The 72089-nt window shown below is 38.7% G+C and overlaps 5 protein-coding genes across 7 annotated transcripts; 4 read left to right on the forward strand and 1 right to left on the reverse strand.

The window, feature by feature from the left end:
* Window positions 1–13652: 13652 nt before the first annotated feature.
* Window positions 13653–14387, forward strand: LOC147537815 (uncharacterized). The gene has a single exon (XM_086642851.1). The coding sequence runs from the start codon at window positions 13653–13655 to the stop codon at window positions 14385–14387; it is 735 nt and encodes a 244-aa protein (XP_086498977.1).
* Window positions 14388–16232: 1845 nt separating this feature from the next.
* LOC147537816 (uncharacterized) lies at window positions 16233–17497 on the forward strand. Its single transcript, XM_086642852.1, has 2 exons — window positions 16233–16816; window positions 16927–17497. Exons 1-2 carry the CDS (start codon window positions 16233–16235, stop codon window positions 17495–17497), a joined length of 1155 nt encoding a protein of 384 aa, XP_086498978.1.
* A 971-nt stretch (window positions 17498–18468) lies between these two features.
* LOC147537817 (uncharacterized) lies at window positions 18469–19839 on the forward strand. Its single transcript, XM_086642853.1, has 2 exons — window positions 18469–18844; window positions 19082–19839. Exons 1-2 carry the CDS (start codon window positions 18469–18471, stop codon window positions 19837–19839), a joined length of 1134 nt encoding a protein of 377 aa, XP_086498979.1.
* Window positions 19840–20078: 239 nt separating this feature from the next.
* On the forward strand, window positions 20079–24577 carry LOC147537818 (beta-xylosidase/alpha-L-arabinofuranosidase 2-like). Its single transcript, XM_086640032.1, has 7 exons — window positions 20079–21156; window positions 21405–21692; window positions 21783–21952; window positions 22423–22520; window positions 22636–22986; window positions 23192–23602; window positions 23851–24577. Exons 1-7 carry the CDS (start codon window positions 20725–20727, stop codon window positions 24426–24428), a joined length of 2328 nt encoding a protein of 775 aa, XP_086496158.1. The 5' UTR covers window positions 20079–20724; the 3' UTR covers window positions 24429–24577.
* A 1980-nt stretch (window positions 24578–26557) lies between these two features.
* LOC147537819 (uncharacterized) lies at window positions 26558–30803 on the reverse strand. 3 transcript variants are annotated; one of them, XM_086640328.1, is made up of 2 exons: window positions 30481–30803; window positions 26558–29152 (listed from the first exon to the last, which is right to left on the reverse strand). In XM_086640328.1, the coding sequence occupies exon 2, from the start codon at window positions 28796–28798 to the stop codon at window positions 26909–26911; it is 1890 nt and encodes a 629-aa protein (XP_086496454.1). In that variant the 5' UTR covers window positions 28799–29152; window positions 30481–30803; the 3' UTR covers window positions 26558–26908. The 3 variants fall into 3 exon arrangements, with proteins under 3 accessions (XP_086496454.1, XP_086496455.1, XP_086496456.1); XM_086640329.1 differs by having other exon boundaries at window positions 30280–30482; XM_086640330.1 differs by lacking the exon at window positions 30481–30803 and adding an exon at window positions 29825–30476.
* Between the last annotated feature and the right edge of the window lie 41286 nt (window positions 30804–72089).

Consider the following 72089-nt stretch of genomic DNA (forward strand, 5'->3'; position numbering starts at 1 on the left):
ACCTTCAACTCGAGGCATCTCAACAATCTACTTCTTATAGTCAGAGAAGACCTTTTAAGCATGGAAACTCCAAGATACAACCTACACTAACACAAAGAGGTATGTCAATCACCTGACTAAATAAGTCTATTACGCATTTGCAAATCTTTGAGCTACGAAAGTGACCTCCTTCCATCCGAATGAGGTGGCATTTATGAAGTCTAAAGCTTTAAAAGTATTTTCATCTCCCTTAAATGGATTGAGCCGACACTAAGTCCATCTAGACTTTGTAATTAACTCCATAAACATTCGAGGTTATATTTGTGGAGGATATGATCATTTCGAGTCTACAAGTGTGACAAATACAAGGTTCGTTAAGTCTAGTCGACATATGTGAAGCCTAAAGATTTAGAAATGTTTCCATTCAACTCGAATGTGGCGAGCCGACACTGAGTCTAACCAGACTATATTGTGTAATCTTATAACAAGTGAAGGTTAAAAGTGTGGAAAATTACGACTCTGCAAGGTGATTCAATATCTAGCCATACGAAAAATGATCTCATTACACTCAATGAGACGAGTCGATGATTAGTCAACCTAGACTACAATAAGCGTCTCCAAGACCAAATCCATCTAAGCAACAAAAATTGGTCTTCTGATACATGCGAATAACAGTAAAAGTTCATGTAAATTCTTGTTACATATATATATAATGATATAAAAAAAGAATAAAAAAAATAATTTGAAGAACCCAAACCGTCGTAGGCAGTCTGGGGGGGAAATCTCCAAACTGCCTAAGAGCGGTTTGGAGATATCCTCCAGACTGCCTAGAGGCAGTTTGGGGACTTTTGGCTCCAAACTGTCGTTAGGCAGTTTGGGAGACCTCCAACCCGCCTCTGCCCGGTTTGGAAGGGTTTTTCTCCAAACTGCCTTTAGGCAATTTGGAAGGATTTTCTCCAACGACCTTTGGGAAGTTTGGATATTTCCTTCTCCAGACTGCCCAATAGCGGTTTGGAGATTTTTTATTTTCTTCTAAGCCAACACATGTAGGGGTGGGAATCGGGCGGGTTCGGTCGGGCTCGGGCGTGATAGAGTCGGGCTCGGGCGGATCGGGCACTAAAATACCTAGCCCGCTACTAGTATCCAGGCGGATCGGGCCGGACAGATTCAACATATTCACTGCCCGTAGCCCGTCCGAACCCGCCTGCCCAAGCGGGCTCCATCGATGACGGGACGGACGAGCTCGGGTTATTTTAGTTTTTTTTTTTTTAATAATTAGAACTCTTTCTGTAACTTAGTATTTTTTTTAATAATTAGCCAACTCTTTCTGTAACCCTAGGTTAGTATTTTTTTTTATTGTGCTTCTTTTTTATTTTGCATTAAGTTCAACCTCTCTGCCCCTCTCTTATCTTTGGTGCTATTATGCATTCAGTAGACTTGTTTTAAAGAGTTACATAAACATAAATTAAAACCATCAAACTATTTTTCATGTAACTAGGTTACAACAAAATAAAACAAACTATCTCAAGTTCTCAACCCATTGTTAAAAAAATACATCAACAACTAAGATCTAAAAAAAATAGTAAACCCTAGTTACCAAAGAAAATAGTAAACCCTGGATACCAAAGAAAACAGTAAACCCTAAATCTAAAAAAATAGTAAATCATTACAAAATACAAACCATTTCGATCTATAAAAAATTACATCACATTTAAATGAATAAAAAAAAACTATTCTTCGAGTTAACAACATCAGCAGATCTATAAAAAAATATATTATTAACCAAGTTACAACAAATCCTTCGAGTTACATCACTTTTCTTGTCTCTTAACCCACATGTCACTACAAAAAAAACGGTCAATAGGGACACACAATTTTACATCTGTCCCTAATATATTTATGATAGGGACCATTTTTTACTATTTGTCCCTAATAAAATTGCAATAGGGACAATTGAAAAATGGCGCAAAATTTCGGCCAATGGTGCAAACAAAAACACAACTTCCCTCTTATTATTATCAAAAAGAAAAAAACTTCCCTCTTTTTTTTTTAGGGATCTAAACAACTTCCCTCTTTTAATTTTCCTTTTTTTTTCTCTCCTCTTTTCCCCTCTCCCCTCTAGCACGACAGAGAACCAGTAGCTTTTTCTTCTACTCGTTAGGGTTACATTTGCTGTCTTCCTCTTGTTCGATCTCTCTCCTGAGGTTCTTTGTTTAGCCTCTACTTCTAGGGTTTTTCTGGCGGCATCATAGTGCGGTTTGCACCACCAGGTATATTTTTCTTCTTCACCCTCTTCTTCTTCAAATTAATCAATCAAGAATTTTTGGAGTAACAAGAAACCCTAGTTAAGTTCTGGCAGAAAATCGTTTCAGATTCATTGTTTAACAAACTCAGATTCTTCCAAGATTCCAATTTTTATTGCAAAACTACAGTCATGTTGTTCTTCTTCTTCATATTCATCTTCTTCTTCTTCTTGAAGTTAAGCAACTAAGTGTTTATGACATAAACCTAATTCGATTTTGAATCAAGTTTATTGAATATGATTGTTCCAGGACCAGAATTTTGCAGCAGAACCACAAAAGGTTTGTTGGTCTTTTTCCTCTTATTCTTCATCAAATTAATAAATTAAGAGTTTATGACATTAACGTATTAGGGTTTGTTGTTGTTAAGAGTTTATGGCTTCCTTAGCTGCTACTTCAGTGCGAAGTTAAAACTATTTGTTTGTTTTCTTTAACAAATTCATTTTCTTGTTTTGATTATGTCGAAATCTTATATATATATATATATATATATATATATATATATATTAATGTTGTATTTCGATCTTCGGGACTTTCCAAGAAACGTGGTAATTGTTGGACATGGCTGGTTGTTGATAAAATTAGGGTTTATCTTTATATATATGGATACTTGTTGTTTTCTATCTTTAAATGCAAGGTGTGGATTTAGGACTTTTACTTGCTCAAAAGGTTATTATGACACAAGTTATAATAAACATTGATTCAAAGCATAACCTTGAGGCCGCACCTCCATGGAATTCTCTGTTTTTATGTAAGTTCACAAAGCAGCTTATGGTTTCTTTTGTTTCCATTATTTATGTATATAAAGAGATCAATAAGGTTGATGACTACTTCGTTAGAACAAGACCAACTAGTGGAGTTGAAGAATTGCTGCCACATGAATTCATTATGGAATTGTAGAAATTAATAGATGATGATAAAGTCGGGGTCTCTTGAATTAGAGTAATACATGATCTACGAGTTTTTCATGTTACTTTCTTATAGTTGTGTTGCGGGTACTAATGTTGTTTGCCTATGTAAACAGGGTTGGTTTTATAGCTTATACTTTAGTTTTTTTGGAAACTTTGTGTTTGTTTAGATAGGTTAGTCTGATTTTTTTTGTATAAGTCCTTGTACTCTTATTGGGTTTTGGCTCCCTTAGCCTGCTGATATATGCCAAAAAAAAAAAATCACTGTCGAATTAGCAACTAAGAGTTTATAACCTGAAACCTTAATTTGATTTTGCAGCAAACAGATTCAGTTTCTGAGATTATATAACTCGGTTGTTACCAGGTTTGTTTTTCTTCATACTCTCCATCTTCTTCTTCAAATTAAGAGTTTATATAACTTGATTTGGCTGCAAATATCAGTTTGAGAGTTTATATAACTCTGTTTGTTCAAGGATTAGGATAATTGCAGCAAAATCACAACCAGGTTTGTTGTTGTTGTTGTTGTTCTTCTTCTTCTTCTTCTTCTTCTTCTTCTTCTTCTTCTTTATATTAATCAATTAAGAGTATATGATATTAATACATTGAGATTTGTTGTTGGTAAGACTACTAAATCTCTGTTGTTCAGAATTACTGACAGCCGAGCCAATTCAAACAACATCTAGAGGTTGAATTTAAGCATGTTAGCTAGCTAGAAGCAGGTTGTAACTTTTATGTTAATCAGTACTTACAATTTCTGGCACTAGAGACGATATTTGGAGTAACATTTATACTTTACTTTATAGTGTTGTATTGATGCTTATTAGATATCTAACTTTATCTTTTCTCAATTTTTTTGTTTGCATCCTTAATCCTTTTCACTGTAGATGGTTGAGCAAGAAGAGCAAACTACTTATAAGAAAGGAAGAGGCGGAACAAAATTCGATTGGGTAGGGACCATAACTGATGGACCAAAGAACTTCGCAAAACACGCCATTGAAGTGAGAATTACTATTTGTTCTTCTCTAATATATAGTTCCGTACTAACATAATGAATTTAATTAGACGAGACGAGGGCTTATTTTAGACAGCTTCGTGATGGGGAGATACGTACTTAATAGGAATAGGATTCGGTATGTAGTACCATGTCAACTAATATTAATGACCTATGTAATCATTTTACAACTACATGTCTCTACATCTAGCTCTTAACTCAATGACCGTATTCTTCTTTAGCTTGCATTTTGTTCAAGTCTCGAATGAACTGAAGGACATCCAAATAAATCTCTCTCTAGAAAACAAAGACACTACACTCACATACCAACAGGTAGATTAGATGATGGTATCTTGATTATAACGAAAACCTAAACTGATCTTTGGTGAATGTTAGGAGAACCTTTTCTTGAGAAGGATGTTATTATAGCTTACATTAACTTTGAACGCAACCCTCGGAACACATAGCATTTATTGTTCATTTTCTAATTACATTGATTAGAGATGGGAGTGACATTTTATTGTGTCCATCATTATAGCAAGTAATGGACTAAGACACTTTGAGACTCCAAAAGTAGATGTTGCTGCGTTGCAGCAGGTCATGGGGCTGCAGTAGTTGCTGCTGCGTCGCAGCAGCCCAAGGGGTTGCAGCTACTTGCCATCCATGTTTCTAAATAAGTGATTTCCAGAATTGAACAAACACATGATCCATCAGCTAAATTACTTGTTATCCCTGTTTACGTAGTTGATATAATAAGAACTACTGCGTTGTCTAGAGGCTAGCTTCCTGTTCAATAAGATGCCATTGTTATGTGAAAGAACTCTCTTCTAAATGCAACACAAAAGAACTGTAATGATACGTTCGTTAGATTACTGGAGTAGGAAACACGAACTAATTATGAAGCTATAGCTTTTAAGAGAATTTTGTGTGTGAATATTTTGCTCTAACAAGTTTATAGAAGTTTGACATGTTTGTATATTTGTCGCGCCCTGAATTTCGGAAAAGGTAATAGACTAATAGCTTTCGTTGTCTTCTGTTTTTTGTCTATGACGCAGGAGATAGGATGGAGCTTTGCTAAGACTAAAAAAAGATGGGTTAATGAAATTAGAGTAGCTTATTTTTAATAGAATTTTATCTTCATGTGGAAGAGTTATTAGTCTATTCTCTTATTTTAGTTGAACTTTTTTCCGTGGGTTGTGAATTTCGTCGGGGGACTTGTCTAAAAATGTTCTTGTAAATTTATGTTTTTTAAATTGTTGGAAGGAAAATTCTCTTTTGTGCCACTAATTACGAACGACATGACTCCCACCAAATTTGTAGGGACGGGTATTTACTGTATTAGATACAAGAAACAGAAAATTACCACCGATCTTACAGGGATGCTTATCCCAAAAATAAACAACAGAAATTCCCGTCAAATTTTTAGGGACAGATATTAACTGTCCCAAATACGAATAGGAGGAAATTCCCGCTAAACTTTTAGGGACAGTTAATTACTGTCCCTAATAATTGCTAATATAGGGACAGAAAGAAACCGTCCCGAAAATAGTATTTGGGGCAGAAGCCATCTGTCGGCACAACCGTCCCAAATAGTATTTGGGACGCCGCTTTCTGGGACAGAAAAAAACCGTCCCCAGTACTCCATTGGGGACGGTTGTGCCCTTTTGGGGACGGTTTTTAGCCGTCCCGAATAGGCCTTTTTTTTGTAGTGTGTAGAAGTAAATTGGAGAAAAAAATTGAAGAATCATGGCGAAATAAGTTTACAACTTCCTACTATTAGTTGAATAGATGGTTTTGGGTTCTCTGAGATTTTATGGTTTTGGTTTCTCGTTAGTATTGGTTGAATAGATGAAAAGGTGTAATGGTTTTAACTTTTTAGGGTTTAATAGAGTTTTGATGAGAATGGGAGAGAAACTAGACAGAGGAGGTGGCAAGGTAAGTTGTAATGGGAGTGGGAAAAGCCCCCTTTTATAGGGTTCAATGGGAGCTTAGGGTTTCTCACGGGTTTTGAATCGGGCAGGCTTCGGGCTCGGGTATCGGACGGGCTTATTGGGCCAGGACTCGGATTTGAACCCCTGTCCGAGTCCCGGCCCTATAAGCCCGAGCCATCGGGCCGGGTAAGCCCGACTGAGGTAGCACGGGTCAGCGGGTCTAAACGGTCCGGGCGGATCGGGCCGGATCCCGGGTTCCCGGACCGTTTTCCCACCCTTAAACACATGGCATGTGAGATCTGTTATTTTAGACATTCAAACGACGGTTTCGAATTTCTTAGTGAATTATCAAGATTTCTTGGTCGACCTAATAAAGGTCGGGTTTTGACAAATTTGCGTCACCAGTACGACACTAAACACCGACGCAACAAAACCTACTCTCTAAGTGAGCAACTCACTAACTTAGAGAGTGGGGGACAAATTGTAATGGCCAAAAATCGTATTAGGCCCAGTTCGCCTAAATGCCGCTTAGGCCCAACCTAATTTCCATTAACATCATTTGGGTCCAACCCACTTGTCTTCTGGTTGGACACTCTCCAACGTGGAATTTGATCCATTAGAAGTCTAAACGGCTTTAAGCCCTTGTGAACGTTCTAGAGGAACAATAACCCATTAAAAGTAATAATACTCCAAGCACCCCTTGGTCGCCCTCAACCGAGCCTGCCGGTAGTCGATTCAACCTCTACTCAGAAGCTCTCTCCACGTGTCACTTGACTAGGTCATTCAAAGGCCCCACATCACCTCGAATATCTCGAAGTCATCTCTGACTATGAAAGGTCTACAGTCGAGGCAGCGTAATCGTACGATCGAGTTACTCTAGGCGACAGATCGACAGCCAAGAACGAGTCTCCCTTAGGGTTCGGGGTCACTCTCGATATCGAGCATTTCGGATCTGATAAACTCCACGAGTCTGTCATTCGCCTATAAATGGAAGGAGACTCAGACTCCGAAGGGTATCGAATATCAGCTAGAAACCTACTGAATATTAATCTTCTGTCCCACTTGTTATCTTCTAATCAGTACTCTAGACGATGATAACCTACCTTCGAATCCCAGTAGACTTGAAGCATTATCTTCTAGTGGATCACTCCAGACGACGATATTCTATCTTCAAGCTCCATCACTCTGGAAGTTCTTCTAGAGTCTCTGTTACATCACACTTCTCCATTACCCTGAATCTCCGATCGAGACGACCTCTCGACCTGCTCCAGGACACCAACCCGACCAACTTTCCCGTAGAGTCGAAGCTCCGGCCACTCTACGAGTCGAGCCGCCCTCTGACGATACAACACGGTGACACCCTCAGCTAACATAAGTAACTCCGGTTTCAGTTCAGTCTCAGGTAAGGCATGGCCAGTGCTACCCTTACCGTTAAATAAATTAAAAACCAAACCAAATTTGGAAGTTTTTCGCATGATTGACCTTTTAAAAATAAAATACACCCAAGGTTTGAAAAACAAGAAACTACATTTTTTTTTAGGCTAGTGTCTTATGTCTGGGCTCTAAATCTTATGGATCAAGGAGCCTAACAGAAAATGTTATTTTCATTGGACATTGGTCATCGATTCAACATTGGAAAAAGGGCCAAGTGATTTTTTCTAGTAATGGGTTGAAATTATGTTATTGGTGCGAGTGTTATATATCTTGTAAATTGCTAACTATTTATTTTGAAACCATTTCCATACTAATACGGTGGTTGAAACAATTTTACCACTAGTAACAAATAAAATGATTTTATAGTAACATTGTTTCAACTGTCATATTTAAACCTATAATTAAAGAAGCCTAAAATCCGACGAAAAAGAGTCTAACGCACGACAATATCTATTTTATTTAGTGTCTAAATTATATGGGATAAATCTTGGTGATGAATTATTTCCACCGAAGTTCTCCCAAGATTTTATGAATTTAAGAGGGATGTCCTACCACTACACCAAACGATGGTGGACAAAATATATTTTTTTCTTTAGAACGAAACTGATGGGACAAAGCATATTTTTTTTAGGCTACTTCTTTAGTTTTTTTTTTTTTTATGAGAACTACTTCTTTAGTTTAAAGTTGAAAAGAATTAAGAGATGATCACAGTTGCTCTGCTTGACTATTCGACAACAAAGAAAAAAGTTCAACTAAAAGAGTATTTCTAGTGTTAAAAAATCACTTGCTGGCCCATGCTCTACCTACTAGTACATCTAATTCAACCCTTAAAGCTCCTCATAAATGCCAAAGTCACTTCTGTCCTATTATAAGCTGTACCCAATAACCAACACGCAGCTTAACCGACGAATCTTTATGATCAAACTTTCTTGTTTTTTATTTTCCTATTTTAAGTCACGAATTATTAGGAGATTACGATCTCTAAAGTTGAGAGAATCTCATAATCCACAACTTCATCTTTATCCTATTATTTTGTAAGCCAGAGGGTTATCTTCAATAAGGATTTTAGAAAAAAATTGGCTTGCTAAATTTTTTTTTTAGAGTGGTAATCCTAGTATTATTTATAAAATAAGAACGGTTACATCACTTGAAGTAAAAATACAGACATGAAGAAAAAGACATAATATTCAAACTTAAACGGTTTTCTTCATTCCGTGTCTTCGAAAGGTGATATCCTTTTCCATAGTAGTAATAGGAAAAGAGATACTCCGAAGACTAATTCAAAGGACCACAAAAGCCAATATTGATCCATCTCCCAACAACAAAGCCAAATTGAAACTTCCTTGAACAAAACAACTAAGCATACGAAGCTTGCAAGCGAAAGACACATCCAACCAAAGAAGACCAAAGAAAACTTGTTACCCAACTCTTTACTACACTGATGGAAATAGAAACCCAAATCTGCGGTTGAGATCAAGAACGTCTGTGAAGAAGAACCAGAAAGGTTCAAGGTTGCCCACCAGAAATCTCCTCTGAAAAGAGAAACCATGTGTCCTGAAGGCTTATAAATAAGACCATGACGACACACCTGGATATTTAGGCCGCTAACTACAACTGCGTACAAGTACGGATTGAAGCTAGCATAAGAACGCAAAAGAATTGCGTAATAATGGGAAAGTGAAAGTGAGTCAGAGTCGAGATAAGAATCTAAACCACCACACCAAGTAATCTTGAAATAATCCAACTTAAAGCAGTGAGAATAAACCCAATTTTGTATTCTTGGTCGACTGTGGTGTATTGGGGAGTGTACCAATATTGAACAGCTTAGAATCCAGATCTTGAAGTAACCCGGTTAAACCACTTAGATCAAAAGGCACAGTAAAACAGAAGAAAGATTTGGACACGTGGGCTTCAGTTCGAAATAGTAGTTGTTGGAAAGGAGAGCCCACAAACAGGAGATTATTGGGTTCAGTAAAAGTAGTCTTGGAATGAGAGATTTTCCCGAACAAACACGTGTTAGCCAAAAGTTTCATGGAGGGCTACAGAAGGAACACGTGTCTCAACAAACAAGCCCAACCACTGGTAGTTTTCCGATAACCCAAAACCAACCGGAAGAGGGGAGGGAATGAACACAGAGATATGCATATCTTTGTCTCTAACCCCCAAGCCAGCACAAGATCAAGCCAAAACTACCCAAAAACACTAGTTGAACAAAGAAATCTGATGGAAACAAGTAACCAACCTAATTCAAATAAAAAAGTAACCAGATCTCCAACTAAGGTGCTAAAACAAACAAACAAAACAAACAAAACCCTAATACATGAAATTAAAGCTAAATCTAAAGAATATGCTAATACATAAGGTAGGAAACTACTCCCTGTATGTTGGGTACAAGGATACCCTTATCTCCGACTGTTTCCAGCCAAGATCCGATCCTGATGTTTAAAAGATTGGGATGAGAAAGAGTTGAAAATACAGAGAAGTGGAGAGAGAGACAAAGGAAACTTGGTCCTGCCGCAACAAGCAACAAAGCATCCTTCCTCCAAAGTCGATTCAAAGTGGTGATTGTTGAAGATGATGGTTGGATCTAGATGAGAATGAAGAGAGGTGAAATGCCCAAATTTTCTTGGGTATTGAAATTTCCAAATCAACACTTCAAAATGTTGGTAATAAAGAAAGAAGGAAAACTACTCAGAGAAAAAAAAAACTATCATTTTGGTGGTGTTCTATTTTATTCTCAATTCTTTCAATCAACTAATTAAGTGAAAGGAAACCCCTTTCTCTTCTCTTAGAGTATGATTGGTGCAACATCATTTCTATCATTTTGGTGGTATCCTATTTTAGTCTGCTTGCTAATTCACTAGAAGAAGACAAAAATTTTCAAAGTTTGACTATGATCTAGAGTGACTCATCAAGTGAAGAATGTTTTGTAAACTTAACATTCCCCTTACGTAAAATATAATTTTTGTTCGAACGGTTTAATTAAACCAACAAAAAAAATGTACCAAGAGCTTCGGGTCCTATAAAAGCTGATCACCTGAAGTTTAGAAATCGTGCAAGTAAGCAGACTAGAGTCTGGAAAAACCAAAATACTGTTAAAATGTAAGGATCGTACTGTGCGAATAGTCCCACAAGGAAGAAGAGGTAACTAGCAACCAAAAATATAATGTATAGGTCCTCTTCGCTCATTGCCAATTGGTTTTGAGTTGGATGACCACAAACTTAACATGGTATCAGAGCTAGGCCCACACGTGATAGGCTTAAAAGTCACACGTGCTCCACGTTACCCGAAAAAAAAAACGTGTTAGGCTAACCACACGTGAGGGGGCGTGTGAGAATAGTCTCACACGGAAGAAAGGGTAACTAGCAACCAAGAATATAATGTATAGGTCCTCTTCGCTCATTGCCAATTGGTTTTGAGTTGGATGACCACAAACTTAACACGTACCTTTTATCCCTCTCTGCGGCAGACGCAACTTCTTTGTGCTCTTTCTTAAGCTTCTCTAGCTTATTTTGCATTTCATCTTGGACAAGGCGTTTGCATCTCTTTAATCTCATCTTTCAAATGAGTAACCTCCTCCGCTAAATCATCATTTCCAAACATATTGAAGATGTTGTATGATTCGTGTGATTTAACTGAAAGTGGATCTTCGGCGTTATGTTTCCTTCCGTGTAATCATCATTTTCTCGGGCATAATAGAATTTAAGGTGTTGAACTTACTTTTACAAACCTCTCTGCTTTGTCTCTCTAGTCAGAGTCAGAGTCAGGAGCAGAGCTTACTCGGATCCACTCAACTGTTTTTCTTTATTCTAAGATAGAGTTTAAGGTAACTTGGAGACTCTTATCGACAACCCTACAAGCTGTCTTGTTAGAGTAAAACTTAGGTGGCAAAGCTCGTTTCAGTCGACCTCCATGTTAGCTCTAGCAAAGTCTCACTCTACATACGATGCGGTTGAATCTGCCACATGTTGCTCAAGTCAAGTTGTTGACATCTTGACTTGGTCACAACTAACCAATTATTGGATCAGCAAAAGCCTCCACGATACATCACCAAGTTACTTTTTCTACCAAGAATACCACCTACCTCCATGTAACTTGTACAAATTTAAAATCAACCAATAGACTTTTCTTTTAAACTGTAAACATCGTATTATTTATAGAACAAAGTTTCAAAATGAGAAGTAAAGTTACAACATATAAATAACTTAAAAATAAATAAAGCTTTAAGCACATCCTCCAACTTGTAATTTTCACTGCTACGACGAAAGCCTCCACGAAGACCTTCTCAAAGCTAGCGGTCTTCTAGTCAACTTGAGACCATACCCACGATCACTCAAAAAACAAAGGACCAGTATATAGTTGAGCAGCCGCCAAAGCACAACGCTAACCAAATCCACCACTTGAAAACTTAAAATAATTCAAACATAAATTCTCCCGAAAGAGAAATTATGTCCCACCACAATCGAAAGAGGCCGTGCTCAGACACCTGAAACACATGGGATACTGACGAAGGTCAAGCCTAAAAGCTCGAAAAAGCCAGAAAGATAATGGAAATAAAATGCGATAGACGAAAGGTGAGGTAGGGAACCAATGTCTATTAAAAGTATGAGCAAGGTTAAGGGCGAAATAGAAATGCTAACCAGAATTGAAGCCCATAACGTTTCCAAGATAGTTGATACAGATTTGTCAGGGTCAAAAGACCTACCCAGTAGAATAAGGGTGGGTCCCACTATACTGTTTTAGATCAAAAGGACTGCTTATAAGGTAAGACAACTGGGCCCAGCCGCATAAAGTATTTAGAACATCCTTCCGGATCAAAAGGCCAAACTAGTGGAAGATTTAGCTTAAAGGCTAAAAGTGAATAGGAAAGAAACAGTGTGCAGCTTATCCACGATAAGGAAGTTCTAAGAAGAACTAGAAAGCACAAACCAAAGGAGACTAAAAGCAAAGCTACTGAAATCTGATAAAGTTACTAGGAATAAATTTAGGGATCTGATTTGAGAACAAGAAATTGAAATTAGGGTAAGATGAAACTTTAGAAAACAGATCAAAGACTTCCAAGGGTTAAGTGATCATAAACCCCTGTTTTAAGGCTGGGATCGACCATCTCTCCTTCTGAGAATACGAAATTGTTGATCTTGTAAGGTCTTTTTGATCTACATGTTCCCCTAACCATCTTCCTCTCTTTTTCTTTAATCTCTGATCTTGGTAGATAAACTAGACCTAATTTCTCTCTCTAAGAGTCAGAGAGTCTGATCAATTCTCCTATAACCTCGTATTCTATCTATCTGATCTACCCTAACCAATAACCTTTAAATAGTAATGCTTGTAACTTTAAAGTCCATATACAATTTACAACCGAGATTGACTAGCAACGTTCGTATTACTATAAGAGAAAACAGTATATTGTAGAGTGTACTTTACAACTTTTAGCGACTTATTCGATCTTGAATAATTAACACCGATAACTTAGAGCATCTCCAATGCAACAATCTATCTTAGATTCTGTGAGTGCCATAGAGTCTAACTTGAAAAACTTTCTCCAATTACAAATTCAATTTTGATATCTAAGATGATGCATTAGTAGTTAAATTGCATTTTAAGAAGACACTATATTTCCAAATTGTCCTCTTGATAAATATGGAAATGATAATTGTACATAAGATATTGAATTAATTTGTGACTTGTTAACTCACTCAAAGTAAAAAAAAAAAAAAAAATCTAGATCTTAGTAAACTTTGAAAAACTCCGTCTTTCAGTAAAAGTATGTCAACACGTCATAAATTAAGTCAAAATTTTCTATGCAAATAGCATTGTCGTATTGTTAAACTCATCATTTTTAATATTTAGACCAATAGAAACTGAAATTTCTTATCTCTTCAAAATAACAATTTATATTCATTATACAGATATAAAAAAAATAGGAAGACTAGGCTAATCCTCTCTGCGCCTATGAAGGCGTCCCTCTCTGGAACGAAAGGTTCCCACCAACAACAACAATCTGAATCCCATTACTATGATCAAGAAACTCGAGAAGAAAACAACTTACGTAAAGATTCGATGAAAGGAAAAGAATATGACTCAATTGTGGAACTAATGTGAGCATTAATGGGGAAAAAAAGTGAAGAAGTCACTCTTACAGACTCTGATACAAAACCTAAAGACGGTTGGAGGAAAAGCATGGCAATAAAACTGATGCCGGGAAGAACATATAGTTTGATAACTTTGAAGGAGATCATGAAGAAACTATGGAAACCAATAGGAGACATAATCATTAAAGAGTTTTATAGAAACTCATATCTGATACAATTCGACAAGAAAACAGATCAAGAAGACATGGCAAGAAGATCCCCTTGGTACATAAATGATGACCTCATTTTGATGGAGAACTGCGACAAAAACAAAATACCAAGAGACTACAAATTTGATAAAGCGGAGTTTAATGTGCAAATCCACGGATTACCTATTGAATACTTGACTAAAGAGGCAGTTGAAAAAATTAGGAATAAACTAGGAATTGTCAAATTAGTCAAGGATGAAGATATAGTGCGGTGGGGGAAATATGCCAGGGTTAAAATTATTGTAAACATCAATGAAGCCTTGTTAACAAACCTCACAGCTACATTAACAGAGGAAAAGAAATGCGAAATCGAATTCAAAAACGAGAAATTGAATAAATTCTGCCATTATTGTGGGAAGCTAGGGCATCAACTGAAGAACTGCAAAACTAGGTCAGAAATTAGAGATGCTATCTCTGATGATTGGTCCATAGAAGTACAAAACAAAGCAAAAGAATTAGGGTTATTTTGCGAAAGGGTCGTACATAAGTACCAGGTTTTGTGAAAGGAGCATGACCATTTATTATTTTGCGAAAGGGTCGTGGACTATTATTGACCGTTAAATAAATGTTAGATTTAACTTTCGCATTGCATGAACAGTTAATTCATTAAGTAGATGTAACGACGTTAACCCAAGTGAATCTGAAAGTACCTATTCAGTTTTTGAACGAAGAAAATATATTAAATTCATCTTCTTCCCTTTTTCTTTCTTCAACCTTCGATTTTCATCAGAGATTTTTAGGCGGATCATTTTGTTTGATCTAATAGTTTAAAAGAAATTCAAAGTTACGTTAATAGAAGCAGCTAGCAAATTTTGAAAAATTAATATTTTCACGGTGAATGTTATAATTTTTCACTTTTGTGAATCTAGTGTAGTTATATTAATGGTGTTAAAACTTTTAAACAATATAGCTAGAATAAACGGTGTTAAAAACTTAACTGGTCAATACTAGTCCACGACCCCTTCGCAAAATAATAAACAGTCATGCCCCTTTCACAAAACCTGGTACTTATGTACGACCCTTTCGCAAAATAACCCAAAGAATTATTACTACCCAGACTAGATGATTCGATTAAGGCAAAGTACAGAAATACAATCAAATTTAAGAAAAAAACCACCATCAACCGGCGGTAATTCGAACCGGAGAAACCAAGAACCGACGAGGGAAGATCTTGAGGAGATACGGGCAGATCTGGAGGAGACCGGTGAAGATCAAGCAATATCTAATAGATTAAGGAAGGTTTCCAAACTACTACTAATTGATAAAAACGAATCAGGAAAGAATAGTGAGGAGGAATCTTACTTCCAAAAATCGAATGTAGATAGCCTTAAAGATGGAAACAAACCAGAGGAGGGAATTGGTGAAAATCAACTTACCAATACGCCTAATAAAACTCCAGAAGAAGAAGATTCGATGGATTATGAAATGGGAACCAATTTGGTTAGAAATAATCAAGGTTCAGAGGGATTGAAACATGTCAACTTATCCTATGTTGAAGAAGAAACTTATGTTGGGCTTGAAAGCCAAAAGGCCCAACTAACATCAGGAACAACTATTGAAGCACCATTGGGAGAAAATACAAAAACCACTGAAATAACAAACAGGAAAGAGCCAGAAAACAGGATGAGAGGAAAGAATTTGACAATTAGAACGAACTCAGAACTTGAAAAGATTAGCAAGAAGTGCAATTCCTAGTAAAAATGTGACACTAATGGAAAAGAAGGAAAATGGGAAAAGAGACAGAAATTCTTTTAGTGAAGAAGAGGAAGAACTGAATATTAACAAGAAAGCTAGGAAATTATCAAAGAAACTCAACAATAGGGCAATGGCGGCCAGCCTAGAAAGGTCGCTAACTCAATGATAGTCCTAAGTTGGAATAGTCGAGGTTTGGGGAATACATCGACTATTCAGACATTGAATTCATTCCTCCAGGCAATTAAGCCGTCCATTGTTTTTTTGTCCGAAACAAAATTGTCGCAAAATTCATCGAAGAAATGGGCTGAGAAGTTATTATACAAAACCCATTACTTTGTACCTGCAATTGGGTTGAGTGGAGGTTTGTGGCTCTTATGGGAAGATAATATCCAGGTAAACGTGGTTAGCTCATCTCCAAACCACATACACAGCAGAATCAATACAATCTAGAGTAATATGCTATGAGCTTGCTGGGGGTGTATGGACCACCGGTTACTCATGAACGAGAGAAATTCTGGGACTTTTTTAGAGTGTTTAGTACATAACCATCTGAACCATGGTGTGCCATCGGAGACTTTAATGCAATTCAATCAAGCAAAGAAAAATGGGGAAGTAACGACTTAAATAGAAGAGCAGTTACTCAATTCAGAGACATGATATCGGATTGTGATCTCATGGATTTAGGATATTCTGGCCCCGCTTACACATGGGTGAACGGTAGGAAAGATAATGAACATATTAGAGAACGACTAGACAGAGCTTTAGTTTCGTCAGAGTGGAGAGTAAGATTTTCGGATGCTCATGTGAAACATTTGCCAAGGTTTGAAAGTGATCATGCACCTATTATATTAAAGTTAAGCAAAGGCCGACCTAGAGGAAAGCCACCATTTAGATTTGAATCACATTGGCTACAACATAGAGAATTTGAGGGGATGATGAAACAAGAATGGACAACAATAAATGGAAGGGTTATTGACAAACTTGCCACACTTGCAGGAAGACTGAAAAAGTGGAGTAAAAAGAATGTGGGCAATATCTTTTATCAAATTGAAGAACATAAGAGACTACTATTGGAGATACAGTCGAAAACACCAACAATGCAAACTATAGAAGGGGAGCAAAGAGTGCAAATAAAACTGTCTGAGTTATATCATATGGAAGAGAAATTCTGGAGCCAAAGAGCAAAAAAGCAATGGATTCAAGATAATGACAAAAATACAAAATTCTTCACCTATCAGTATTGAATCGAAGGAGGAAAAATACCATTTATGCCATTAAAATGAAGGATCAAAACTGGACGGCTGATCCAGAGAAAATTGCTAACATATTTGTTGATCATTTTTTCAGGTTTACAAGGGAGGAAGCAGTAATACCCATACCAAATTCATTAGTATTGACCGAACATCCAGTGCAGAATGATGAAAATACTCTATTAAGCAAATCACCGAGCAAAGAAGAAATTTGGAAAATTATCAAGAATATGAAATCTTACAAGGCGCCAGGGCCTGATGGATTCCCAAGCTTATTCTATAAGAAGTGTTGGCAGATAGTGGGGGATGAAATATGCAATCAGATAAACACCATTTTCGAAACAGGAGAAATACCAGGTACTTTGAACCATACACACATCGTTTTAATACCAAAAATTCAGGCTCCCGAACATCCGACTGATTTTAGACCAATTGCTCTATGTAATGTATTATATAGAGTAATTACTAAGATCATAACAAATCGGGTTAGGCCATTATTGACTAGAATGGTGTCATTAGTACAGAATGCATTTGTTCCTGGCCGTCAAATTTGTGATAATCTGATTATTGCCCAAGAAATAATTCACTCTTTGAAGTATACAAAAGCAAAAAGTGGAGCTTTTGCACTCAAAGTAGACATGGCGAATGCATATGATAGAGTCAACTAGAATTTCTTAGGTGAGGTTCTCATCAGATTCGGAATTAACGGTAAGATACATAGATTGATTATGAATTGCGTATGCTCCACCTCGTGTTCAATACTTATAAACGGGAGACCAAAAGGAAATTTTCGAAGTGAAAGAGGACTGAGAAAAGGTTGTCCGTTAAGTCCGTACCTATTCATCCTATGCTCAGAAACACTAACCCAATTAGTAACTTACTATGAAACGACAGGGTTGTATGAAGGATTGTAGATAAACAGATATGCACCATTAGTCAATCATCTTATGTTTGCCGATGACTTACTATTTTTTGGTCAAGCTTCAGACAACAATATCAATCAACTAAAGGAAATTCTGAACCAATATGCAAGAATATCGGGTCAACAAATAAATTATCATAAGTCATCCATACATTTCAGTAAAATTGTGCATCTCATAGGAGAAGTGAGGTGATGAATTTGTTGGGAGTGAAAGAAATGGAGTACAACGACAAGTATCTGGGTAATTTCTTACTCAAACCCAAACATAAGAGTACTTCATATGATTTCATCTTACACAAATTGTCCTCTAAATTATCTGGTTGGAAAAGAAATTCTTTATCCTATGCAGGTAGAATTGTTTTGCTAAAGAACTAGCAACAATTCCAGTATATTTTCTGTCCACAAATCTAGTTCCAAAGAAGGTACTTGATGAAATTGAAAAACATCAAAGAAATTTTTGGTGGGTACATGAGGTAGGACGGAAAAAAAATGCATTTTATGAGTTGGCAGAGATTACAATCCGATAAAAAAAAGGGAGGTCTTGGTATTCGGAACATCGGCATAGTAAACAAATCGTTAGTCGGCAAATTAGTGTGGAGGTTTCAGAATGAAAAGGAGGCTTTATGGGTTCGTTTATTGCCAGCAAAATATCTCAAACATGAAAATTTCTGGTCTCATACATGTAAATCCAATGTTACCAATACTTGGAAAAGTATGATGGACATGAGGGAGGAATTAGAAACAGGTAGGTGCATGAGTATAGGCAATGGAGCAAGCACCCGAATATGGGAAGACCCTTGGGTTCCTTCGCTCAATGGGTTTAGAGCAGGGAAAAATGAAGAGAATGAGGAAATTCCGAATTTATATATGGTGAACGAGTTAATCGACCAACACACGAAGAGGTGGAATCAAACACTAATTGATCAAGTATTTGATAGTGTTTCGGCTCGGGAAATTATGAAGATTCAATTAGGAAATTCAGCAAGTGAAGACAAACTTATATGGGTATTCACTGGAAAAGGACAATTCACTGCAAAATCCTTATATAAATCCATTTTGTCAAATCAACCGTCATGTTCGAATAACACTACTGGTAGTACATCAGATTTTAAATGGCAAAAACTATGAAAGAAGTTCGAGGTCATTCCACAAGTACAAATGTTTATATGGCGAGTGTTGAACGATGCAATACCCACCAAACTCAAAGTCCTTCGATTCAATAATATAGAACCTAAACTATGTCCGATGTGTGAAGAATATGAAGAAGACATTAACCATCTCTTTAAAGAGTGTTAGTTTGCAAAGGAAATCTGGTTTCGATCTCCTTTAGGCTATCGATTTGAGGATAATAACACCATTCAAGAGAAAATTAAAGAATGGATTGAAATCAGAGTAGAAGATGAAGGTGTGAGAATAAGTGCTTACTTAATTTGGATAATCAGGAAGGCAAGAAACAGAAAGATATTTGATGGTAAAACTCCTGATGTGTTGAAAACCATTAAAGAGGCAATTGATTTGTTTATGGCCTATGAAACGAACTTAAAGGAAAATGGGGACAGCAACTATACAAATTTGGAAAATAATTCACAAAGAGCAACAAGGGGTGTGTTAATGGAAGATGAAGTAAGACTAAATGTGGATGGATCATACAAAAATGGAGAAGGGGCATCAGATGTGGTTATGAGAAGCTATAACAATTCATTCATAGCTGCTGAAACGGAGTACTATATTGCAGGAAGTGCGCTTGAGGCGGAAGCAAAAGCGGTTTTAATGGGACTGAGGTTAGCTAAGAACCATTCACACAGAAGAGTGGTGATAGAAGGAGATTCGAAATCGATTATAACAGCTTGTGAATCGAAGAATACTAGTATTCCTTGGCAAATTCGAAATATAATCAATGATATACATGATGAAGCACAACTGTTTGATGAGGTGAAATTTTATGCCATCCCTAGAGAACACAATGAGATTGCTCATTATCTAGTAAAAGAGGCTTTCATGCTTAAACTATGTAAACGGCGTGAGGAATTCAATCCCCTACAATGCATTGTAAGAGTGTTAGAATTGGAGCTACTCTCACGTAGCTGAATATTTGAATGAATAAATAAGGCCAACGCCAAATTTTATCAAAAAAAAGACATAAAAAATGAGAGAATCTCTCTTTCCCAAAATGAAAATATCATTTAAAATTTGAGAAATAAGACTAATGAATTTTTTTTTTAAGTTTTGCAATTAAGATGCTCATAGGTTGGATTTGAGCCAAATATTATCAGCCACTTGACAAATCACGGGAGTGTTTACTGTGCCAACCATTGAGCACTCCCAACATCTTGAGTTTCCTTAGCAAAAAAAAAAAACATCATGAGTTCCGAAGATCAACATCCTATGCTCAGTGCTCTGCTCACTGAATCATCTTTGCTGTCACCTCTCTCTCTCTCTCTCTCTCTCTCTCTCTCTCTCTCTCTCTCTCTCTCTCTCTATCTCTCTCTTTCTTTCTCTTTCTCTCTTTTAGAGCCTACCCCACAATACAGATAAAAAAGAAACTTCACGGATTTTAAAGGTCGTAAAAACCCACAAATTGTTTAGTTTCTTATCAGAGTAAAGTGAACCCCACAATTTCTTTGATATGTTTAATAATTCTCCCTTGATATCTTTAATAATTCTCACTTTCTTTATCTTTCTCTCACTAACTCTTATCTCATTCTCTTTTCCCTCATCTCTCTCTCTCTCTCTAACTCTTATCTTATTACTTTCTCTCTCTAATCAAGAACGACAAGTGATCTTGATTTACAGAGTTTGTTTTCCAATTACTCCATCACGGCTCACGGGTAGAAAGAAATACAACATGTGTACAAACTTACCCACTTGTTAAAGCTATAAATAAACAAACACTAAAAGAAAGTAACCGTATTCTTCTAAATCCACCATTAAAATCTTTCTGCATTTTTTTTTCTAAAGAAGCCAATACAAACCATGGCTTCTTTTACCAAAAACAGAGCAAAAAATTGCTCTGTTTTGTTATTCATTATTCAACTACTCATTATACAAATCAATGTGAAAATTGTTTTTAGCCAATCTCCTGTTTTTGCTTGTGATATTAGTAAAAATCCTAACTTGGGTAGCTTTGGTTTTTGTAATTCATCAATGGAGATTTCTGAAAGAGTAGAAGATCTTGTTATGAGATTAACATTACAAGAAAAAATAGGGTTTTTAGGGAATAAAGCTGGTGCAGTTAGTAGACTTGGAATTCCAAGTTATGAATGGTGGTCTGAAGCTTTACATGGAGTTTCTTATGTTGGTCCTGGTACTCATTTTTCTAATCTTGTCCCTGGTGCTACTAGTTTCCCTCAAGTCATTCTCACTGCTGCATCTTTCAATATATCTTTGTTTAAAGCCATTGGCAAGGTATTTATTTGTTTTTTTTTTTAATCTTTTTCTAATAGATTTTTATTGTTTTAGTCATTGTTTTTGAGTGAAATGGTTAATGGGTTTTACCTATAATTGAATTTTTTTTACATGGGTTTTTGATTTTGAGAAATGGTGTTTTGTTTTGATTAAGATAATGAATGAAAATTTGATACTTGATTTTGCTAGATTTGGGTTTGATTTACATGTAAATGAATGCTTTATATTATGAAACATGGTCTATATAGGTGGTATCTACAGAAGCTAGAGCAATGTACAATGTGGGATTGGCAGGGCTAACTTATTGGAGTCCGAATATCAATATATATCGAGACCCGAGATGGGGAAGAGCTGAAGAAACTCCGGGCGAAGATCCGTTGTTAGTTAGCAAATATGGAGCAAATTATGTTAAAGGTTTGCAAGAAACTGATGATGGTAACCCTAACCGGCTCAAGGTTGCTGCTTGTTGTAAACATTATACGGCTTATGATGTTGATGATTGGAAAGGCGTTGACCGTTACCATTTCAATGCTCAAGTAAGTAAAGAATCATTTGCAAAAACACTAGAGATATTGATGTTTTGTTTGGTGGGTGGTCTGAAATTTTAAGATTTTTGATGATGATAGGTTTCTCAACAAGATTTGGATGATACATTTCAACCTCCATTTAAAAGTTGTGTGGAAGATGGAAATGTTGCTAGTGTTATGTGTTCGTATAACCAAGTTAACGGCAAGCCAACCTGTGCGGATCCTGACCTCTTGGCTGGTGTTATTAGAGGTGACTGGAAGTTAAATGGGTAATTTCTCTCTTCCTCACTGTGATTTTTCTTCAAGGCACTAAGCCTTTCTGTAGTTAGATCAGTAACTCCATGCCGACTTCTTCGGATTATCCTGGAGTTAAGCCCATTTTCAAGCCCAAGCCCAAAACCACCATATGAGTGTATCATTGAGTTGGTGATAAAAAAGCACCAAGCCCAAATACACCGAATCCAAATAGGCCAAACCTGGTTTTAACGTTTACCAAATTTGTCTGTTGGATCAGAGAAATATCCTTAGATGTCCTCCCAAACCCTAAGATTGTCATGTTTAGAGCAATAAAACCGGCTCCGCATAGTCCGTCTCATTAATGGCTTAGTTTCTAGGCTTATAACAGCCCGGTCAATTGCCGCACTCAGTTTGACAGTGTCATGTTATAGGCCTATCTTTAATGTGACCTACTTTATTATGAATTTGGCTCATGTCAACTCTGGTTATTATGTGCCTGCAGTTACATTGTGTCTGATTGTGATTCAGTTGATGTACTCTACAACTCTCAACACTACACCAAAACCCCCGAGCTGGCAGCAGCTAAGTCTATATCAGCAGGTTATTCGATTGATTTCATATTTTTCACTAAATCTTTGTTAAACACTAAAATTTCATTAGTCCGAATATTTGTTTCAGTGGGTTTCTATATTTGATGATGATTTTACAACAACAGGGTTAGATCTTGACTGTGGAGGTTTCCTTGGTCAACATACGGAAGCTGCTGTGAAAGGTGGACTTTTAAATGAGTCAGCAATTGATAGGGCGATCACTAACAATTTCGCAACCCTTGTTCGACTTGGATTCTTTGATGGCGATCCGAGTAAGCTACCATATGGAACACTCGGCCCAAAAGACGTGTGTACCCCAGAGAACCAAGAGCTGGCCCGTGAAGCTGCCAGACAAGGAATTGTCCTGTTGAAGAATAGCCCAGGATCATTACCGTTTTCAGCAACTTCTATTAAGTCCTTAGCAGTTATCGGGCCCAACGCCAATGTCACCAAAACAATGATAGGCAACTATGAAGGTAGTCCGAACAGGCATTCTTCCAATTAATTATCCTAGAGCTGACCACTAAATCTGTTAGTAAAGAAGTTCTAGTTGACTCTAACTCGTTACCTTCTTTTTACGTAGATTAAAACTACACGAGAAAAACTAAATCGTCTAGGAAACTAGTTACGGTTAGTGTGGAGCATTTCTAGCCAAATCCTAACATCTCCAAATGTTTTCAGGAACTCCGTGCAAGTATACAACAGCTTTGCAAGGACTAACAGCTCTTGTTCCAACACAATATTCGCTTGGTTGCTCAAATGTAGCATGTACTACTCCCCAACTAGATGATGCAAAGAAATTGGCAGCTGAAGCGGATGCCACGATTTTGATAATGGGCACTGATCAGTCAATTGAAACGGAGAGTCGGGATCGAGTTAGCCTTTACCTTCCAGGCCAACAACCACTTCTAGTTTCAGAGATTGCAAAGGCATCAAAAGGACCTGTAATTCTAGTTATTATGTCTGGAGGATCGATGGACATTACTTCTGCGAAAGACGACGATAAGATTACTAGCATCTTATGGGTTGGTTTACCGGGTGAAGCTGGAGGTGCTGCTATAGCTGATATAATATTCGGATTTTACAATCCAAGTAAGTTACTCAACTCTTCTTTTCAAGGCTTTGCTTTTAGTTTGGACTCGCCAAATCTAGCTCAAGAAGTCATTTTAATTACTTGGAACTATTCTCGCTCAGCGAAGATTAAACTTATTCTAAGTCTTAGATATATATTTCTAAATCGGTTCAAATTACCATTTTATCCTCAGTTCACGAAAACACTAGAGATATTCTCGGTCCCCTTGCAATCAAAATTCATTGTTCTTTTGCTTTCTCCTGAGCAGGTGGAAGACTACCCATGACATGGTATCCACAAGCATTTGCAGATAAAGTTTCAATGACAAACCTGAACATGAGACCAGATCCGGCAACCGGCTACCCCGGGCGGAGCTATCGGTTCTATACAGGCGAGACTGTCTATGCATTCGGAGACGGTCTTAGCTACTCGAAATTCAACCACCAACTTGTGAAAGTACCTAAGTTGGTATCAGTTCCCTTAGAAGAAGGTCATTCTTGTTACTCTTCAAAATGCAAGTCAATTGACATACTTTCTGATACTAATTATTGCCAAAATTTGGTTTTTGATGTTCATCTGAGAGTTAAAAACCATGGAAGAATGAGTGGAAGCCATACAGTTTTCATGTTTTCAAGTCCCCCAGCACTTCACAACTCTCCAAAGAAACAGTTGCTAGGGTTTGAAAAGGTATTCTTGAAAGGTCAAATGGAAGAACTAGTGAAGTTCAAAGTGGATGTCTGCAAGGATTTGAGTGTTGTTGATGAAGTTGGTAGAAGAAAGGTAGCTTTGGGATCACATGTTCTTCATGTAGGAGATTTGAAACACACTTTAAAAGTGACCATTTGATCAATTGGGGTAGAAGAAAAAGGAAAACAAAATTGGTTCTCCAAATACATTTTTGGAGATTGTTAATAACCAATTTGTAATTGTAAATTGAGAGAGTTATTAACAATGTTCTCAATTGTTTTTAATTGAAATTGAAATGTTTGCTTTTATCCTTGTATGCTTTTAGATTGCTTTAAGGTGAGTCTACTTGTGGTTTTTCATAGTGGTTCCACTTGAAAATTGAAATTTGGGGACTTTCTTATTCATGGTTTTTCTCGACACACTTGACTCAATTTATAGAAGTACACTTCCTAAAATTAGTCTCAATTACAATATGATATCAATTTCAACAAAATCCTATCCAAATATATCCACAATCAAGGCTATACTAACAGCTAATCCACTCAAAGTGATCAAGGAAATGAATATACAAATTGACCTTACAATCTTAAATCATCCCTCTCTTGTTTGTGCATCCATGTCACACACGCCCAACTTGCCTATAAAGGATTAGAATATTAAGAGGAGACTGTTTTCGTGAGAATATCTGTTGTTCGTATTTTTTAGGGGTGAACTTCGGTTGGATAACGGACTTTTTGAGCCTATCCGTAGTCCGATTCAAAGGGTTCGGTTTTTGTAAATCTCAATCCGAACCAATCCGTTCATGGTTTGGCTCGGTTACCGAACCAAACTATGAGGTTTGGTTCGGTTATAAATTCGTATGGTTTCTCTCTCTAGATTTGACGTTCATCTTTGAATGTTTGTTTTTCAGAAATTAGATCTGGTTTTCTCTCGTATTACCATTTTGGAAAATTATGCAGGGATAATTACTTGAAACCATATGTGATATCAATTATTTTTATTTCATTTTAGGTAATGCCACAGTCTCCACAGTTTATTCATCTAACTTTTCATTGACGAAAGATCTGTTTACCTCGACATGCTTGGTGCGATTAGTGGTCATGTTGTACAGGACTATGTGCAATGTCGCATGCTACTTCATTGTCCTAATATAATTTGACTGGCTGACTATCCCAAAATCTTGTAAGAGAAATTGACAAATTGTAGCCATAAGGCCTCACAGATTCGAAGTGTCATGCCTTCAAGGTCAGCTTTTGCACTGGAGCAAGTGACAACATCTTGATTTTTATTTCTTCATGTCAGAATATTACCACCTACCATGGTAAAGTAACTTGAAGTAGATTGTCTATCACCCAAGACACCACACCAATCAACATCAATATTGATGTTATCGGAGTGGTTTCCTCGATAAGAACCCGGTGACCAAAACCTTCTGATCGTGATGAACTATTCTTTGTCTTTCAGATTTAATTCAAGTGGGTAAGGACTTGCAAAAATGGAGGAATATACTCCGAAGCCTAAGTCAACGGGGTATTTTTGCAGTTTAAACGAAATAGTTCAAAGATTCTAAGTTTAGTTGATGACCTTCAATCCCGTTTAGGGCATACTTATATGCTTATAAAGATTTGCGGGAGTTGTGGCGATGCACGACTGAGATGATGCGGGTGGTAAGATAATAACTCTGATGATGATCACGTGTGTATTTGAGGATAATATCTGTCTAGTGCGTATCTTCTGACATTGTCAAGTGTTCCAAACAGAACGGATCGTGTGTGAAAAGCGAGGCTTTGACTTTACTTGGCCTTCCATGCCATCGTTTATTTCTTCTGGGACCACTCGACTTGAGGAATCCAGCTAATTACTTTAGATGATCTCTCTATTTTGTGCCTCCACTAGAGCATAGCTTAGATTGGGAAGCTTATGTGGATCCACCTTCCCTCTTGCCTCGAGGCAGAGCAGCACTCAAGAAGTCCAGCTGACTTCTGCAGGCCTCCCTCCTCTGTTTCGAGACCAAAACAATGTTCTTACCAGAGCTGGCTCAAACTAACCTCTTTGCTTGCCTCTAGGTCCGCGCATGGTTCAAGGTGGATCCACATAAGCTCGCCTCCAGTCTTCTATTACGCCTCTTGGCGAGCCTTAGTTTGGTTCTTTGTTGTATTATCCCAAACTGAACACCCACAAAGGGGAAAAGAAGAAATTACAATTTCAAACCATGTTTAAGTTTGAGATAATTTAAATTTTTATCCCACCTTTTTGATAGCATAAGAAATTAATATATGACCATGATGTGTATAATCACCAAGAGCAACTCTTTATTAACAAAAGAAATGTACAAGCTCATTGAGGAATCCAGAGTAAACCTAAAGTACATACCAGAAGAATACAAGAATAACTAGAGAGCTGTAGATCTAAAATACTTGACAAATTGTTTTCTGCTTCTCTTCAATAATTGAAGAACATAGACAGATAAATAGAATCTCACACCATATTATCCTTACAAATAGGAAAACCCCAAAACATAGTGTTGCACAAATGAGATTAAAACCCTAAATATTTAACCTGAACTGAACTTCAAACCTCTTTTTCCCCAAAATGCATTTCAGATTTTTGGTTTTGAATCATGGAATATGTAGCTGTATTTACATACCATCAACGGCGTTGTTGATGTTTCCACCAAGCAAAGACATGAGGCCTCCACCATGAACCCTCCCTTCCGGAATTGAGAAGGTGGAAGTATTAAGGGTCTCGTTTTTGTTCCCACCACCTCCATTCACTGCACTACCAAATACTCCTGAAGACGTGGTTGACAACTTCATTGACAAAGGAACCAAGACCTGTGCCGGTATAAGCATTTGCTGTTTTCTACTGGGCTTTTCTGCTGTATCGACACAATCAGAAACTGCACTCACACCTGAAGAAGAATAACCATTTTCCGTACAACTACCAAACATGGGAACTGGTACAAGCCCACGGAAAAGTCCAGGCCCGATCATACTGCTCCTACCTGAATCTTTTTCTTGTGCCATGGTACTATGAGCTGCACAAAGCCCACTTTTCCCCCTTGCAAATTTCTCGCAATTTCCTTCTCCCCAGATGCATCGTTTGCCTCCACCATGAGCCTTGCAAAAGTCTGTACTCCCTTGAGCACTCTTTCCGCAGTTCTCAAACCGGCAGCGTTTTCCACCTCCATGCCTAACACAACAATCTGTTCGACCACGTGCACTCTTTGAACAGCCTGGGACCGCGCAACGTTTTCCTCCACCATGGGCTACACAGTAGTCAGTCCCACCATGGACACTCTTGGGGCAAATACCACCACCATCATAGAGACATCGTTTTCCACCACCATGGCCTTTGCAAAGAGGTGTGCTTCCCTCTGCACCTTTCGTGCATCCGGCAAAAACACATCTTTTTCCACCTCCGTGGGCCTTACAGTGCATGGTGCTACCTTGAGCCCCTTTGGTACATTCTGGAAATTGGCACCGCCTTCCACCACCATGCGAGATGCATAATCCAGCTTGACCCTCTGCACTACGAGTACATCCTTCGACTTTGCACCTCTTTCCTCCACCGTGCCTGATGCAACGACCCGACTTTCCTCTAGCTGCTTTGGTGCAACCAGGATCTCCACAACGTCTACCACCTCCATGTGCGATGCAGTAATCTGTCTTTCCTTCAGCACTTTTGGTGCAACCCAAGTGGTTGCACCTCCTTCCTCCCCCGTGGGCTTTGCAGTAAGCAGTCCGGCTTTCAGCACCTTTGTTGCAACCTGGTTTCTGGCATCTTTGACCACCTCCATGAGCTATACATAGACCTGATGCTCCACGTGCTCCCTTCGAACACCCATCAAACTTACATTTCCTAGGATGGTTAACTCGCTGGTCAGATGACATTCTTGAATTTGCAGATTCGGAGATTGTCCCTATAGAGTAATCTGTTGTGGCTGAAGGATCACATGTCAAGTGTGGAGGATGGTTCTTTCTCTTGATCCCAAGTTCCAAAAGTTTGTGGGTCTCCAGCAAATCTTTGTGTGTAGGAGCTAGGAGAAGAGATGGCATATAACCACCAGATTTCTTCAGTGTAGTGGAGCCCTCATCAACAATCGGGATAAAAGTACCTCTTTCATCAGCGGATCTCTGGTTACGACAAATCCTGTTCAGATCGTCTTCTGCAGAAACTGAATGCACACCAAAAACTTCTTCACTCCCTCTAGACAAGCCAAGTTTTAAAATTCCAGTATCAGCATCAGAAGCCAACCCTTGGCCAAATATAACGGAAGATTCCTTGTTTTTGTTAAGCCCCACAGGGTAATAATCACCAGAGTATGAACTTAGGGTGGGACCCAACCCAAGGACCAATCTACAACTGTCATCTGGGACTTGGGCAGGAAGAACATCAATATCAATACGAGAACTTGCATATCTAGTCCTTTTGCTAGTACTGTAGCCAAGGCATTCTAGGCGAAGAGCAGTATCACCAGAGTTGTTTTGGGGAGAATCACCATTGCGACGGAAGTTATGATCTGTCATGCTGTAGTTTGGCTTATAATGTCTAAATATCAATAAGAAACTGGCTATATAGTATGATTTGGGAGCACCACCACATTAACATAGAAAGAGAAGAGAAAATTCTAGTAGAAATATATAGTACAGCAAAACTACACGAGCAAAGCTAAGGCATTTCAATATGTGAGCACCACCGCTTACGAAACCTGACGTGTCTGCCCTGTCCATTGCTACTAGTTGCAGTTGAAAGATAGAACTTATTCAAGTGCACTTAGTCCCCAAAATATCTGACCACGTTTAGTGCGAGCAAGTCAAGATTAAGAAACAAAGTAGATTGTCTTATTTCTGTTGATGAAGAATCCTTAAGCTTCATTAAGCCTAATTAGAAAAAACGAACAACCAAAAGAATTTCAGTTATCATTCAAAAATGTTTAATCATCAGATGAAACATTTAGTATAGCATTCAACTGATAGAACAAAATTAAGATTATTTAATTTAATAGCCAATCACTATTTGAGCAAGAAAATAATTATCACCAAATATCAAAATCACGAGTTTCCTGAATTTCATTTTTTAGTTTCGAAGTCTCCACGACCACGATTCTTATCTTCTTCATAAATGTAATCAGACTACTTCAGATTTCGATTAATTTATTAAGATTAAATCATGTTAACAAACGATAGGTAGGCCACTGAAAAAACAGAAAACATGATAATGCACTCGAACACAAACAGTCTTCAACTTCCGATCACAAATTGTAATTCGTCTTTAACTCTTATCAAACAATAGTCACAAACCCATCTGGATCTATCATCTAAAAAATTTAATTATCCTATTAGTAGTCACTAGGACAATTTGGTCTCCTTGGATTTTGGATTCTTCATCTAGGGATCTACTAGTACCAAACCCTTCTTTTATTCGATGATTATCATCTTTAGACTTTAACTCATAGCTGTACCTTCAAATTAAACATAAAAAGTGCACTCTAAGAGTTAAAAGTACAATAAGTTATCAGATCAATAACCACATGAGGTAGATAATAACCTGACCTAAACTTGACTAGATGATCTATCACTGCAGAAAATTAAACAACAAAAACAAAGACATTCTAAAGACAATTCCAAACCCTTTGAATCTCTCAAATAATTTGAACTCTGAATTCAACAAAACAAGAACATAAGGTAATTTGCATCATCTAATCTACAAACAAAACTTCTGTGTTTTGAATAATTAAAACAGAATTTTTCGATACCCAAAAACATCAAAAGCTTGAAAAGAAAGATTTCTACTTCTTCCTAGTCAATAAGAAGTGGATTTCAACAACAAACCCCTGAGATTAAGCACCCAACTAAGCTGTGCTTATGATTAAGAGAAACTAACATTTTTTTTTCTAGATCTGACAGGGGAATCTTAAAGCTAAAATCTATCTTTATAAGAAGAATGAAGAGCATTAAGAACTCATTTTCCTTTTACCCAAAAATACTCCTCTGGTAGTAAGACCTACCTATTTTGAATCACTACAAAGTCTAATCATGAAATTCACAGATCACCCTTATTTATCTAACTACAGAAATGTCCACAGTTCATAGATTAAACCTTAAATACTAAGAAAGCATCCCAAAAAAACAAGTAATAATAGAAAAGATAAACCCTAGAAACAAAAAAAGGGTATCTAAGAAAGTAAACAACTAGAGAAAGTGCATACCTAAAAGATCTTAACCGGCATTTAAAGCAAATAAGTGAAAAGGTTATAAGATTTTTGCAGGTTTACATAAAAAGAAAATGAAGGAAGAATAGGAGAGAGAGAGAGAGAGAGAGAGAGAGAGGGGAAGGAAGAAGAAAATATAAAGGAAAGAGATTTACAAGTGGTAAGATGAGGAAATAATGAGAATATTAGGGTCTGATTTGTTAATGAAAAGTTTAATTTGATGACATTAGCAAACGCCGTTTTCTATTGACGGTTTTTTGTTTCTGACGCCCTTCGCCATTAATTATTGGTTTGCTCGTTTGGGACCCACTTATGCGTGCTCGCCAATGTTTTTTGTCTTTTCATAAATTTCACCACGATTACTATTTGGATGCTTTTGATAACGTAATCAACTGATACTCTTTCAACAGAAAAAAAATAAAAATAAACCAATGATATTTAGTTCAACATAAAAAAAAAAAACTAATGATATTTGTAATAGAAAAAACTAATTATATTGGCAATGCAAAAAAAAAAAAAGCTAATTATATTGATATTTAGTTCAAAAAGAGAAGGGTTAAAGGCGCCCTCAAGTTATTGTTCTCCGTCGTGGGTCTATAGGTGCCTTGTACGATTTGAACAAATATTTATTCGCTCCCCGTGAAGCCAAGTGCCCCTTGCACAAACGTTGAGAAGTCAGAATACTCTCTTTCTCTTTCTCTTTCTCTTTCTTTCCTCTTTAAAACCCTAAATTATTTCACTTCGATTTCTTCTCACGTCGACAAGGGTTCTTCTGATTTGTTTGATGTAAGTGTTTTCATTTTAGCAAGAAAGAAGTTGAAGTTTTGGACTCGATTTAACCTTCATTTCTCTTAAAAGGTGAGATGTGCTTCAATTTTTTAGCTTAAATATGGTTTTGTGTGGTGTTTAAAATGTATCATTCATGATATAACCATTGCTTACGTCGGTCCCTAGACCCTAATCGCTTATGGTTCATTCCGATCGCTCATTCATGATATAAATATGGTTTCTTTAAGCACTATTATATCATTTTATTTAAACTACATAAATTATGCGTTAACTTTGTTATATTTATTAGTATTATCTATTCAAAATTGTAGATATGAATTAGTAACGCGATACACCAATTTAAGTAGTATTCGATAATTTATTTTAACTAAATACAGGTCTCGGCTAACTTTCTTTTTTGTTTTTAAACGTTATGAAGTCGATTGGAATGAACAAAACACAAGCGAGAAGGAAAAAACTAGATAGAGTAACGTTCGAGCTAGACATGCTATGGCGGTAGCTAAACTCTAGGTTTCTAATTTTTTTAGTTGTGATATTATATGAAGGACGATTTTAATATTAGTCATTATAATATTTTATTAAGGATAATTTTGTCCATAAATATTAAAATAAATCATTACCGGGAATGGGAAACACAAACCCACCCACTCTCTGGGTTTGCTATTATTCCATTTAAGGAGAACTATATTCTAAGAGGAATAGGATTCCCCCTACATTCCGCGAGCCAAATAATAAATAGGATTGACTATGAATCACATTTCATTTTCACGTGATTCTCGCGCGCCAAACATAGCCTAAATTCATAACCTTACTATTAACAGACTAGATTTAGTCTGATCGTTTTATGGAGGTGGTGGGTGAGATCTACCGAGATGAATGGAGGTGTGGATGGATTTCTAGGTTTTGGATGGATCTTTAGGTTTTGGGAGGTTTTTATACCACCTTCACACTGGGCCCTTATAGATGTCGGTAGTCAACGAAGTTTGACTCTGGTGAATGGGTGCGGAGAGCAATAAATGAGGGCTTCATTAGGCAGCCTCGTCCAAAAATAATTTTTTATTTTCTTTTTCTTGTTTGTCAAAAGAGAAAAAAAAACAAAATAAAATTGCAGAGATAGTAGTTTAAAGTTATTTTAGACTGAGACCTTACATAATGATTTAACTTTTGCTATTTTGGCAAGATTATGAGCTTTCATATTGTTGTGGCTTCTATTGTAGTGAATGAATTCTATTTTAGAGAATGATTTAAGCTAATCTTGTATCTTCTTCAGAATGGCGAGAGTTGCTCAATAAGGATTGGATTTTTCCTATGAAGTCAATGTATTGTAGCCTATTGTCTTCTTCTATAATGATCTTGGCAATGTTGAGTGTCTTGGCCCATTGAATTGCTTCTAATATTGCCTTGACTTCTCCTTCTCCATTATTTCCGGCTTAAGAAATGATAGAAAAACTCATCTGAATTTGAAAATAACGGTTTAGTCCAGTAAATGTAAAATAAAATTAAAAATCTAACTTAAAATTTTTTTAGGTAAAAGACAAATTTTATTTAGTTAAAAATGTAGAAATTTTTATGTGTTTAGTTAAAAATTCAAATATTTATGTTTTGTTTGGTTAAAAATTCGAACACCATGCAACTATTTTGTAACCAATTGCAAACTCATCGCAGCTATTTGTAAGTAAATTGCAAGCCCATTGCAGGCAAACCCATTGCAAATAATTTACATACACATCGTAAACAGTTTGCAAATATAACGCAAAGAATTGCAAAGACATTGTAAACACAACACAAACAATTGAAAAGACATTGCAAACAATTGCAAACTCACTGCAAACAATAGCAAACTCGTTGCAACACAATAGCAAACTCATCGCAAACAATTGTAGAGACACTCCAAATAATTGCAAACCTGTTACACATTGAAAACATTTTTCAAACACATTGCAAAAAAATTCAAGAAAAGTTTGCAACCCACTAACATGAACAACAATTTATTGATGAATGGTTTCGTCCTTACTGACATGAATCTCATCACAGGTTTATCTAACATTTTTTTATTCTAATATGAGTTCATATTAGCCAATGGGGTAAAAGTTTGAAAAATCGAATAAGAAGAATAAGGGAGTCCATAAAAATATAAGGGAATTTTTTTCTTGTTGAACTGGAAAAAATTGATATTGTTTACCAAAATACCACAAAAAGTTTTAACTAAAGAAAATTGATGAAACTTTTTCAATCAAAGAAAGTCTTAGAGGAGAGTTTTGACAAAATATTCAAAATTAAATACAAATTAAATTCTTGGATATTAACATTTTCCTATTAATTCTTGGACTTATATTAACATTTTCCAATATCCATACTCATTCTTTTTTCCTTTGTTTTTTTGTACCATTTTTAAATTGTTGTCTTTATTAGGTAAATACAAATATCATTAACAAAAAAAAAAGGTAAATACAAATTATTATTTGTCTTTACAAAACTATTAAAAATAAAATTTGGCACAATTATTTCTGGAACGTTTTCTTTTTTCGCAAATCAATACAAACTGCAGTCTTTTTTTTTTGTTGAAAATACAAACTGCAGTCTGTCACCAACACACAACAGTTTCTTTCTACCATACTATAGTTTTCCCTAAATACTATTTTTCCTTTTGTACTAAGTAAACTATGCTAGTGTTTGTCTGATAAAATAATTGGACCATTCTATCATACTATAGTTTGTCTCGAATAAACACAAGTTTGTTCATTATTTTTTCTATTAAAATATGTATTTGTTTCTCGAAAACAAACACGAGCTGTCCTAGAGAGGCACTATTGAGCCAAATATTGGCCAACTTTGACCAATCTAGGAGTTAACGGATTGGCCAAAAATGCATGTGGGCTGACCCTCGTTAAGGACATCAGGGAGGTGGATCCTACAAAACCTTACCACCTGAACCCTGACATGGGAGGTTTCCATGAGTCTCCTAGGCACCTCAAACACTGTGCTAGTCTAGAGACACACAAAGAGATGGCCTGAGTAAATTCTTCACCATGAGCCCTGCAAGAGTCTCGAAATAGGGTAGTGATGTTTGCAGACTGTAGAAGTCACCTCGACACCTTGACCATCGTATTGCCTAGAGAGAAAAAGAAGGGAGAACTGAGTCAGCTCCGCCCCTGAGCTCTGGTATTGTCAGAAAGACAAAGGATGAAGGTCAGGAGAAGTCGGCTTAACGCCTTGAGCTCTACTTTGTCAGAAGAGAACCTAGTGACGGAAAGGCTAAATAAAGCCAATGATATATGCAAACCATTATATGTTAGAGGATTTATCTGTGTTAGAAGATACACACTCATTAGATATTATCCTCCAAACGACCACACACACGTGACTCTCATCAAGACCACGCACATGTGTCAGAGAAAAGTGGCCACAAACTTAGGACTATACAAATTTGAAGGACATTATTTAGACACTGGTCAAGGATGGAAAGCTAGACAAGTTCATCAAGAAAGAGACTCCGACTAAACCCGAGAAATACTATAATATATTGACCTTCACAAGGGAAGGGTGGAGTGGGATAAGGCTAGCTAAACACAAAGACCCACCATTACTTCAGCCCTAGCTCCAGCAGTGGTGAAAAAGAGAATGATTGTTCCAAGTCTGACAAAGGCAGTGTTGATCAAGTCTTGCCCATTGAAGGAAGAACTATCCTCACCATCATATGACAACAAGCAATTGGGTTGCACCAACAATGGGCAGGAGAAGTATGCCCAAGAAATAAAAGGCCCTCTTCCCTAGTTCAAATGATCGAAAACCGAAACTCTCCCTATTATGGGAGGCAAACGCCTGTAACTGTGTGGCACTGTACATAGTGTAATCAAAGTATACCCCGCCTCGATAAAAACATTCATTTTCTTATCCTCCGCTTCTTCTTTTTCCTTTATTTGATATCCAAATCAAAGACATTCTAATTTTTGAATCAAGAAGCATGTTTCGTTTAGAGTAATAAATCAGAAAACACAAAAGGAATCCTTTCTTTCCGGTCGTAAATTGCGAATGAGACTCAACTACGAATCATCTATTCTACATAACAAAGAATATTGGTTAGAAATACGAAAGATATCGAATTGTTCACTTCCTTAGTCTTCCTCCATTAATTTGGAATGAATGTATTTTTTTATTGATTTACCAATATAATTAAGGATAAAACCCTCACGGCCTCACCAACCATTGAATCAATACACTGAAACCAACCAACGGAAGTTTTAGTCTTATGTAAAACGTTATATTACCAATACCCTTAGAAATCTAATATATTTTATATTTTAATGTAAAGGAGTATCATTATGTCTTTCTTCCTAAGTAGAAGTTTTGTTTGACGTTTCTTCCGCCTTGCAGGGCTCCACTGGAAGGAAAGCCAAAACAAAATGTCACTTTCAATTAATGTCACTTTCCCATTATTAACAATGTCTTTGTTAATCTACTTTTTCTACAATTGCAACCCAAGTATAGTTTCATTTTCTCTCTCTCAATTAATTTCTTCTTTTCGATGAAAACAAAGTTTTATTTGCTGTCGAGTTTTTAGGGCTTCTGAAGAAAAGAGTTTAGCCTTCTTTCTTTCCCATCCACTCACGTGGGGGCCTCCTTAAAATGATTGAGAGAGAGAAGCCCTAATGATACTGCCTTGGTGCATTAAGCAGTATCATTACTGCCTTGTCAAGCTTAGTTTTGTTCTCTCTTATTGGTCAAAACTTTTTTAAGCTTTTTCCTTTCTTTTTTTTTTTGTTGAAAGCAAAACTTGTTTAAGCTTGGTTTTTTTTTTTTTTTTGTTGAACTAGCTTGGTTGTTATTATTGATTTAGATATTTGTAGTCATAAACAGTGAATTTTTGCATGTCAAGATCCAAACAACATTGTGGAAATAAAAGTTCATCCTCATGTTTTAATGTTATAATATTTATGTAATTTTTTATTGAGTTATATTTTGACTCCCAGTTGGTGACCAACTGATCATTGGGAAATTAGAATGACTGAAAAAAATGAAGGTTGTTGGAGAAAGTCGTCGACCGGTGACCTTCTACAACGACCTTCTTATATTGAAGAAGAACGAGATGGAAATAGTTGAGGTAAGGTGAATAAAAAGAAAAAAAGAATCTAAATTACAGAAATGTTATAAGAGTAGAATTAGAAGATTAGAAAAAAATTTGGGGCCGAATCGAACTCCCAGACACTTGTACTGGCCAAACAAAAATTCCAAACACGTATGGAGACCAAATCAGTCAGTTGGGGGTAAAAAAAAATTAACCCTTTTTTATTTGGAAGTGCCATTAAAACTTAGTATCTGAGGTAACACGATTAAAAAGTGTATAATATGTGAATGGATGGAGTTGAAAGCTTCCAGCAGTTCTAGTTTCGACTGCAGGACTTTCGGAAAAACATTTATCTTTCTTCGTTGAAACAAAAATCATCATTCAAACAAAAACAACTGATTCTTAGGGCTGAGAAAAAGTCTGAAAACCCAAAACCCGTCACGGGTAACCGAGTCCTTAAACCCCACGTGTACCCAAAACCCTAAGGCAGGTTTAGCCCAACCGACCCGATGAAATAAACGGGTCGGACTCGGGTTTTGAAGTGCTACCCGACATCTCGCCCGAGCCCGCCCGTTAAAATTTACCCGACATAAGCCGGTTAATAATGTCATCTATTTATACGTTAATACTTATGTACTTTGTATATGTGCTTGCTTGAATGTATTTATGTATGCATGTATAACATATATATATATATATATATATATATATATATAACACATAATTATACATTACTACATATAAGTATGATGGTGAATCGTGGATGTGATCAGTGGCGAGGCCAGAAAATTTTATGAGTGGGGGCACTTTTTTGTTATAGTTCGTGAAAGAATTTCATAGTATACGATCAGGCTATAATCAAAAACCAAAATTTCAACAAAATTTTATTTATAGTTTAGATATTCCATGGTAATTTTGATGTACAACAAGTAATAATTTTCTCATCAATATGGTTTGAGGATCTTTCTCCCGACTGCACTCCAAAAAACATTAAAATAAAAAACAAAGGAAGGGATGAAGAGATAGTGGTGAAGATTAAGAAATCGATGGTGGAGATGATGAAGAGTAAGTGATCGTAATGGAAAAAAGATAAAGATAAACTTTTCTTTGTAATAACATGTTTAATATAACAAACGTGTAAAAAATAATCTTGAAGTCCAAAATACAAGTCACTGAAAAATCAGACAGAATCAAAATTAAGGGAGTTATTTAGAAAATTCATCATCTATACGAAGTCGTTTGATTAAGTTGATCACTTTGAAGAGGCCAAAATTGAATTAGTTCAATTAATAAGAACCAATATTAGATCAAATTTGCACTTTATAAAGTATTTTCAATAAGCATTCATCTGAAACCAAACAACATTTTCAACTAACGTAAATAATAGACGTTCTACGAAGAAAGTGTAAGTAGTGGAAATTCAAGAAAAAAAAAAGTGTTATGTGTAGGTCGATCACAAGACCTCCATAATGTAATCCAAGCATTTCACCACTTGAGCTAGAGAAGAATTCTGTTTAAAATGTGGAACTATAGATACATAATATAGTAACAAGTGCAATTTAACACATACGAGTCACATTAGGGTCGTGAGGGCACAAACCCCGACGGGCCCCTATGTGGGCCCGCCCCTGGATGTGACGGTTGATTAATGTGACAAAATATACTAGTGACGCAGTGAAATGATATACAAAATAGATTAAATGTAGTTTGACATTTTTTAAATATATTAAGTACATATACATATATTGTTATCCGAAGTGCCATTTGACAAGGCATTGTTAAGACAAACTTAATTAAATTTTAGTTTAAATAGAAATTAAGGTACCATGGAAATGGAAATATTTTGGTCATTTCGACCAAGATGTTTCGAAATTTTGGTGAAAATTTGATACCCGACCACCCGATATCTGAAAACCCCGCAATGTTTGACGGATTTGGACGGGTTTTGGACACTAGAATTTCAAAATAACCCGCCCAATTAAGCCCCAGAACCCAAATGGACAGAGAGTTACAAAGCCCGATCGACCCGATCCGATGAATGATATGGACCCGATCAACCTGACCCAGACTAATTCCCGCCCCTGCTCATTCTACCTTGTATGTTTTTTCTGTTACAAATTCTACCTTATATTTTAGTTAAGTATTTTTGTCCACCCCTATTTCCTTTTTCTACCTCAACATAAGAGCATTAGGTGGATGGTATATGTTCATAATTGTCGTGAGACTCTCGTATCATATTTGATACCCCAACAATACAAGATTAGTAAATGACAAAATTTCACCTTCACCGGACTTTGAATTTGTGACCTCCACACTTATAAAATATAAAAGCCGTGACTTTTGGGAAAAAAATTCTCCAACAAATAAAAATTTTAGTTATTAAATATTGACTCGGGGCCGTATTTTTTTTGTCTAAAAATTGTCTTGATCAAACATTTTCCCCTAATCTTCGTCTTTCTCTCCTTATCTCTCTGTATTTCTTTTTTTTCTCTATCTCTTGCTCTCTCACTGTCTCGCACCGTCTCTCTTTTTCTCTTATTCTTTTCTCATTCTTCTCTTACTCTCTCTCTTGATTCTTTATTTTTTAGCTCTTATTATCTCTCTATTTCTCTCACTATCTATGTCTCTCGATCTCGTACTGTTTTTCTGTCAATCTCTCACTGTTTCCCAATCGATCTCTCATTATTTCTCTCCTTCTCTCACACAGACACCGCTTTGGCACAGGGAAGTGTTTCTTTCGTCGGAACTTGACATCGATGAGGGTTTCTGGTGAAACCCTCTTCGAGGATTTTGTGGCCATGAAATTTTTGTGACCATAACCATTTTGTGGCCACAAAACGTTTCGGGAGCGCGAACTCTGTAATTTCCATAGAGAGATCTATACAAACCTCGGGAGACAGAGAGGTTACAAGAAAGAGAAATAAAGACTGCTAGAGAACTATAGATAGTGAGAGAGAGATATGACTACAACAAGATAAATAATAAGAGTGATATACAATGAAGAGGGAACGAGAGAGAGAGAGAGAGAGTGAGATCTAGAGTGAGAACGAGAGAGAGATCTAGAGTGAGAGCGAGAGAGAGAGAGAGAGATCTAGAGTACGAACGATCTAGAGTGAGAACGAGAGTGAGAGTCTAGAGTGAGAACGAGAGAGAGAGAGAGAGAGATAGTCAGTGAGAGAGAGTGTGTGTGAAAGAGAGAGAGAGATAGAGAGACAGAAAGAGGACGAGAGAAACAAGAGAGAGAGAGGGTAACAGTGAGTTAGAGAGGAGAAGAGTGGAAAGAGAAAAGGTGGCAATGGTGGAAGAAATGGTGGTGGTGGGAAGTTGTTGTGGTGAAGGCGATAGAGATGATGAAGATTAGGGGGCAATGTTTGATCAAGTGAGTTTTTGGACTAAAATAAATTATGCCCTCAAAAATATAGAAAAAACACATGGATTCCCTAGAGATTATTCTTTATTCCCCAAAGTCACAGTCATTATAAAATAGAATGCACAACTAAGTGAGCAAATAATTGTTTGGTCTCTATTTACTTCAATGTAATTTACTTCAATGTAATTTACAAGTAAGGAGGATAATTCAAAAACTCAAAATTTGGAGTATAATAGGAAATCAAGTCCAAATCTGAAAAATATTTGATTTTTTTTTATGAAAGTAAAATTTACCTTAAAATCAACGTGAAAAACATTTTTGAAAATTTCTGAACAAATCTTAGTTTGCTCTCGACAATTTCACAAATTTTTGAACAAATTTGTTTTTGTTCAAAAATTATTTTGCAAAAATGTTCTGCATTTTGTCTTTTACATTTGACAAACACAGACTGACACTAATATGTTGGCTAAAGTATTTTTTGGTTTATCTTGTAAGGAAAAAAAATGATTTCCGCATTTTTTGTTTTGCTTTTGAAAGAAACATTTAGACTAATGCATTGTTTTATTTATCTTTTGTAAAAATTAAAATGTCATGCATATTATCCTTTGTATTTGACAAACCCACTAACGAATTGATAATTTTTTGGCTAATAATTATATATGTTGTTACCAACATAATTATGTATGTTGTCAACAGTTTATAACAACATATTTATCAACATAGAAGGGTAAAAAAGAGATTGTAGAAAAAATATGAGTGTTTTGTTAACAACGTAATTATATGTGTTGTCAACAGTTTAAAAAGTGTTAGTAAAAAATATGTTTTTTTTACATTATTCTTTTTGGATTTATTTTTGTCTATTAAGGTCCAGATTTTGGGTTTTTCATGCATTCTTTCTTACAAGTATATAATTAATAATCCTCAAAAAAGTATATAATTAATAAAGCTTGGACCAAAAGTCCATCTCAGGCCTAGATTTTTACTCCAATCTACAGGGTAGGGCTGGGAATTTAGCCCGGGAGCCCGAAACCCGGCCCGGAACGCCCGAGTTTGATGGGAAAAAAACCCACCCGAAGCCCGACATGGGTAGTGCCCGCCCGGCCCGCCTCTAGATAATGGGCGGGCTTGGGCTTCACGCGAAAAACCCTTACCCGATCATATTACCCGAGCATTAGGCCCGCTATAACTACCCGACTCATAAGACCCATCTTTCACGATCTATAGGCACCACTATTGTAGGGTTTTACATTATAAAAGGCTTATTTTTTTAACCCTAGCCATTTTCTTACCATCCAAAATCAGAGATAGCTTTTACAGCCAAGAGAGAGACGGTGATGAAGAAACAAGGTTAAAGAAATCACAATGAAGAGAGATAGTTGCTGCTTAAGAAACAAGGTTTAAGAAATGATGGTGGTGTTTTTAGTTTCGTTTCGTTTTAGATGTGTAAATGAAGGTAGTTTTTTTTAGATCTGTAACGATCTTTTTCTTGTTTGTTCTTCGTCTATTTCGTCTTTCTTAAAGGGTAATCTATGTATTTTTCAGATATGTAACTTCTCATCTCATGTGATGATGATAATATATGTTTCTTGTTTGTCTTTAGTTTCGTTTAAGATCTGTAACTTCTCTCGCTCTCTCTATGTAATTTTGTGTATAGTTTTCTGTATTTTTCTATTTGTATCTATCTCACCCTCTATCTATGATAGGAGTTGATGATGATCCATAAAAATGGTGAAGAAAAATTGTGCATAAGTTATGATTTTTAACATTTTTGTTTTAGATGTTAGAGATCTTTTCCGTTCATGAATTAAAGCTATAATTTTAAACCATTATGGCTTAGGATTGTAGAGATATTTTCTCTGTTTTATTAGATTGTTTTCTTTTTTAGTTTCTTAGTTTCATGATCTTGCTAGATCTCTCCTTCTCTCTTTACATATTTAGTTTGGTTTAGATCTTAACCAAAGTTCTTGATTTTTGTGTTTCTGTTTTTGTACTTGATTTTTTTTTCTAGTGATTGTGCCCGAGCTCGGCCCGCCCGAAACCCGTCAGCGAACTAGCGGGCTAGTGCCCATGGCGGGCTTTGTGCAGAAAATATTTAAATCTACCCGGTCCGAGCCCGCTCGTTAAGCTATATAGCCCATAAGTGTGGGTACCCGGAACGCCCGAACCCGAGATAGAGGTACCCACGGGTACCCGAGCCCGGCCCGTTTCCCACCCCTACTACAGGGGATGTTTTGTCTAACGAAGGATATAATATTATGAGCCTATGTCTTCGCCAGGGCCACTTGCCTCTACCCATTTTGTAAAGTAATCTACTCACAATAGTAAAGATACCTTCCCTCATTCATCCTTCAGAAAAGCTCCTGAGAGATCCAATCCCGAAAGTGTGAAAGGGCAGAGACTAACCACCAAAGCCAATGCATTAAAATTTCATCTTCTGATCTTTCTCTGTAAATAAAACTTTTGTGATTAAGGATCACTCTAAGGACCCAAAGGAATATTGTTAAAGGATCGTTTTAATAACAACTCCACCACCAATACCCTACAACAACCACCACTAGCCACCCACCACCACCAACCACCAAAGCACCACTTAAAGATAATTTTGTTACATAAATGGAAGAAGATGTTATTCATCAAGTTGCATTAATGGAGGTCTGCTAAAGTAGCTAGGGCTTACTCTGTGCCTGGCGGAACAAACCTTAATCGGTGGCCTGCCGAAGTAAGGCTTGCTTTGTGCTTGGCGAATTAGGGCTGATAGGTGACCTGCAAAAGCAAGGGTTACTCTGGCAGTCTCGAAATATATCAAGTGTTTTATATGAACTGTCATTCGGAGTTATCAGTCAAACTATTTATTCATTCAGAATATTGCATCATTTCATAGGGAAAATTTCATGTGTACCTTAGACGGTGTCATTAGGGCACCTCTTGAATGTTTTCTTTAGGTGCATTGCCTTCTGGGATCGAGGCAAGACATATCCACTTGAGAATTCCGAAATGTATGAAACACGGTCTATGTTATCTTGTACAGTCCTTCCCATATGGTAAATAGTTTGGCGGCGAGGGTTGCTGCACAAACCGGGATTCCCTCCAGACAATGTAACGTCCTTTAATTCACGTTGTCAATAATGTAATATGCAAGCTCATTTTACAATGTGAGTCGTCTTAATATGCTATGAACAATTTGACATGTATGAATGAGTAACAGTGGTTTTCATAGAATTTTGACATAATGTATTGTGATAACTCCTTATAGATTATGAGCACTCAAAAAGGAAGCTTGTGAAATATGACAGTTCCTAATGTATTATGATAGTTCATAGTATATTGTGCTAAACACGAGACGTGTACATAGAGAGAGAGAGAGAGAGAGCTTATAAAACGAATTGATCATTTCGATCATATCGGAAGTTTTCTAAAGAGAGGAGAGAATGACGGAGAGAGCGGGAGAGAGAGAGAAAGAGAGAAGAAAGGGGGAAAAGAGAAAGAGACATTCAGTAACTTATGACGGATGTATTGACTCATCTGAATAGCTGACTTAAATTGATTTTGGCCTCTTTTATGTTTGGTATAAATATATTTGAATTGTGAAACTTCACTGTCTTCAATTTAACATAAGTCAGAGAAATATTGTGAAGAAATCGATTAGGTCTAGGTTGGAGAAACAATGTTTTAACTTGCTTTGCTAATCCTACCCGATTCGAATTTGGATACTTGATCTTGATCACTAGTTCATAGCTAGTTATAACTAGTTATCGGAGATAAGGGACTCCTGGCCCAATTGCAGGAAATACCGGCAGTTCACTGATAGAATCATAGGCTTTAAGTTGTTGATTCAACAGACAGTTGTCTGGTTGGATATCATATTTCTGTGATTACATCTCTCTCCTTCCTCTTTGTTTTTCTTTGCCTTAGTTTCTTCTCTTTCGTCATTCGAATTTGATAGCTTTAGCTAACCTAACGTTTTCTTAATCCAGCTCTTTTTCAGGTGGGGTGCCGGCTAACCGGCTGTGGAAGATGATGATGAATCACGGTAACAAGTGGCAATCACCTCCTCTCCATCAGACACGACAAGTGGCAAACTTGCTGACATCAGAGGGCATTAACGTTTGGGTGCTTGGTTTACACCATAATCTGATCTCCTATCCCCAGGATCTCGAAACTAAGCAAAGAAAGGGTTCTATACCAGCTGTTTTCAAAGTCTGGTTTCTTGAAACCGGAACCATTATACCCACATTCCATTCTAGCTGCAGCTCATTTCCCTATGACGAACACGTAGTGCATCCTAAATGGATTGCATGCAATCCTGACTTAACATCTCAACCATACTTAATTAAACCACACGCAAATTACCTCATCTTCCCTAACCTTTCATCTTCTCCCATTATCACCTTAAGCTCTCTTATGGAGAACCATACACAAAATCAAGGCTCTACAGAGATTACCCAACTGGCTACGAATATGGAGAAACAACTTAATATCCCTAGATCCTCTGAAACAACTGTGTTTTTGGCCAAAAAGCTCACCCATAACAAACCCATTACTAATCTGGATAAAAAGCTCATTGGCAGGTTATGTAGCCATCATTTCATCCCTCTCTACAAAATACAAAACCAGCTTAAGCGTAAGTGGGAGGTCTCCTTCCCGTACACAGTGGAGGTTGTTCCAAACAGACAAAACTGTTTTATCTTCACTTTCAAAGTGACAAAGGATAGAGACAGGGTCTTGATTAATAAACCATATGTCATTCTGGATTATCTTCTAATCCTGCATGTTATGGAGGTTGACACTGATCCGGAAACAATCCCTCTCAAGCATGAGATTTTCTCTGTCCAACTGTCTCCTCTTCCTCAATGTTTGCAATATGAGTGTGATCTCAGGATTATTTCGAGTCCTCTTGGACATGTACTCCGTTTCTTCCCGGCTCAATGGGGATCGCTACCTGGAGACAAGGTCAAAGCAGATGTGGTTTGGGATGTTACCAAACCTTGTCCGACAGGTATTTTTGTGCAATTAGATGGAGATAAAATTAGAATTGAGTATAGATTCTTCCCATTCCCCAAGTCAACATGTTTATACTGTGGAATCATAGATCATTCCCCATTCCCATGTCAGGATATTGTTGAACCAAATCAACAACCAATAGCTAGAGAGGCTACTCGGCTCCCCACCACTTTAGAATCTCTCATCTATTCAAACCCTTCACTCATCTCAAGCATCATCCCCACTTCTTCTTCTTATAAGGGTGTCTCCATAAATCCCATTGAAATTGAAGAATCTGAACCTCAAGCTTCTATAGGCACCACCATTACTACCCCCCAATTATACACACCACTAGATTTCAGGAGCCCGCAAGAAATGTCATTTCTCCTACTTGGACTAAAGCTTTTCTCAAGGAACCTACACCTCGGCCTGGTATCACTATAAGAGAACCAACTGATCAATCTCCTCAGCCCTCAACTAAAAAACAAACATATTCGGGAAAAGGAAAGGAGCCAATGCAACAGTTGGATTTTACAAAGATGGATAGCAGAGAAAAAAGAAAACTTTTGAGTGACGAAAGTCTTGTTAAGGGAACTATCTATGAGGATACTGACTCTTTTCTGGTAGGACTGGAACAGTTGTGGAAAAAACACAAAGATAACTCATCCTTCAATCATCTAAACTCTCCATGGACTTCCGAATTCAGTAATGGTCCTATTACTTCAATAGGATTTGATAAACCCTTCTCTTGTGCCCCTTTCTCCTCAACAGATATCCCTTATATCCCAACTACCTTCCCGGATATAAATTATGATCATCTCTTTGGAGCTACTCCTCAATCAACAGCAAAGCAACATACTCAATCCAAGTCCAGGAAGAATCGTACTCCTAAGCAAAAAATGATGATTCATCTGAATTGTACCACTACCCAACCTCAACAAGATGTTACTATACAGTCTCAGAATCATCAAAGCAACTGCAATGTCAGCTCCCAGGATCAAAGTAATACTGTGATTCAGAATCAACACCCCACAAATGGTCAAGCCAGCACCCCACCTTCTACAACCAACCAGGTATACACTCATCCATATATTAGCTATTTTAATAATTTAAAATACAGTACCATTACCTATAATACCCTGTTTTCTATCTTAAGTATAAAAGTTCTAGTCATGGATGATTCATATCCTATCTCCATCCTTAGCTGGAATTGCCAGGGTTTGGGAGGAAAGGTAACTAGATACCATCTTAATAATCTTGTTAGACTTCATGATCCTGATTTTCTTTTCCTCTCAGAAACAAAGAAGAATGATTCTTATGTTACTAGCCTTTTATCTTCCTATCACTTTGAGAACTATATTACTCAACCTCCTGTTGGTCTGAGTGGAGGTTTGGCTATTGGGTTCAAAAGTCAGTTTAAGGTTCAAATCCTTCTTCAGAATAAAAATTGGATCCACATTACTACTAATACCCTACATGATAATTGTCAAATTTCTCTTGTGTTCATTTATGGAGAACCAAACAGTATGAATAGGATGGACTTCTGGAATAATATGGGTGACTACTTTCAACACACAGATACTAAGAGTTTGCCACAACTTATTATAGGGGATTTTAACATCATTTTCCACTCTCATGAGAAAAGAGGAGGTATTGCACCTTCCAGCCAGCAAATAGGTCTTCTTACAACTCCAGTTCTTGAGAGTGGCTTCTTAGAGTTACCTTATCTAGGTTCCCCTTACACTTGGACTAATAATCAAAACAACAATACCTTAGTTGAACAACTGCTAGATAGAGCTTTGGCAAACCAATATTGGCTCAACCTTTTCCCTCACACTAAAACTACTCATCTTCATAGGATAGGTTCAGATCATCACCCCATACTTCTCCACACTACTATAGAACCTAATAGTAGGAACAAGCCTTTCAGATACAATCCTATATGGTTCAAAGACCCAGATTTTGTTTCTCTAATAAACTCTCATTGGTCTCATTATGATATCTCTCACCCAGCTGTTAAAGTTCATAACAAACTGATAGGACTCCAGCCTATCCTTCAAGAATGGAATAAGCACCATTATAATGTTCTTCTGAATCAAATTAGAGATACCTCAGCTCAATTACAAGAATGCAGAGACAAAAGCAAATACACAGTTTTATTAAAAAGCTTGAATAATCTGCTAGATACTCAGGAGAGGTTCTGGAAACTTAAATCAAGAGACAAGATTATCACTTTAGGAGATAGAAACACAAAGTTTTTCCGTGCTTTAGCCTCATCTAGAGCTAGAAACAACAGAATCAGAGGTCTTAGAAATGGGACAGGAAAATGGGTGGTAAACAATCAAGAAATGGAATCAATTCTTAAAACTCATTTTCACTCTATCCTTTCTTCCCAAACCATCTCTCCTCCCACTTTCCTGGAGAACCTTTTTCATCACAGCATAACTGAGGATAACAACCTCATGTTAACTACCATACCCTCTGCTGAGGAAATTGAGCAAACTGTCCACAGCCTGAAGGCTGATAAATCCCCTGGGCCAGATGGTTACTCTGCCTCCTTTTTCCATCAAAATTGGGATGTAGTGTCCACTGATGTTATTGACATGGTGCAATTATTCTTCCAATCTGGTAGTATTGTTGTTGATATAAACCAAACCCATATAGCTCTCATTCCAAAGACTCATAATCCCTCTCAACCAACTGATTTCAGACCCATAAGTCTTTGTAACACTACATATAAAATCATCTCAAAGATCCTAGCTAATAGACTAAAACCATTGTTAGATTCTTTCATTAGTCCCCATCAATCAGCTTTTGTCCCTGGGAGACATGGGACAGACAACATCATCCTTGCTACAGAGATTGCTCATTCTATGAAGCACCAAAAGGGTAGACAAAAATATCTTGGTTTGAAATTGGACATGAGCAAGGCTTTTGATAGAGTAGAGTGGAATTTTCTCCTAGACATTCTTAGTAAGCTGGGGTTTTCAGGAAAGTTTTGCAACTTAATCCATCAATGTATCTCTACCAACAGAACCTCTGTTCTTCTGAATGGCATTCCTGGACCTTACTTCTGCCCTTCTACAGGATTAAGACAGGGAGATCCTCTCTCCCCCTATCTTTTCATAATTTGCATGGAAGCTTTAAGCAGAATGCTCCACCATGCTCAATCCCTGGGGCAAATACAAGGTTTTAAACATTCTAGAACATCTCCTGTTATCTCACATCTCTTATTTGCTGATGATTGTCTGCTGTTTATTAAGATGGATATACCTTCTGTCCATAATCTGCTTGATCTTCTCCAGAAGTTTGGAAATTCTTCAGGACAAATGATAAACTTTAACAAAAGTGGTATGTTCTTCAGTTCAAATGCTCACAGGAAACACTGTCGAATAGTATCCAGAATTCTCAAAGTAAAGCATATCAACCAACAAGATCCTTACCTTGGAACTAATATTTTCATTTCTAGATAAAAAATAACCCCTTTTCTTCAAATCCTTGAGAAATTACACAAGAAGCTTAGCATATGGAAAAAAAACCTCCTTTCTCAGGCAGGTAGAGGTGAGATGATCTAGTCCTCCTTATCTGCTGCCCCTAGATACCAGATGGCATTATTTAATCTTCCTAAAAAGGCTATAAATGCTATTTCATCTCTGCAGAGAGACTTCTGGTGAGGAACTAAGACAAATACTAAAACTCTTTATTTGAAAAATTGGAATTCTATATGCAAACCAAAATCTCTAGGAGGTTTGGGTTTTAGAGATACTAGCCTTGATAACCAATCATTAAGAAGCAAGCTTAACTGGGATATCAGGAACAATTCAAATTCTATATGGGTTAAATTCATGGCTGACAAATATCAGTTCCATCCAAATTCAGTCTTACCCACTCCTTCAAGTGCTTCTTGGTTATGGAAAAATATTGCCGAAAACCAGCATATAGTGGATCAACACATCTCCTGGGAGGTTGGAAATGGTCAAAAAAATATTAACATATGGGACAGTTCTTGGATTCCAGGAATACCTCATTTAGGTCACTCAAACTCAAACAGAGATTATATTTGGGTCTCTCAACTTATCACCTCCTCATCAACTTGGAATGTTCCACTACTTCAGCTTCTTTTCCAACCTGATATCATTGAAAGAATCCTATCTATTCCTATTTCCTCTAATCAGGATACTCTTAGATGGAATATCACTCAAGATGGTAAATTCTCAGTCTCCTCTATGTATAAGCACTTAACTTATTCCAGTCCAACTCAAACACCTGTCACCACTTCAATTTGGAAACAAATATGGGCACTTAGAGTTCATCCGAGAATCTTACTGTTCCTATGAAAATTGGCTCATAGTATACTTCCTGTTAATTTGCTTCTTAAAAGATATATGGACAGAATCTCCATTTTATGTCCTCTTTGCAAAGAAGCTGAGGAATCAATTATACATCTTCTTCAAAATTGCAAAGTCACCCAAGAAGTAGTTAAACATTTCATGCCCTCCCATCAGCATCATACTGGGTCAACAACTTTTGAGGAATGGTTTAATCTTCATTGTCATAAGGATTCTAACAGTAAATATAACAATTCTCTTAACCCTTTAGAAACCTTATCAACCATTATTTGGCACTTATGGAAACAAAGATGTGAGATAGTCTTTAAGGACAAAAGACTTGATCTCCCAACTCTTTACTCCTCAATAGATAGTTTTGTTTCTGTCCAAACAATGAATCTTAACACCTTCCAACCAAATCAACCACCTGTTATCACCAAATGGTCTCCACCACCCCAAGGTTATTTTAAAATTAACTATGATGCAGCTTGGGACAGATCATCTTTACTTACTTTCATTGCCATTTCTATAACAGACTGCACAGGTAGACAACTTGCCAAAGGATCAACCAAGCTCCTGAGTCGATCAGTGGATGAAGGGGAAAGTAAAGCATGCTATTTTGGTATAGAATGGGCAAGGCAACACAATATAAATCGACTTGTTTTGGAAGGAGATTCGACTAACGTCTCCAACTTTTTGAATGGTCGTCAAAGCTCGATACATTGGACTGCCAAGAAGGTCTTGAAACAAGTTAAGAACATTACTTCTTCTCTAGATCAAGTGTCTTTTTTGTTTGTTAATAGGCAGTTCAACACCTTAGCTCATAATCTTGCTATTAACTCTAGAAAGGCAAATACTTGTATTTTCAATTGTCTTTCTTCTTGCACTCTTTCTCATTGTAATATCCTTAACTTTAATCAATAGATATTACTTTGACTCAAAAAAAAAAAAAGAAAGAAAAACCCAATATCGATTAAAACAATAAAAAGGTGTTTCGATCATGAGATAAGTGTTTTCTTTTACTATAGAACAATGATGAAAAAATATTATGCCTGATGTTATATATAACCGCTTGGAGAAGAAAAAAAATATTCATACTTGATTAAAAGTAACTTCGATTAAATCACGCATACCAAATTCGTTGTGTGGACTTGCTTTATGAAGATGATACGCGAAGAACAAATGATCGATCGGGTAATCTGCTACAATGGATGCTACGATTTTCAAGTAACGAGTGAGAGAGGAAATATGACAAAAGGAGAGAGAAAATTAAAGCACGAAACCTAGATATATATTATTTATCAATACATGAGGGTAATGTGGGGATCAAACCTTTTACCTGTTAAGATAATTATTTTGAATAGTTTTACACTAAGGTGTTGTTTGTTTTTCAGATCTGAAATCTGAATTGGACCCTAATTCAGATTTCAGATGTTTGTTTTATAATTTAAGAAAATCTGAAAACCAATCTGAATTTGGCAAGGTCTGAATTCGGCTGAAAAATAACCCTCAAATTTCAGACTTCAAAACAAGTCTGAAATGAGGATTCAAATGCTGAAAAGTGTCTAACGACGCTTATACGCTTATACCCCTTAAATTTAGAAAAATCTCTCATTAAAATATTTCACCCATCACCCCAAACAAGAACACCACCACCAGTCCACTGCCACCACAACACCACCACTGTCCACCGCCACCACACCACCACCACTGTACACCACCACCACCTCAGACCACTAACAGACCACCACCTCAGACCACAAACAGACCACCACCGTCTCACAACACCACCATCACTTCAGACCACAAAACGAATCACCAGCACAACCGTAGCCCAAACCACCACCACCACCAGCACCACCAAGGACTACATCACCACAATAACAAGCCTCACATCCATCACAATCTCAGATCAAACCACCACCACACTAGAAATCAGACAACCACCATTCTCTGCGACTATAACCACAACAACCACCGTGACTATGAACCCTCGCCAGATCTGGCGAGGTTCATCTACTTACCTTGTTCGAAACCCTCGCCGAATCTGGCGAGGGTTTAGCTTTGGTGCTTCTGTCGAGGTCATTTACTTACCACTCAAATAGAAACCATGAAGATTGAGATGAACAATATTACTTGGATTAGTATTGTTGTTGTTGTTGCAGATAACTTCATTCCATCTACAACAATCTTCACCAACCCAAGATGAAAGATTATTTGAAGTATCATTACTATCTTGTTTAAAGGGTAGAAGATATTTTATCTCTCTTGGATTCAGAGAGAGATATTCGGAAAGATTTTGTAGAGATTCGGAGATAGAGATGTTCAGAGAGAGAGGGGAGAGAGGTTAGAGAGAGAGATGGAGGCAGATGGGTTCTGACTTTGTTGGGGGTCAGTGAGAGAAAAGAAACCCTAATATAGGTTTTAGGCGTTTTTTTTGTTAGAGAAAATGAGAAAGAGTTTTTTGTCCAAAATACCCATTAGGGGTATAATTATCATAAATTTAAGTCAGACCTAATAATTCAGATCTAAAAAACAAACATCTAATTTGTTGTATAATTCAACAAATTCAGTTCAGCAAATTCAGATTCAGACACAAATAAAAAAACAAAAAGCACCTAAAACTATTTTAAGTCTAGTATTTGGTGAACTTAAGCCCCAAATAAATGTTTGTCTGGAATTAGAGTCCCCAAGAAGATTTGGAATTGTAATTCCGTTACTTATTTCAAAAAAAAAAGGTGCCTTCCTTGCTTTAACCAGAAACACCAGTATCTAGTAAAAATATGAAAGCGATGCATCACTACACCACAGTAAATGAGAAATTTGAATATTACAAAATGGTTGTTTGGGTCAAAATATTATTCATAATAACAAAAAAATTCATGTCTTTTTCTGTTAACTAAAATTTGTCAAAATACTATGGCTAGTGCTACATAAAGTTCAAAATAAATGGGTGATTATCAATCAAGTCAATTTATATTTTTTATGTCTAAAATACCATTGCCTATTAAGATTCAGTTTCTCTCTCTATAAACCAGAAATTAGGGTTTTTTTTCTCTCCTTGTTTGTGCAGATTTAGAGATCAAATAGAGAAAAATGTTTCAGTGGCCCCGTCGTGAATCATAATGAGAGAGCCAAAAGAAAGATCAGACGCTAAAGAGGAAGCTAGAGATCGAGTGGCTTTTACGAGAGGATATTCACTGGTGGTGAAGTTAGAGATGACATTTATGAGAGGAGAACAATTAGTGGCGAAGTTTGTTGTTCTTACACTTTAATCAGTCTTTCTTCTCCAAATTAAGGAAGGTTTAAAGGAAATGAGGGTATTGAAAGTACCACTACTCCAGAAGTTAGTGTTTTTGGCCCTGTTGGTGATGTTCGATTTGTAAACGATTATTGAAGAAAAAAGATCGAACTTGTTGAGTCCAATTTATTCCAATCGGAAATTTATTACTCTCAGTTACATTGAAATTTGAAGAAAGAGAAATGATATGTTGTTTCCAACAATCAAGCTGTTGAGAAATGATATGTTGTTATTAACAATCAACCCGAGACTCAAACTCCAAAAGAATCAATCTTAAACACGAAAAAACCTCACAAGAAAGAGTAAAACAACTCGGAAATATGCAGTCCAAAACGACACTAAATGCATTAGGATTCCGGCCACCAAATACCAATCCACTCGTCCAAACACTAGATGAACAAGTCAAGAATACGTCTGCAACTTAATTAGAGAAGATCTCACCGTCGGATTTCCCTAATACCAAAGATTGTACGTGCTGAAAAATACTCATCCCCTGCTGCAGACATCCTCTCGGACCTCTTTCTCTCTCATCTCTTCTCTTGTACATTTCTAATTGTGTTTTGTCCTTCTAAATTATATTAAGGGTAGTTATAAACTCTCCCTTAACCCTAATTCCACCGACCCATAGAAAACCAACTTGGTCCAGAGTCAGTTTACTAAACTAAACCCTACTAGGTTTCCCCACTAGGAGGAAAACCCTACATAAACTTGTGTCTACTTCATAATTGAAATTATTAATCACAGCTCTATTTCTCGGTACCTGATCATTATCACTGCCATTGTTAGACGACTGTGTGATTGATAAAGGGTTTACAGGTCTCCGTCGGTGGTGATTAGGATGCGAAAAATGTGAAGAAACAATTTGAGAAAAATGAGGGTAGGGAAAAAGATGGCATCAGTGCAGATGATGGGTTATTGGAAATGCCCAATAAAGAATGAAAAGCTTGAGAAGAAGGAGCTATTCATGAATTTCCGGGTGGGATTCTGATGAGTTGCTGATATGTTGCTCCTAATGGGTTCGCAGGAAGGCGTAAAAGTTCATCCCTCATGAATTTAAGTTAAACATTTTCTACGTGGCAGATTTTTTTTTATGAATTCTGATGTATTTGTAGTTGTTGGAATTCAAATTAAAGCAAGAGTAGATGATAATGGTGATGGTAAGTTGTTGGAGGGAGATGGAACAAATGAAGAACCAAAAGGGAGAGTAGTTAATGGGGCTAGCGGTGATGGCTCATGAGGGCATGGGGGTCTTCGTCATGTCGAGAAGAAAAAGTTATATGGATTTAAAGAATAAAGAGAAAATAAAAGAAATAATTACAAAAAATGATAAAAAAAAAAAGTATTTTAGTCTTTATATATAGATTTTGTGACCTAAACAATAATTATGAAATGTTTGGTACTTTCTTACTTATTTTTAATGTTATTTTGATCTATCTAGTTACAACCCCTTTGAATACTATTAAAACTATAAAACAAGATATCTTTCTATTGAAAAACAAAGGAGAGGCAATCTATTTTCCTAGATATGTGGCAGCTAGGGAGTAGAGATAGACTGGTGAGTACTTCACAGTTCAAATCTACACTCCCTAGTTTTGATGGATTTGGAATTAAACTGCAACAACTTGTGTTTTCCAATTATTGCTTGTTGCTATGGCTGATGGGAAATGACAAAGTATATGAAATGATGAAACAATTGAGGTTCTCTAAAATGAAGTATGACATACATGATATAAGATGAGGACGAATGGGTCCAACTCTCATTTGTACATGAAAATAATAAAAATACTTTTGGGTCACAATAGTTTTTCCGTCTTTAGACAACAATCTGTAGAGGCGTCTGTATAGTTGTTTTGGGCTTTTGGCGACCCTAATCATACATAAAGACCCTCTTACTTTTACCCATGTAAGAGCAACTCCAATGTGGGGCTCGGGCACCCAATTTTGGGAGCCCCTGGATTTTGGGAGCCCCGGGGCTTTTCACAACTCCAACGTTGGGCTCCCAAATCTAAAATATGCACATGTGTGGTGTATGTGTGTGAGGGTTGTGTTTTAATTTTCAACTATAAATTATTAATTTCAAATATAAAATTGAAATTTAATATTATGTTAGAGAGAGAAGGAATTTTGAAAAGATGAAAAAAAATTAAAAAAAGAAAAAAAATTAGAGAAATGATTGGAAAAACAAATTGAAAACAATTTATATTTTTTGAAAAAAAATTTAGTTTAAAAAAAAAATTTAAAAAAATTTTAAAAAAAAACTAAATAAGTGGGGTGGATCCCCTTTTTAGGGGATCCACCCCAAATATGGCCGTTGGGAGACCCCCAACGGCCATATTTGGGGCTGGGAGCCCGGGAGCCCAGCCCCGGGGCTCCCGGGTTGGAGGGATGGGGCTGGGGGTTGGGGCTCCCAAATTCAAATAGGGAGCCCCAGCCCCCAATACGTTGGAGCTGCTCTAAGAGTGCCAACAACAATAAAAAAGGGTGTCCACAGGACAACTTGTCAAATTTTAGAAAACTAGGGTATACCCCGTGCCCTAGGGCACGAACAGTCGTATCAATTAAATTTGACGACTTTCAATATTTATTATTGTTATATAGTGGATACCATAATTTTTTGGTATTCTATTTATTATTTATTTTCTTTTATTTTGTTTTTCTTAAATTAGTTATTTTATAAGAGAGATTTTAATTCCATTTTTTTACCCCTTGCAATATCTTTTGTTTCTTTTTTTCTCAAATTAGATATTTTGTTTTTAAGAAAGATTTTTTAAATAGGTTATTTTATTTCTACGAAGGACTATATCTTAAATTTCGGGAAGGGCTTCTAGACAATATCCCTTATTAAATAACGATGTTTGTCCCAGTCATCATTTTCCGTTCTGTTTTATATAATAGTTATTTTCTTTTATTTCGTTTTTCTTAAATTAGTTATTTTATAAGATAGATTTCAATTTCTTTTTTTTTTACCCCTTGCAATATCTTTTGTTTCTTTTTTTTTTTCTCAAATTAGATATTTTGTTTCTAAGAAAGATTTTTTAAATAGGTTATTTTATTTCTACGAAGGACTATATCTTAAATTTCGGGAAGGGCTTCTAGACAATATCCCTTATTAAATAAGGATGTTTGTCCCAGTCATCGTTTTCCCTTCTGTTTTATTATATAATAGATTTATATTTACTTTATTTCTAAGAAGGAAAGGATTATTGTTTTTTTAAATAGGTAACTTTATTTCTACGAAGGACTATATTTTAAATTTTGAGAAGGGCTTCCAGACAATATACCTTATTAAATAAGGATGTTTGTCCCAGTCATCGTTTTCCCTTCTGTTTTATATAATAGATTATTTCTAAGAAGGATACGACTATTATTTTTTAAATAGGTAACTTTATTTCTACGAAAGACTATATTTTAAATTATGAGAAGGGCTTCCAGACAATATCCTTTATTAAAAAAAGATGTTTGTCCCAGTCATCGTTTTCCCTTCTGTTTTATTTAAATTATTTATATTTATTTTATTTGTAAGAAGGAAATGATTATTGTTTTTTTAAATAGGTAACTTTATTTCTACGAAGGACTATATTTTAAATTTTGAGAAGGGCTTCCAGACAATATACCTTATTAAATAAGGATGTTTGTCCCAGTCATCGTTTTCCCTTCTGTTTTATATAATAGATGACCTCATGTTCTACCAGTCTTTCCATTGAGTATCAGCCGGGGTTGACCAAGATATAGAAAAAAGATAAACACCTTCTCTCTTTAAATCTTGTCTAGCTACGTGACCCTGTATAATTTGTCCAGATGACTGGCCGAGGTTCTACCAATACTGTTAAATTTTTCACAAGTCGACATTTGGTAGCTCAAGGTATAAATCCCGCACTGTCATCCCTTAGAGCCCCATCTGTATTGAGCATGACCCTCCCTACTTCAGGCCCAACCCATCGACAAAATCTATACACAGGCTGGATCAGTCTGGTGTTCAAATTCCAACGTTCAACGACATATCTATTCAAGATCGGTCTGGGATCAAAAGTCAGTTTGATTTTTTACTTCCTCTCGTACTGTCTTAACTATTACCATGGTAGGGGTCGAGGCGCCCCTACAAATTCGATTGTTCCTCTTCCTTCCGAAGGTGGTACACATAACCATTAAAAACCAGTCGACCTAGCCTGTTGCCAATGGACTGGCCCCCTAAATGAGTGATGCACCAGTTAATTTCATCCTCCCAATTATTGGCACAATTCCTGTTGAAACCCATCATAAGCAGTAAAGACTTCCAAATAGATTTAGTCATTGTATAACCAAAGAAAAGATGAAAATGTGTCTCATGGTCCCTATTGCAAAATACACATTTTGAGTCAAGTCCAAAGCCCCGGGTTCTAAGGAGAACTTTCGTTTTCAATCTTCGGTCTAAAACTAACCAAGAAATGAAAAAAAATCAGACAGTTGTCGCGCTTATCACATCTTTAATGTATCAATGCCATTGTAATGATTATCGTGGATCCTTGTCAATGAACAAATTTTACATTCCACTCACACCAAAAAAACATCCCAATCATATAAAACCAGTCTTGTGAGTTACATTATTTGATAAGTGGATTTTTTTTTTGTTGCAAATGATAAGAGGAAATTTAGTTAAGGCTAATTTTTTTTGAGTTAATTCCTATATGGCCCCCTACTTTGTGACCAACTTCCTTTATGGCCCCCTTTTTTTCGTAAATTCAAATATGGCCCCCTTCGTCGGAGTTTTAAAGAGAGAGAGAGAGTGGAGAGATTTTAAAAAAAAAAAAAAATTTAGAGAGAGAGAGGAGAGAGAAATTTTTTTTTTTATTAAGTTTGAAGATGGCCGGCCGGAAAATTTTCCGGCCGGCCACCTTGTCGGAGAAGAAAGGGGTGAGTAGGAGAGAGAGAGGAGAGTTGGAGAGAGAGAGAGGTGAATTGGAGAGAGAGAGAGAGAGAGAGAGGGGTGAGGTGTAGGGAGAGATGAGGTGTAGGGAGAGATGAGGTGGAGAGAGAGAGAGGGGTGAGGTGGAAATAATTTTTTTTATTGTTTTAAATTTAGAATTAAGAAGGGTAGTAATGACATTTATCTGAAAATAGGGGGTCATATTTGAATTTACGAAAAAAAGGGGGCCATAAAGGAAGCTGGTCACAAAGTAGGGGGCCATATAGGAATTAACTCTTTTTTTTTCTTAAATGATAACTGTTGTACTGAATTATTGGACTCGTTGCTTTCATGCAATTAAGCGTAATTAACAAAGAAAGATGTGACGTAATGTTGCTGAGTTTTTCTTCCAAATTACTTAACGAATCTCTAATGTCGCTTACTAAATCTCACCCTGGGATTTATACAATGATTCGGTTGAGAGATTATCAATGGTGCAAATTAGAAGAAGGATGCTACAAGAAGAAGTCACAACTTCGGGCTGCTTCATTTTTGTCTAGAATAAATAAATGATTTCGTCATCAACCATTTATTTTTTCTCTTATGGACTAAAATAATGTAGTTGTATGTTTCATTGTCTTTACAAAGTCACAACCCCGTATCCCACTTAATTATGAGGGTTATTTCTCAAATGATCCCCAACTTTGTGACCAACTTCCTGCCTGGCCCCTAGATTAACAAAAATATTCATATGACCCCATTTTTCCGTTATCTTTAACTGTCCGTTACTCTCAACCCTCCACCTCATTTCCTCTCTCTGCCAAGTTACCTGAAACGCCACATCATCATCTTCTCCGGCAGGGGTTGCCGGCCGGCCAAATTTTCGGCCGGCGACCTTCACACATAAAAAATATATACATATATATTTCTCTCTCCTCTCTCTCTAAAATAATTTTTGTTTCTTTCCTCTCTCTCTCTAGAACAGATCTAGAGAGAGTTTCACGAACAGATCTGGTCTATTCGTGTTCATCACGAACAGATCTGGTCTGTTCTCCTCTCTCTCTAGATTTCTAGAGAGAGAGAGAAGGGAAAGAAAAAAATAAGAAAATTTAGGGAGAGGAGAGAGGAAAAAAGTTTTTTTAATGTTTGAAGGTCGCCGGCCGGAAATTTGGCCGGCCGGCGACCAGGGGCGGACCCACGTTGGGACCCCTGGGGGCACGTGCCCCCACGGGTCCCAAAGCTTAATATTTGTATAACTATCTCGAATGGTAGTTATGGAGTGTATAATAGTTATGGAGTGTATAAAACAGGGAAAGCCTCAAAAAATTACTATGAGAGGAGAGGTGGTGAAGTGGTTTCAGGATGAAGCAAACAAACCTCACGTCCTGTGTTCGACTCCACTCCTCACCTACTACTTTTTTTGTTTCTCAATTGGGTATATTCATATATGCCCCCTAGTTTTCTATTACATATCCTTTTAGTCCTATGTTTCAACATTTTGACCCCCCTATTTACATATCGGTTCACCTGTTAGTCCTTTCGATTTGTAACTTCAATGTTGATTCCCGTCCAATCATCCATGTTGTTAGAGCTTTCTCCGTATCATTCTAATTCCTTCCTTTCGATTTGTAACTTCAATGTTGATTCCGGTCCAATCATCCATGTTGTTAGAGCTTTTCTCCGTATCATTCTAATTACTTCTCCGTATCATTCTAATTCCTTCTTTATATATATATATATATATATGTGTGTGTGTGCGTGGGTGTGTGTTTGTGTTTCTTTACTACTTTTCTAGGTTGAGTATAGGCCACTTTTTCTTTAATTTCTTTACTACTTTACACACTCTCACTGAATTACTTTAGAACCTTCAACATTTGACTGATTTGAGCATCTGAATGTTATTTTTGCAGGTCTATCCAGGGTCGGCCTAGGCCCAAAGCCACCAAAGCGGTGGCTTTAGGCCCCAACTTGTTGAAGGTACAACATGCCCGAAAGTTTAAGAGTATAAAGAGTAATAAATAACATATTCACTAAAGATGCTTAACACAGTTGGTAAAGGACTAATACATCAAGTGAGAGGTCACCGGATCAATCCCCTACATAAATCACATCTTGTCTGTTTAATTTGGTTTTCTAAATAAATATTCTGCAAGAGTAAATAATTTACCAAGGTCTTATTTATTTGTTTCACAAAAATTTCTCGATCCATCGTTCAACATGATGTGGACGGGTAGAAAGTCACACGGTTAGAAGGATCGTCGGGTGGGCACCAGCAACTAGGCTTCGGGCCTCCAAATAGACGGGTTGACGGGCAGAAGGTCGGTTCTGGTAGCCGGGTAGACGGGTAGGCAGACGTCAGAGAAGGAAACAGCTACTGTCGGGCCAACGTCAGGGTAGAAAACGGGTACCAGTAGCCTGTAAACCTGCACAAGGAAAACACAACCGTGAAGTCCAAAGGGGTTACCGGAGATGGTGTCGGCCAAGGACCCTCCGACGGTCAAGTCAGTAACTTAGTTCGATGTAATAAAGTGAATAAACCGAAGATAGAGTTACTAATGATGGTAGAATCGTTGTAGCGTCGGGGTGGCACGACTCGTAGAGTGGCCGGAGCTCGGTTCTACGGAATGGTGAGTTGTGGTAGCTTCTGGACTACTTGGTCAGCAGAGTAGACTTCTGGTTATGGAAGAGTAGGATTCTGCTTGCGGAAGGGTAGATCTCTGCTTACAGAAGGGTAGACTCCTGCTCACAGAAGGGTAGACTAACGGGGAATGAGAGAAACGAGAAGCCTCTAGCAAGTTCCGATGTAGTTTCGTGGAAGCTTCTGACCGGAATCTCTGCCTTAGGCTAGCTTTAGACCAGAGGTCGTCGGGGTAGGTGATTTGTAGCCGGAGCTTAGTATAGAGTGAGTGAGGTGATCGGAGTAGACTTCTGGAGTGCTAAGTAGAGAATAAGTAGGTAGTTTTCGAGTGAGAGTCTGAACCCCTTCCAAGAGTGAGGCTTCCTCTATTTATAGGGTGTAGAGGATAGTAACCGCTCTTGGGGGCGCAGGGTTGTTGGATCCGCAATAGTAGGATCATACTAGACTGCTTCCGTGGCCGTTGATCTCTTGAGAGAGAAGGGTAGCCTTACGATACCCGTTGCCCTAGCCTGTTCGTTGCCAGTAGAAATAGTCCACCACTCCTTTAAAGTAGCGCAAGACTCGGTCTTCTACCATGACCCCAACGTGTAGCAGAATGCTAGGATTGGACTGACTCAATCTCTAACAATTTGGCCACGTGTACGCACAACTAGCTGGAGTGTGGGTGGATCGTCATGGCAGACTTTATCTCGGCATGCCAGGAGCGTGGGCTTGGGTAGGCCTGCTTAGAATTTCTGGGCTTGCGAGGCGTGTTGGGCTTTCGGTGGGCTTCCTTGCTAGACCGTAGAGGCTACTGAAGGCACCCCTCAGATGTTACACGAGGGTGGGCGCATAAGGAAGGCCCAATGCTGTTTTTTGCCAATACAGTTTGTCCCCCACTCCCTGAGTTAGCGAGTGGCTGACTTAGGGAGTAGTTGTAGTTGGAACTATTATAATCGTGCCCAGAAGCTTTGTATCGTTGTTTCGTTTCCCCGTGTGGTACGCCGGAGCGTTTTGACATGAGTCGGATAGAGCGGTACCATAGCTGGTGGCTGGCGAGTCAAGGAGACTCGTAATTGATAAAGAGAGACGGATGCCAGAGCGTTAGCCATGTTCGGGACGTGGCAAGTCAGGGGGGAAAGATGGTCGGGTTGACCGAAGGAAGAGGAGCTGAGGCGAGCAGGCGCGTCCTGCCCTGCGGGTGCGCGCAGGGCAGGCGCGTGCTGCCCTGCAGGAGCGCGCAGGGCAGGAAGCTTCCTGCCCTGCTGGGACGCGCAGGGCAGGAAGCTTCCTGCCCTGCTGGGACGCGCAGGGCAGGTTCCTGTCCCGAGCCTCTTTTTTCTCTCTTTTTTTTTTTTTTTTTTTTTTTTTTTATTATTATTATTATTATTATTATTTTATATATACATAATACATATGATACGTATATATTGGAGAAGGGTACCTGAAGTTTTTGTCCCCGGATCGTTGGTTTGGTTCGACAAGTAAGCCGGTTCGGCAAGTGACGACCAGTGTCGTTCATTCGACCTTGAGTCTTCGCAAAATTACCCCGCCGAGTTCTGCTCTTATTGGCGGCATCTCGTCCATGACGCCTTGGAAGGTTCTAGACGAGCCGCGTAGCAATGAGACGCGTCGGGCGACGTGGTCCGCTTAACTTACTTTTCGACTCATATATAAGGGGATGAGGGGTCTTGGACCCTTGTGGTTTGTTGGAGTCATTTTTTGGAGTGGAGTTTGGAGAAAAAGCTAGGAGAGAGAAAAACTTGAAGATCTTGAGGTAATCTTCGAATTTTTCTTCACCGTTCTTCGTGTTCTTCGTATGTTGGTAGAAAAACTTATATTTTGATCTCCTCGACAACAATTTGTAGCATGTTTTCCGTATTTTGATCTTGTGGTAGCGTAGGGTTCCACCAAATCATGTTTCTTACCTGCCATGTTAGTATAGTGAACTTGACACATGCATGCTAGAAAATGTGTAATGGCGGGGTAGAATCACGCTAGGCTTGTGGTAGCCGTGCAAGCTAGGGTAGGACTCCACCAAATCATGTTTCTTGCTTGCCATGTTAGTATAGTGAACTTGACACCTGCATGCTAGAAAATGTGTAATGGCGGGGTAGAATCACGCTAGGCTTGTGGTAGCCGTGCAAGCTAGGGTAGGGATTTCTTACCATGACTATGTGGGCTAGGGTAGCCGTATGTTTGTCTTGCTTTACTCTCGTTGTAGAATTCGGCCAGATTGTGTTCTCTGCGTGCTTTGTTAGTGTAGCGAACCTAACATATCCATAGCAGAATATGTGTGGTGACGGGGTAGGACCATGCTAGGCAGAAAACGTGTAATAACAGGGCAGAATCATGCTGGTCTTGTAGTTGCCAAGTTATCTAGGGTAGGACCTTGTTGCCGCCACTGCTGGGGCTAGGCTAGATCCTTGGTAGGAGTTAGTTCGCGTGTTCCTGCTGGGCGACCTGTGGTGTCGATAAACCCTCCATCTGCTATTACCAACACATGTCTGAAGAGAATCAGGAAGAAATATAAGATACCTAAGGATGTGAAGCTTAGAGCTCCCGGGCCGTCTGAATTGGTAGACGGTGATACGCCAGGTTGGGTTGTGCTACCCTTGGGCTAGCTTCTTCCACTGAGTTGTAGTTAGATTTTCTTTCTTTTGCTTGCCCATGGGGCTATGTTAGTTTGTGTTAGACTTAGACTTTCAGAGGGCTGTAGTATCCCTTGTCGCCCATGGGGCGTGCTAACCTTTTGTGGGGTGACTCCCCTTGTTACTCTAACTTCTGGGTTTGACTTTTAAAAATGATGCTGGAATTGCTTTAACTATGCTTTATTGATGACTTGCGAATTTAGTAGCCATTGAGTACAGTAATTCAATAAAAGGTGCAACAAGCATGTAGTGGGACAAACAGTGGTGTTCTGGGGCAGCCTTAGGGCAAAGAGTGGTGCTCCAGGGCAGCCTAGGGCTGGGGTAAGGAGAGACACACATCAGGGTAGCCTGAGTCGTCGGCTGCGCACACTTTGTTAGTCTTTGGTGGATCCGTTGATCGATGTTGCATGTCTTGTTGAGTAGAGGGTAAGTTGTGCCCTGCATTTTGCTTTGTACTACTCCGACCTGGGCAGGGATATGCATGCCAACGGCGGGGAAGCGTCATCTGGGCAGAGGTGTCGAATTGTCCGTGTGAACACTGTCTTGCCATCTATTGTCCCCCCAGCCTAAGTGTAGAGTTAGTTTGCTCTGGACTTAGGCTGTCATTTTCGTTGGCGTCGAAGGATGGGAGAAGGTTGTCCTTTTCCAGCTTGTCCAAATTCGCCATTAGATTGCTGACCATGCGCGCTGCAAGAGGGGTGGTCGATGGCAAATGCCATCGACCTTCGGAAACTCGAGTTAGTGAGTTTTTTACATGTAAAAAAAAAAAAAAAGGTAGCCAGAGGAGGTAGAGGTATGTGTTACTCTCCCTTAGGCAAAGTGTTGGACCATGCTTGTCCTGTTATCCTCGTCGACATCGTAGGATGGGGGAAGGGCGTCCTTCTCCAGCTTGTCCAAGTCTGTCGTTAGATAGCCAGCCTGCACACTGGAATGATGGGTGGTCGATGGTAACGCCATCGACCTTCAGAAACTCGAGTTAGCATCGTCCTGAGATGACAAAGGAAAAATTATGTAAAGGAGGTAAGGGCATGTGTTACTCTCCCTCAGGTCGGACTAGGCTTGTTCTGGGCTTAGGTCGTCATCCTTGTTGATGCTGCAAGGTGGGAGAAGAGTGTTCTGTTTCCAGCTTGCCCATGTCTACCGTAGGATAATCAACCTGTACAGAAAAGAAGAAAGGGTGGTCGATGGCATTGCCATCGACCCTCCGACGCCCAAGTCAGTAATGTTCTGAGGAGAGAATAGATAATGGACAGAGGAAATAAGAATATGTGGTACTCCCTGTTCCCCTCTGAGGGGTTCGGTGTGGGCATGTTGTATGCTACCGAGTTACTGGAGCCGCAACTGCCCTTATGCTCCTTGGTCTGGGAGTTGAACCAACTTCACCAGGTGTGTATGTCTACGCTGGTAGACCAGCAGGTCTAATGGGGTGTGTCCCATTTTATTGTCAAGAATCCTGTCACAAAATGGGTGAGAGGGGTAGTCGGTGGCATGGCCGCCGACTCTCCGATGCTTAAGTCAGAACAAGTGTTTATTAGAAGCGGTAAGTAAAGTAAAGAGGTAGGGTTAGAAGTGGTACAACTTTAGGTGAGTGGCGTTCCAACTGTTGTTAATGTTTAGCCCATCTTTTGCTTGGAGCTTGTATGCTCCCTGGCCTATCACCCTGGTGATTAGGTAAGGGCCTTCCCAGTTGGGGGCTAGTTTACCTGCTCCAGCCTCTCTGGTATTCTGGAAAACCTTTCGGAGCACCCAGTCGCCTACTTTGAAGGTACGAGCCCTGATGTTCCGGTTGTAATGACGGGCTACCTTTTGCTGGTATGCTGCATTCCTTATTACTGCCATATCTCGAAGCTCGTCGACCGTGTCGAGGTTGTGGTTGAGTTGTTCCCAATTTGACTCTTCTGTACTCCATTGACAACGTACTGATGGTACTCCAGCTTCCACTGGTATGACCGCTTCAGAACCGTAGGCTAGGGAGAAAGGAGTTTCGCCAGTTGGGGTTCTAGCAGTAGTTCGATACGACCAGAGAACCCCTGGCAACTCGTCTGCCCAAGCCCCTTTAGCTTTTTTGAGCCTCTTCTTCATAGTTTTCATGATGGTCTTATTAGAAGACTCTGCTTGTCCATTAGATTGAGGGTAGCGTGGGGTAGAGAAGCTAAGCTTGATTCCCCATCCCTTGCAGAAGTCCTGGAAGTCGAAACTAATAAACTGGGAACCGTTGTCGGTAACGATCTCCTTGGGTACCCCGAACCTGCAAATAACATTTTTCCAAATAAAATTCTTTACCTCGCGGTCTCTGACCTGGTGGAATGCCTCAGCCTCGATCCACTTGGTGAAGTAGTCTGTTACGGCTAGCATGTAAACTCTCTGCCCTGGAGCAGTGGGTAGTTTTCCCACGATGTCCATACCCCACTTCATGAATGGCCATGGTGAGAGTATGGAGTTGAGTTTTTCTGGAGGTAAATGGGAGGAGTTGGCAAACCTCTGGCAACTGTCGCAATTCCTGACGTGACTTATAGAATCTGCTCGCATGGTAGGCCAGTAGTAGCCGGCTGTGAGGACTCGGCTGGCTAGACTACGGCTTCCTGAGTGGTTGCCACATTCTCCTTCATGAAGTTCGGCTAGCACGTATTTGGCTTCCTCTGGAGTAACACATTTGAGATAGGGTCCAGAGTAGGATCTTTTAAGTAGTTGACCTTCCAGCATGGTGAACCTAGCTGCTTTTGCTCTTAGTCTACGAGCCTCGTTCTTGTCTTCTGGCAGCTCGTCGGTGGTCAAATAACTTATTATTGGTGTCATCCAATTGTTGTTGGAATCTACACTTGCTACCTCCAGGGCAGGATTTTTCCATGTGGCTGGCCACTGGAGGGTAACTAGTGGGATTGACTGCTCTGACTTGGCTGGGATCGATGAGCCCAGATTGGCTAGGGCATCAGCATGGCCATTCTCCAGCCTGGGTACCTGTGTTATGTTAGCCTCTTCGAAGTCAGCTAACATACCTTTTACCTTGGCTAGGTAAGCGGTCATCCTGGCATCTCTGGTCTGGTACGCTCCTTGCGTTTGGTTGACTATCAGTTGGGAGTCTGACTTTATCTCTAGCCTTCGAACACCTATTTCTTTGGCGAGAGCTAGCCCGGCGATCAATGATTCGTACTCGGCTTCGTTATTTGTGGCTTTGAACTCACATCTGACGGCACGCTGGATTTGGTCTCCCTCAGGGGATTGGAGGACTAGCCCTAGCCCGACCCCATTCATGTTACTGGAGCCATCAACCGACAGGGTCCATTTCAGCTTTTTCTGCTCTGCAAGACACAGTAACTCCTTCTCGGCTTGAATTAGAGTACTAGGTGTAAAGTCGGCTATAAAGTCAGCCAATACTTGGGACTTAATCGCAGTACGAGGTTGGTAGGAAATATCATGCTCGCTTAATTCGACAGCCCACTTGGTCAGTCTACCAGATAGTTCTGGTTTGTGAAGCACATTCTTTAACGGGAATGTAGTAACTACGACTATCGGGTGGCACTGAAAATATGGTCTTAGCTTCCTGGCAGCCATCACTAAGGCCAGTGCAAGCTTTTCTAGCTGGCTATAACGGGTCTCTGCATCAAGCAGGGACTTGCTAACGTAATAGACGGGTAGTTGCTTACCTTGTTCTTCCCGTACTAACACTGCACTTACTGCTGTTTCGGAGACTGCTAGGTAGACATACAATTTTTCTCCCTCTTGAGGCTTGGATAGCAAGGGTGGAGAGGTCAGGTACTCCTTCAGTTGCTGGAGTGCCTCTTCGCATGCTGGAGTCCATGCAAATTCTTTGGCCTTTCGTAAGGTAGAGAAGAAATGGTGGCATTTTTCAGAGGAACGTGAGATAAAACGGCTGAGTGCTGCCACTCGACCAGCTAGTTTCTGCACATCTTTGATGCATGTGGGAGAAGGGATGTTCATCACAGACAGGATCTGGTCTGGGTTGGCTTCTACTCCTCTGTGGGTCACCATGTACCCCAAGAACTTCCCTGAAGAAACACCGAAGGAACACTTAGTAGGATTAAGTTTCATATTGTACCTTTCTAGTACGTCGAAAGCCTGTTGGAGATGTTTGAGATGTTCTTCAGCCATCAAAGACTTGACTAGCATGTCGTCGATGTAGACTTCCATGGTGTCCCCCAGCATGCCTGCAAACATTTTGTTTACCAGTCTCTGGTAGGTTGCCCCTGCATTCTTCAACCCGAACGGCATGACTTTGTAGCAGAAGATGCCTCTTTCTGTGATGAAGGCAGTCTTTTCCTGGTCTGCAGGGTGCATCAGTATCTGGTTGTACCCAGAGAACGCGTCCATAAAGCTGAGTAGTTGGTGGCCTGCAGTGGCATCGACAAGCATGTCGATGTGAGGTAGCGGGAATGAATCCTTGGGACAAGCTTTGTTTAAGTCTGTGAAGTCGATGCAGACTCTCCACTTCCCATTTTTCTTCTTTACCACGACTACGTTAGCCAACCAGTCGGGGTAGTTGACTTCTCGGACAGACCCAGCTTCGATCAGCTTCTGAACTTCCTCATTTATTACCCTGTTTCGTTCTGGAGCGAATTTTCTACGCTTCTGTCTTACTGGAGGATGGCTAGGATCTACCTGCAATTTGTGTACCATTACCTCAGGGTCGATTCCAGTCATGTCAGCATGAGACCAGGCAAAGCAATCGTGGTGAGTTGTGAGGAACTCGACGAGCTTGCTCCGTAGGGTAGGATTGAGCTTAGAACCAATCTGTACTTTATGATCCGGGAAGTCTGGGTGGATCTGGACTTCATCTAGCTCTTCCATACTTGGGCAGTCTGGATCGGTGCTACCGTGTTTCTCCTTCTGTAATTGCTATAAGGCTGACTTCGGGGCTTTCATTGCGTTTTTGTAGCAATTCCTTGAGGTACTCTGCTCCCCTCTGATCTCTCGGACACCCCAGGGAGTTGGGAACCTGAGCACTTGGTGGAACGTAGATGGTACTGCCCTCATGCTGTGGATCCATGGCCTACCGAGTATGATATTGTAGGCAGAAGGGCAGTCCAGTACGACAAACACAGTGCTAAGGTTGACTCCTCCTGCGAAGACGGGAAGTGTGACTTCTCCCAATGTGTGTTTCTGTTCTCCACTAAAGCCTACCAGAACAGTAGAGCGTCGACATATGCAAGATTCATCTAAGCCCATACCTTGCAAAGCATTTAAGAAAAGCACATTAGTGGATGAACCATTATCTACCAAAATACGCTTAACTAGAACATTTGCAATATTAAGAGAGATAACAAGAGCGTCATGATGAGGGTTGACGAGCCCTATTGCTTCGTTGTCTATGAAGCTTATTGTCTGGTTGGTGTAGGCATGAGGAGTAGCTTCTGTAGAGTGGGCTAGAGGGTTGGCTGCAATTCTAGCACTCCTCTTGGCTGCAGAGTGGCTAACTCCACTCACTTCCGAACCTCCTGAGATTACTAGACACGTCTTCGTAGGAATCGGCTGCTCTGGTTCCTTGGCTTGGGTGTCTCGTTGTGCCAGGGTACTCTTCCCTTTCTCTGTCAACAAGTCGATAAGGTGGCCTCTTTTCAGCAACTCTGCAACTTCTAGCCTGAGGGCTATGCAATCTGTAGTGTTGTGGCCGTGATCTCCGTGGAACTCGCACCACTTGGTTGTGTCTCTCTTCTCGCCAGGAGTCTTTGTCTTCCCTGGCCATCTTACAGTACTGCCCATGCCCTTCATAACCGCTACTAGTTCGACTGGTTCAATGCTTAGGTTGTACTCTGGAATCCTGGTACGAACGGGTCCTTGAGGCTTCTCTGCTGGGCGACCTGATGGAGGGTCAAGTGGCCTTCTGTTCTCCCTAGGAGGGCCACGTCTGGAAGTTGGGTAGGGCTCCCCTGGTTTGCTATCTGTTCTCCGATCTGGTCGTCTAGAGCGACGGTCCCTGTTCCTGTCATCATAAGAATAATATTTGTTTCGGTGGGCTTCGTCTTCCTCCCACCGAATTTCTACCCAAGCGCGAGCCAGGGCATCCTCTATGGTAGTGCAATTGAATTTGGTAAGCTCCTTGTACAACTCTCCTTCTGGCAGTAAGCCTTTTCTGAACGCATCAACGGCAGTCTCTTGGTTGCAGTAGGGAATCGACACCTTCTCTCGGTTGAACCTCCCCACGTAGTCTCAGAGTGGCTCACCCCTTCTCTGGTGGACTCGGTAGAGGTCGCCAGATAGCTTTTCTAGCTTTTTGCTACTGGCAAACTGCTCTACAAATGTGTCTGTGAGCTGGGCAAAGGAGGCGATCGAATTGTTGGGCAGGTTCGTGTACCACTGCAAAGCTGGTCCGACGAGGCTTGAACCGAAGCTCTTGCACATACACGCCTCCCTGAGATCTCTGGGTATTGCAGCGGTGAACATCCTCTGCTTATATGATGCGATGTGATCGTCTGGATCGGAAGTTCCATCGTACATCCTCATGTTAGGGAACGAAAACTTCTTAGGCATTTCTACTAAGGCAATAGCGTCAACGAAAGGTGAGTCTGCGTAGCTATGGGGCAGACTCTTCCTTAGCGGAGCAGGAACTCCAGGGATCCTGGTGATCATTGCCTCCATCTCTGCGAGTTTCCTAGCCATGATCTGCTCTAGAGGAGTACCTGTAAAAGACAAGTTTAGGATGTCAGCTTGTGAGTTAAGATTTGTCCCACCTGCCACAGTGTGTGAGGGGGGAACAGTAAACATTGAAGAGGAGAAAAGAGGAGCAGCAGTAGAGTGTAAGGGCAGAGTAGAGTGTAGGGGCAGAGCAGAGCTCTGGAATGAAGGCAGAGGCATTATGAAGGGTGTTGTAGAGCCAGCTTGAGTTGCAGGTAGTGTTGTAGAACCACTGACAGTAGTCGATTGCATAGGTGGTTGGCTGGAAGAACTTCCTGGCTCTGGAGTGAAAGGTTGCATCGAAGTAACAGGAGCTCGAAGCCTTAGCCCTGTTGATCTTGGTACAGAGAGCTCGGTGATCTTCTCTTGAAGTAGCTGGTTTTCTGCTCTCACCAGAGAATTCTCTTCTTCTAGAGCTTTGAACTTTTGGGCATTCTCCTGTACTTGGGCTGTGAGAGCAGCTATCTGGGCTGAAACGTCGATCGGAGTGGCTACCATGTCGTCTGCCATTGCAAAGGTCGTCTTTGATAGTTGTTGCTGAGGCCCCATGGTGGGCGCCAAACTGTGGACGGGTAGAAAGTCACACGGTTAGAAGGATCGTCGGGTGGGCACCAGCAACTAGGCTTCGGGCCTCCAAATAGACGGGTTGACGGGCAGAAGGTCGGTTCTGGTAGCCGGGTAGACGGGTAGGCAGACGTCAGAGAAGGAAACAGCTACTGTCGGGCCAACGTCAGGGTAGAAAACGGGTACCAGTAGCCTGTAAACCTGCACAAGGAAAACACAACCGTGAAGTCCAAAGGGGTTACCGGAGATGGTGTCGGCCAAGGACCCTCCGACGGTCAAGTCAGTAACTTAGTTCGATGTAATAAAGTGAATAAACCGAAGATAGAGTTACTAATGATGGTAGAATCGTTGTAGCGTCGGGGTGGCACGACTCGTAGAGTGGCCGGAGCTCGGTTCTACGGAATGGTGAGTTGTGGTAGCTTCTGGACTACTTGGTCAGCAGAGTAGACTTCTGGTTATGGAAGAGTAGGATTCTGCTTGCGGAAGGGTAGATCTCTGCTTACAGAAGGGTAGACTCCTGCTCACAGAAGGGTAGACTAACGGGGAATGAGAGAAACGAGAAGCCTCTAGCAAGTTCCGATGTAGTTTCGTGGAAGCTTCTGACCGGAATCTCTGCCTTAGGCTAGCTTTAGACCAGAGGTCGTCGGGGTAGGTGATTTGTAGCCGGAGCTTAGCATAGAGTGAGTGAGGTGATCGGAGTAGACTTCTGGAGTGCTAAGTAGAGAATAAGTAGGTAGTTTTCGAGTGAGAGTCTGAACCCCTTCCAAGAGTGAGGCTTCCTCTATTTATAGGGTGTAGAGGATAGTAACCGCTCTTGGGGGCGCAGGGTTGTTGGATCCGCAATAGTAGGATCATACTAGACTGCTTCCGTGGCCGTTGATCTCTTGAGAGAGAAGGGTAGCCTTACGATACCCGTTGCCCTAGCCTGTTCGTTGCCAGTAGAAATAGTCCACCACTCCTTTAAAGTAGCGCAAGACTCGGTCTTCTACCATGACCCCAACGTCTAGCAGAATGCTAGGATTGGACTGACTCAATCTCTAACAATTTGGCCACGTGTACGCACAACTAGCTGGAGTGTGGGTGGATCGTCATGGCAGACTTTATCTCGGCATGCCAGGAGCGTGGGCTTGGGTAGGCCTGCTTAGAATTTCTGGGCTTGCGAGGCGTGTTGGGCTTTCGGTGGGCTTCCTTGCTAGACCGTAGAGGCTACTGAAGGCACCCCTCAGATGTTACACGAGGGTGGGCGCATAAGGAAGGCCCAATGCTGTTTTTTGCCAATACACATGATATTAAGTAGTTTTGGTTGTTCAATTAATAAATTTTTTGTGTGATTTTACATTTCCATTGACGTCAAATATGTTTTTATTTGTATTAGACAATTATGTGATATTTTGAATGACTGTACCAGTCAAAATCTTTGGCAAGTTGTGTAAAGGAAATGCATAAATTTTTTATTGTGAAAAGAGACTACTATATGACACTTATGTTTTGATTGCCTACCAAATAGGGGTGTACTCGAGTCGAGCCGAGCCGAGCCGAGTAGTAAGATGTTCAAGCTTGGTTCGTGTATTTGACTGTCGAGCTCGAGCTCGAGCTCGAGCTCGTTCGAGTAATTGTCCACTTGTTCAAGCTCTGTTCGTATAAGTTTGAACGAGCTCGAGCTCGCATTGTTTTAAGCTCGTTTATCAAAATACTTCAAATTAAAACTTTCTAAATCATCAAAATACTTCAATGATCATTTGTCACATACAATAATAATGATTAATGATTCATATTCCAATAATTTTTTAATGGTTGATATTTCATGTACAAGTTTCATTACTAATACGTAATTATGTACTACACTATTATAAGAGTATGTTAAACGAGCTGTTCACGAGTAGCTCGTGATACACTAAAGAATATTCAAGCTCGGCTCGTTTATGTAAACGAGCTTGATTTTGAGCTCGTGTTAAGCTCGGGCTCGTTAATATTCGAGTCGAGCACGAGCAATAGTCGAGCCGAGCTCGAGCAGCTCGTTAAGAGCTCGGCTCGTGTACACCCCTACTACCAAATCAACTAAAATATTACCAGTTGTAAACAAAAAAAATACTTAAATATTACTAGTTTGCATCTAGTTTCACAAAAATTGTTATAACAGTTGAATTTCATCTAGGAAAATATTGTTTATAAAGATTTCAATTTTTTTTAAATTAGTAATGAAGTATTTGTTAAGACTACCGTTCTCACGCACTTATAAATTTAATACCCAAAATGAGTGAATGGCTCAAAAAGTGTTATACTATTACGAGTAAGATCCACACAAACATAAAAATAAGTTGCTGGTCCAACTCATTAATAATTGTGGACCCAAGAAAAAAAGTACAAGAGTGAATGCGCCAATTTTTTTTAAGTACCCCTAATACCCTTCTTTCTCTCTCTAACAGAGA

Source organism: Eschscholzia californica, unplaced genomic scaffold (assembly GCF_041429995.1).
Source record: "Eschscholzia californica isolate CP2 unplaced genomic scaffold, dmEscCali1.0.p SCAF_5, whole genome shotgun sequence".
Lineage (NCBI taxonomy): Eukaryota > Viridiplantae > Streptophyta > Magnoliopsida > Ranunculales > Papaveraceae > Eschscholzia > Eschscholzia californica.

Coding starts and splice junctions, on each gene's coding strand:
- LOC147537817 (XM_086642853.1), top strand. CDS start 18,469: ATGGACATGAGGGAGGAATTAGAAACAGGTAGGTGCATGAGTATAGGC. Junction 18,845..19,081: donor ATGTTCGAATAACACTACTG/GTAGTACATCAG, acceptor GATCTCCTTTAG/GCTATCGATTTGAGGATAAT.
- LOC147537815 (XM_086642851.1), top strand. CDS start 13,653: ATGGGGAAAAAAAGTGAAGAAGTCACTCTTACAGACTCTGATACAAAA.
- LOC147537816 (XM_086642852.1), top strand. CDS start 16,233: ATGATATCGGATTGTGATCTCATGGATTTAGGATATTCTGGCCCCGCT. Junction 16,817..16,926: donor ACAAAATTCTTCACCTATCA/GTATTGAATCGA, acceptor TCATTTTTTCAG/GTTTACAAGGGAGGAAGCAG.
- LOC147537818 (XM_086640032.1), top strand. CDS start 20,725: ATGGCTTCTTTTACCAAAAACAGAGCAAAAAATTGCTCTGTTTTGTTA. Junction 21,953..22,422: donor GGTGACTGGAAGTTAAATGG/GTAATTTCTCTC, acceptor ATGTGCCTGCAG/TTACATTGTGTCTGATTGTG. Junction 23,603..23,850: donor ATTCGGATTTTACAATCCAA/GTAAGTTACTCA, acceptor TCTCCTGAGCAG/GTGGAAGACTACCCATGACA.
- LOC147537819 (XM_086640328.1), bottom strand. CDS start 28,798: ATGACAGATCATAACTTCCGTCGCAATGGTGATTCTCCCCAAAACAAC.